Below are 72,089 nucleotides of genomic sequence, written 5' to 3'. Positions count from 1 at the left end.
AAACCCAAACCCTGACAGACTACAACTGGTTTTATGCTGACCACAATACATTCAGCATCCTGTAAAACCATACTATACATTCAAATCAAACTTTATTTGTCACATGCGCCGAACACAACAATGTGTAATGCTAACCGTGAAACGCTTCATATAGTAGCGGTTACCATGAAGTGGTCTAAATGCCAGCATAAAAATACAGTTGCAACGATAGTTTCCATGAAGAAATGGCCTGTAACAGAAGTATTTCACTGCCACCCTTCTACCCATGAGTGCTGTGTTCTGGCAATTCAGTTGGCCAGCCAGTCCATGGGTCATGTTCGTCAGGCACCAACCAGACTGAAACAGAGAGGCACAAACCTGAACGTGTCTAATAAGATACACTAATTGTTATTTTTCCGTTTCAAAGTGTTTTGCTACCGGTGTGCCTTGCTGTCCCACTTCCCTGATTAGAAGTATAGAAGGGAAAGTCCTGACCTACAAGATGTTAGATAAGGCATGTTGTCATAGTTGTACTGCACATCTGCCTGGTAGCAACCGTCACTATGGCTGCATCACAAATAACACCTGTGGACCCTGGTCAATAGTAGTGCACGATATATATTTTTTACCTTCATTTAACTAGACAAGTTAGTTAATTAAGAACAAATTCTTATTTTTAATGACAGCCTAGAAACAGTGGGTTAACTGCCTTGTTCAGGGGCAGAATGACAGATTTGTACCTTGTCAGCTTGGGGATTTGAACTTGCAACCTCTCGGTTACTAGTCCAACGCTCGAACCACTAGGCTACCCTGCTGCCCCATATTGAATATGGGGCCATTTGTGACACAGCCATAGCGACGAACAATGACAATGGCACACTATTATCACTGGTCAAGTAACCGAAGAGATGAAACGCAATCGTTGGATGTCATGTCCCACAGGAGATCGGGGAGTGACACACAGTTTGAGGGACACTTAGCCCAGCCGCTTAACAGCCGTTAGCTTTACCTCACACAATGGCTTCAAAGCATAGCCGGGCTAGCATGAGAGGACGCCGCTCACGCGATCGGTGCAGTACAACAATGGCATTTAAAGCCCATTCAGAATACCTGAATGGACCAATGGACAGGTGAATGGTTCCAAACAAACATTATTATATTCATTCAGAGATACTAGTTGGTACATGCCCTTTAAACCCAATTGTGAAGGCCTTATACAGATGGGTTTGAGAAGCTTTTTTTATTTTACATGAAATTAGGTTAATCTTTTGTGATTAACTTGAATGAAGTTGTAGAGTCATAATGATACTTAATACTAGTGGGATGAAGGACGAGTCCCATAGAATAGGCTTTGTCCCTTCTAGTAACTCTACTTCTAGGGCCTTAACATCCCCATTTTGATCTTCTCCTTGAACCTGCTCTCTCTCTCTCTGTCTCTCTCTGTCTCTCTCTGTCTCTCTCTCCCTCTCTCTCTCTCTCTCTCTCTCTCTCTCTCTCTCTCTCTCTCTCTCTCAATTTCAATTTAAGGGGCTATATAGGCATGGTAGACATATGTTTACAATGCCAAAGCAAGTGAAGTAGATAATAAACAAAGTGAAATAACAATCACAAAAGTTCCAAAAGAATAAAGACATTTCAAATGTATTTTATGTCTATATACAGTGTTGTAATGATGTGCAAATGGTTTAAAGTACGAAAGGGAAAATAAATCAACATAAATATGGGTTGTATTTACAATGGCGTTGGTCAGTGGTTGCCCTTTTCCTGTGGCAACAGGTCACAAATCTTGCTGCTGTGATGGCACGCTGTGGTGTTTCACCAAATAGATATTGGATTTTATCAAAATTGTATTTGTTTTCAATTTTTTATGGTCACAGGAAGTGCAGCTCAGTTACCACCTCATGTTGTGAGCAGTGAGCACATAGCCTGTCTTCTCTTGATAGCCAGATCTGCCTACGGTGGCCTTTCTCAATAGCAAGGCGATGCTCACTGAGTCTATACATAGTTTCACACCCTGATCTGTTTCACCAGTCCTTGTGTTTTTCTCCACTCCCCTACAGGTGTTGCCCATCTTCCCCATTATCCCCTGTGTATTTATACCTGTGTTCTCTGTTTGTCTGTTGCCAGTTCGTCTTGTTTGTCAAGTCAACCAGTGCCTGCCCCTGACTCTGATCCCGCCTGCCTGACCACTCTGCCTGCCTGACCACTGGCCCCAGGACCAGCTTGCTTAGGGGGTTCTTCTCCAGGTTCATCTCTCTGTAGGTGATGGCTTTGTTATGGAAGGTTTGGGAATCACTTCCTTTTAGGTGGTTGTAGAATTTAACGTCTCTTTTCTGGATATGGATAATCAGCGGGTATCATCCTAATTCTGCTCTGCATGCATTATTTGGTGTTTTACATTGTACACAGATTTTTTTCAGAATGCTGCATGCTGAGTCTCAATTTGGTGTTTGTCCCATTTTGTGAATTCTTGGTTAGTGAGCAGAACCCAGATCTCACAACCATACTAATGGATTCTATAACTGATTCAAGTATTTTAAGTCAGATCCTAATCGGTATGTTGAATGTTATTTTCCGTTTGATGGCATAGAAGGCACTTCTTACCTTGTCTCTGAGATCGTTCACAGCTTTGTGGAAGTTACCTGTGGCACGGATGTTTAGGCCGGGGTATGTATAGTTTTTTGTGTGCTCTAGGGCAACGATGTCTAGATGGTATTTGTATTCGTGGTCCTAGCAACTGGACCTATTTTTACTGAGATTTACTGTCAGGGCCCAGGTCTGACACAATCTGTACAGAAGATCTAGGTGCTGCTGTAGGCCCTCCTTGGTTGGGATAAAAGCACCAGATTTTCAGCAAACAGTAGACATTTTACTTCAGATTCTAGCAGGGTGAGGCCTGGTGCTGCAGGCTGTTCTAGTGCCCTCGCCAATTTGTTGATTTATATGTTGAAGAGAGTGGGGCTTAAGCTGCATCCCTGTCTCATCCTACAGCCCTGTGGAAAGAAATGTGTGTGTTCTTTGCCAATTTTAAACGTGCACTTGTTGTTTGTGTGCATGGATTTTATAATGTTGTATGTTTTCCCCCCAACACAACTTTCCATCAATTTGTATAGCAGGCCCTCATACCAAATTGAGTCAAAAGCTTTTTTGAAATCAACAAAACATGAGAAGACTTTGCCTATGTTTTGTTTTGGTTTGTTTGTCAATTAAGGTGTGCAGGGTGAATACGTCGTCTGTCGTCGTCTGATTTTTAACGGTAGTTATTGGTGTCAAATGTGTCTCCACTTTTGTGTATTGGTGTGATCAGTCCTTGGTTCCAAATATTGGGGAAGATGCCAAATTGGGTGTGTTTTTGAATTCTTTGTAGATCTGTGTAATCTGAGGGAAATATGTGTCTCTAATATGGTCCTACATTTGGCAGGAGCATAGGAAACGCAGCTCAGTTTCCACCTCATTTTGTGGGCAGTGTGCACATAGCCTGTCTTCTCTTGAGAGCCAGGTCTGCCTATGGCGATCTTTCTCAATACCAAGGCTATGCTCACTGAGTCTGTACATAGTCAAAGCTTTCCTTACGTTTGGGTCAGTCACAGTGGTCAGGTATTCTGTCACGGTGTACTCTCTGTTTAGGGCCAAATAGCATTCTCGTTTTCTCCATTTTTTTGTTATTCTTTCCAATGTGTCAAATAATTATCTTTTAGTTTTCTCGTGATTTGGTTGGGTCAAATTGTATTGCTATCCTGGGGCTCTGTGGGGTCTGTTTGTGTTTGTGAACAAAGCCCCATGACCAGCTTGCTTAAGGGCTCTTCTCCAGGTTCATGTCTCTGTAGGTGATGGCTTTGTTATGGAAGGTTTCGGAATCGCTTCCTTTTACGTGGTTGTAGAATGTAACGTCTCTGTTCTGGATATTGAAAATTAGCGGGAATCGGCCTAATTCTGCTCTGCATGCATTATTTGGTGATATACGATGTACGCAGAGGATATTTTTGCAGAATTCTGCATGCAGAGTTTCTCTCTCTCTCCCTGCCAAGGCCATCTTTTTTTCCCTTCAAAACATCCACTTGAAAGGCTATTCAAAGATTTTTCAATGAATCCCCTCTGCATGTGTGTGTATGAGAGAGAGAGAGTGGGGGGGAAATAGAAAGGGAGAACGTTGTTTTGGTGGCGGTACTACAGTACCATCTGTATGCTAATCTCCTCAGACTCTGGTCAATTTTGATCAAACGCTCAGTGCCTCCCTCCCTCTCTCTTACCATCCCTCTCTTCTTTTCTCTCTCTCGACCTCCTTCTCTTCTCTTTCCCCCCTCCCTCTCTCTCAGTCACCCACCCTTCCCCTCTCTTTCTCTCTCTCTACCTCCTTCTCTTCTCTTTCCCCCCTCCCTCTCTCTCAGTCACCCACCCTTCCCCTCTCTTTCTCTCTCTCTACCTCCTTCTCTTTCCCTCCCTCCCTCTCTCTGTCACCCACCCTTCCCCTCTCTTTCTCTCTCTCCTCTGTGTTCTCAGTAATTACTGGAGCTTCACTGCCCTTTGTGTGGGCCACACCCCCTACAGCAGCAGGCAACCCTTGAGTAAACCCCACCTCCCTTCTCCCCCCTGATTCACCACATAGTGTCCATTCCCTCACCCCAAAGCTCTCTCCTCAGCCCTCACACCAAAGCACTCCCCCAAACAACCTCTCCTCACCCCCCTTAACACTATTCTGCTTATCCTTCCACGCCCCCCCCCCCCACACACACACACACACACACCACACACACACACGCACGCACGCACGCACTCTCCCCCAGCACCTGTGACTATATTTCCCTGACCCACACCAGATGGTTGGCCCCCTGGTATCAATGGCAAGGCCCTCGGCAAACAGAGGCAGTTGTGGTACATTGGGCATGCTTTGTCTAGGCAGAGGTTGGCCACGTCTTGCGGAATACAATGCACACACACACAAGCTGAATACAGTTAACATGCTGAATACAGTTAACATACTGAATACAGTTAACATGCTGAATACAGTTAACATGCTGAATTCAGTTAACATACTGTATACAGTTAACATACTGTATACAGTTAACATGCTGAATACAGTTAACATACTGTATACAGTTAACATGCTGAATACAGTTAACATGCTGAATACAGTTAACATGCTGAATACAGTTAACATGCTGAATTCAGTTAACATGCTGTATACAGTTAACATGCTGAATACAGTTAACATGCTGAATACAGTTAACATGCTGAATTCAGTTAACATGCTGAATACAGTTAACATGCTGAATACAGTTAACATACTGTATACAGTTAACATGCTGAATACAGTTAACATGCTGAATACAGTTAACATACTGTATACAATTAACATGCTGAATACAGTTAACATACTGAATACAGTTAACATGCTGAATACAGTTAACATGCTGAATACAGTTAACATACTGTATACAGTTAACATGCTGAATACAGTTAACATACTGTATACAGTTAACATACTGTATACAGTTAACATGCTGAATACAGTTAACATGCTGAATACAGTTAACATACTGTATACAGTTAACATACTGTATACAGTTAACATGCTGAATACAGTTAACATGCTGAATACAGTTAACATGCTGTATACAGTTAACATACTGTATACAGTTAACATGCTGAATACAGTTAACATGCTGAATACAGTTAACATGCTGTATACAGTTAACATACTGTATACAGTTAACATGCTGAATACAGTTAACATGCTGAATACAGATAACATACTGTATACAGTTAACATGCTGAATACAGTTAACATGCTGAATACAGATAACATACTGTATACAGTTAACATGCTGAATACAGTTAACATGCTGAATACAGTTAACATGCTGTATACAGTTAACATACTGTATACAGTTAACATGCTGAATACAGTTAACATGCTGAATACAGATAACATACTGTATACAGTTAACATGCTGAATACAGTTAACATGCTGAATACAGATAACATACTGTATACAGTTAACATACTGTATACAGTTAACATGCTGTATACAGTTAACATACTGTATACAGTTAACATGCTGTATACAGTTAACATACTGTATACAGTTAACATGCTGAATACAGATAACATACTGTATACAGTTAACATACTGTATACAGTTAACATGCTGTATACAGTTAACATACTGTATACAGTTAACATGCTGAATACAGATAACAAACTGTATACAGTTAACATACTGAATACAGTTAACATACTGTATACAGATTGCATGTCTCTCCAGAACAATAACAGTGATGTAACAGTTCTTCATCTGTCCCTCTCCTCACCCCTACCTGGGCTTGAACCAGGACCCTCTGTACACATCAACAACTGCCTTCCACAAAGCATTGTTACCTATTGCTCCACAAAAGCCCCGGCCCTTTGAACAGCTACTTCAAGGTATCAGAGTGAGTGACGTCACCGATTGAAACGCTATTAGCGCGCACCCCGCTAACTAGCGAGCCATTTCACAGCGGTTACATAAACAGTGTTGTCAGTGTTGCTAGTTGTAATGGTATCAAATGGACCTGTAAGGCACTTACACACACGAAAAGTAACTACCCTGGCACGCTGTGTGTGTTTTCATGCATCGTTTAGTCACAGTAATTAAACTTCTCCAAGCTCTGATGCTGCTGATGGTCCTTAGTAGCCTACTAAACTTGCTAACTGCCTGGCACTCAGCACTCTATTGTCCCTCTAATCACTCTGACATCCACTCAAATGTATTCAAAAATCTAATCAAACACTTCATGAATGGAACATTCACGCTTATAGCCTACTACCATGTGGGCAGTGCTGCGCTTATAATGTGAAGAAATAGGCTAATAGTTTAGCAGTTGCGTCCCTGATGTGCCCGTCTTCACTTGTAGCCTGTGAGAAAGACCCGGTCATGTGATGGAGCACGCAGCACTCAGGGAGAAGAGCACAAAGGCCAATGACCGCATAAGGAATGGATTTCTTTTAGGGTGCATTACGGCCACACAAAGGGGATGCCGCTGTGACATTCTAGACATTATCAATTGCTTGTCAAATTGTGAATGAGTGACTGATACAGTGTGTATTGCCTACGCAAAAACACAAAGCAGAGCTCATGCTTTTCAAGCAACTTTTTTTCAAATCATCATTAGAGTTGCGTCATGCAGCCTTACAATGTATTAAACATCTAAACATATAGCTCAAACATTTGTAGAACAACTAAAGTTACATTAATAACTCTAAATTAAGCATATATGAATACCTATTTCTTGGTTAACCGCTCAACACAGAATAGCCGTGCGCACTCCCTCAAATAATTTGGAGAAAATATCCTTTCTATTTTATTCAGCTTTGTTAAATTTTATTCTTCATACTATAAAATAATGCCAGGGAATGCTAAGCAAATCTGGTCTGCTAAATGAACTAGTGTAGCCCACAGCCATTTGGCTAACATAAGGACAACTCAGAGTATGTTGTTCTGTTCTTCTGAAATAGACTACATTTTCTTCATATCATGTTTCATATCATGCTTCTTAGACCTGTCTATAATAAATAATGGATTTATTGTGAAGGTGTACTATATCACATGGAATTATTAGACTTTTTAAAATGTAGATGTTCCAGGCAGGCAGGCAGGCAGGCAGGCTTACAAAGAGAGCGAGACAGGCATGCAGACAGACACAGACAAGCAAACAGACAGTCAGAGAGAAAAGAGCAACAGGCAGGCAGACAGGCAGACAGGGGGATAATGTGTATTAATCAGGGAGAAGCCCAGGCCATATGTCTGCTTAATGCAGGAGACTGCTGGCCAGGGACTTCAACTTCACAACATAAACAATTAACCTCATGTCAGGAGGAAGAGCAGCTTTACTGTAACACAAGTGTGAGGGTACAGTGTGTGTGTGTGTGTGTGTGTGTGTGTGTGTGTGTGTGTGTGTGTGTGTGTGTGTGTGTGTGTGTGTGTGTGTGTGTGTGTGTGTGTGTGTGTGTGTGTGTGTGTGTGTGTGTATATAACATATTAGGACATGTATACCAGTTGAATTATACCATTTGAATTCTCAACTGTGATAATTGTTTTTCAGAATCCATACAGTCTCATAAAATTGTATGTGTTATTGCCCAAAAAGGTTGTTTTCACCCATAACCAGGCAGGATAAGATATAAACCCAGACAGGTCTAACCCTTAACCATAACCCTTATAACCATGCAGGATAAGATATAAACCCAGCCAGCCCTAACCCTTAACCCTAACCCTTAACCCTAACCCTTATAACCATGCAGGATAAGATATAAACCCAGCCAGCCCTAACCCTTAACCCTAACCCTTAACACTAACCCTTATAACCATGCAGGATAAGATATAAACCCAGCCAGGCCTAACCCTTAACCCTAACCCTAACCCTAACCCTTATAACCATGCAGGATAAGATATAAACCCAGCCAGCCCTAACCCTTAACCCTAACCCTTAACCCTAACCCTTATAACCATGCAGGATAAGATATAAACCCAGCCAGCCCTAACCCTTAACCCTAACCCTAACCCTTAACCCTAACCCTTATAACCATGCAGGATAAGATATAAACCCAGCCAGCCCTAACCCTTAACCCTAACCCTTAACACTAACCCTTATAACCATGCAGGATAAGATATAAACCCAGCCAGCCCTAACCCTTAACCCTAACCCTTAACACTAACCCTTATAACCATGCAGGATAAGATATAAACCCAGCCAGCCCTAACCCTTAACCCTAACCCTAACCCTTAACCCTAACCCTTATAACCATGCAGGATAAGATATAAACCCAGCCAGCCCTAACCCTTAACCCTAACCCTAACCCTTAACACTAACCCTTATAACCATGCAGGATGAGATATAAACCCAGCCAGGTCTAACCCTTAACCCTAACCTTTATAAGCAGGCAGGATAAGATATAAACCATTAGCAGATGGTAGGGGATGACTCCCTGAGATCACACACACACAAAGACACCAGACCCCTGTTATGTAATCCACCAGACAGTAAGACCCCCCCCACTCCAGGTGTCTCAATCCAAACATGGTGGAATCCTAAACTAATTGATCATTTGTCCCCATACTGCACTCTCTTTTCAGGAATTCAACAAGAACATTCAGTTCCTAGTCAAAGAGGGATAACTTGACACAGAGAGCGGGTACAAAGGCATAAATAAATATACAATGTAGGCTATGTATTTTATTATGACAGTGGTCCTCAAAATTCCAGAGAGAAAGGGTGTTGACTAGACTCCAGAGAGAAAGGGTGTTGACTAGACTCCAGAGAGAAAGGGTGTTGACCAGACTCCAGAGAGAAAGGGTGTTGACCAGACTCCAGAGAGAAAGGGTGTTGACCAGACTCCAGAGAGAAAGGGTGTTGACTAGACTCCAGAGAGAAAGGGTGTTGACTAGACTCCAGAGAGAAAGGGTGTTGACCAGACTCCAGAGAGAAAGGGTGTTGACCAGACTCCAGAAAGAAAGGGTGTTGACTAGACTCCAGAGAGAAAGGGTGTTGACCAGACTCCAGAGAGAAAGGGTGTTGACTAGACTCCAGAGAGAAAGGGTGTTGACCAGACTCCAGAGAGAAAGGGTGTTGACTAGACTCCAGAGAGAAAGGGTGTTGACCAGACTCCAGAGAGAAAGGGTGTTGACTAGACTCCAGAGAGAAAGGGTGTTGACTAGACTCCAGAGAGAAAGGGTGTTCACTAGACTCCAGAGAGAAAGGGTGTTCACTAGACTCCAGAGAGAAAGGGTGTTGACCAGACTCCAGAGAGAAAGGGTGTTGACTAGACTCCAGAGAGAAAGGGTGTTGACTAGACTCCAGAGAGAAAGGGTGTTCACTAGACTCCAGAGAGAAAGGGTGTTGACCAGACTCCAGAGAGAAAGGGTGTTGACTAGACTCCAGAGAGAAAGGGTGTTGACTAGACTCCAGAGAGAAAGGGTGTTCACTAGACTCCAGAGAGAAAGGGTGTTGACTAGACTCCAGAGAGAAAGGGTGTTGACTAGACTCCAGAGAGAAAGGGTGTTGACCAGACTCCAGAGAGAAAGGGTGTTGACTAGACTCCAGAGAGAAAGGGTGTTGACCAGACTCCAGAGAGAAAGGGTGTTGACTAGACTCCAGAGAGAAAGGGTGTTGACTAGACTCCAGAGAGAAAGGGTGTTGACTAGACTCCAGAGAGAAAGGGTGTTGACCAGACTCCAGAGAGAAAGGGTGTTGACTAGACTCCAGAGAGAAAGGGTGTTGACTAGACTCCAGAGAGAAAGGGTGTTGACCAGACTCCAGAGAGAAAGGGTGTTGACTAGACTCCAGAGAGAAAGGGTGTTGACTAGACTCCAGAGAGAAAGGGTGTTGACCAGACTCCAGAGAGAAAGGGTGTTGACCAGACTCCAGAGAGAAAGGGTGTTGACTAGACTCCAGAGAGAAAGGGTGTTGACCAGACTCCAGAGAGAAAGGGTGTTGACCAGACTCCAGAGAGAAAGGGTGTTGACTAGACTCCAGAGAGAAAGGGTGTTGACTAGACTCCAGAGAGAAAGGGTGTTGACTAGACTCCAGAGAGAAAGGGTGTTGACCAGACTCCAGAGAGAAAGGGTGTTGACCAGACTCCAGAGAGAAAGGGTGTTGACCAGACTCCAGAGAGAAAGGGTGTTGACTAGACTCCAGAGAGAAAGGGTGTTGACTAGACTCCAGAGAGAAAGGGTGTTGACTAGACTCCAGAGAGAAAGGGTGTTGACCAGACTCCAGAGAGAAAGGGTGTTGACCAGACTCCAGAGAGAAAGGGTGTTGACCAGACTCCAGAGAGAAAGGGTGTTGACCAGACTCCAGAGAGAAAGGGTGTTGACATGACTCCAGAGAGAAGTGTGTGTGTGTGTGTGTGTGTGTGTGTGTGTGTGTGTGTGTGTGTGTGTGTGTGTGTGTGTGTGTGTGTGTCTGTGTCTGTGTGTCTGTGTCTGTGTCTGTGTGTCTGTGTGTGTGACACGTGGCTGGCTGAAGTAGAGTGTGGCGAGAGGAGGGATGGGCGAGAGAAGAGGGTGGGGAAGGGGGAGGCAAGAGAAGGGGATGAGAGCCATGTGGTTGATGTTTGTAAATAGTATACAGCGTTGCTCTGGTATTGTAGTGGAGGGAAGAGAGATCAGTAGACAGGCCACACATGAGCAGGGACACAGAAATCACATACACACACTAAAACAGAGAAATACACACATGCACACCGAAAACACACACACAAATAAATCAAAACACTCACTCATGCTCGCTGCCTGCCACTCCGCAGCTGCGCCAGTTTCCATGGCAACGGTGGCAAAAGATTTTGGAAGAGCAGAGTGTGTGTGTGTGTTCATATCCACTTGAAGTGTGTGTGCGAGTGGTTGTGGTGAGATTTATAGAGATTGCTGAGGCAATGGATTCTAAGGACTCAGCTATTTTCCCTTTGAGAGACAGACACTAGTCTGTCAGGGCAGTCAAATAAACAGAGATGGTAAGATAGGAGCTTGATGGGGCTCTTAAAGGGCAATTCCACCAATTTTCATTATCTCCCGCACCATACCAGTGTCCACACGTGAAAACTAGGCATTTCTATGATCTGTGTTTTAAAAAGAGAAGAAGAAAAGTCCTAAAAAAATGCTTCTCTGTGACATCACAGGGTAGGATTAAAAGAAAGAAAAACAATGATTTTCAAAACCTACAACTAGTTTCTAGCTAGGGAGGGTATTTTCTACAACTAGTTTCTAGCTAGGGAGGGTATTTTCTACAGCTAGTTTCTAGCTAGGGAGGGTATTTTCTACAACTAGTTTCTAGCTAGGGAGGGTATTGTCTTGCTCCCCACGTCCCAGCGTATCTCATAGTTTAAAAAACTAATTGTTTGTCAAATTCTTTAATTTCTTTCTACAAAATGTAGAAATGCGTTGTTTTCAAATATGTTGACACTGGTATTGTGCTGGAGATAATGAAACTGAGGTTGAAAAGTGGTGGAATTGACCTTTAATGATACAACCCCTACAGACAGATGGAGAGAAACAGTATACAAACCTGGTATTGATTTATATTCTACTTCATGTTTGCTTTGGCAATGTTACTTCTCACATTTTTCATGACAATAAAGCTTCTTGACTTTAAAGTAAGTGAGTGAGTGAGTCAGAAAGAGAGACATACAGAGAGACAGAGATATTTAAATACTTCCACTGATGTGTAGTTCACAGTATCAGTGGCGACGAATGACTCATGTCCACACACAGAGGTGTTAATTTTCAATGTCTATTTATTTGTCAAAATGAGGTATTTCAAAGTGCTGAGTTGGAGCACTACATGTAAATTATATGAATGAAGAAAAAAAAAACATCTTATATCCGTTCACCCAGAAAGGTCTATGCACCAGACAGTTACAAATATTTAAACAAATGGAGAGTAAAAAAAAGAAAGAAAAGATGGTAGAACAGAGATAGAGAGAGGAAGAAAAGGTGGTAGAACAGAGCTAGAGAGAGGAAAAAAAGGTGGTAGAACAGAGATAGAGAGAGGAAGAAAAGGTGGTAGAACAGAGATAGAGAGGAAGAAAAGGTGGTAGAACAGAGATAGAGGAAGAAAAGGTGGTAGAACAGAGATAGATAGAGGAAGAAAAGGTGGTAGAACAGAGATAGAGAGAGGAAGAAAAGGTGGTAGAACAGAGATAGAGAGAGGAAGAAAAGGTGGTAGAACAGAGCTAGAGAGAGGAAAAAAAGGTGGTAGAACAGAGATAGAGAGAGGAAGAAAAGGTGGTACAACAGAGATAGAGAGAGGAAGAAAAGGTGGTAGAACAGAGATAGAGAGAGGAAGAAAAGGTGGTAGAACAGAGATAGAGAGAGGAAGAAAAGGTGGTAGAACAGAGCTAGAGAGAGGAAAAAAGGTGGTAGAACAGAGATAGAGAGAGGAAGAAAAGGTGGTACAACAGAGATAGAGAGAGGAAGAAAAGGTGGTAGAGCAGAGATAGAGAGAGGAAGAAAAGGTGGTAGAACAGAGAAAGAGAGAGGAAGAAAAGGTGGTAGAACAGAGAAAGAGAGAGGAAGAAAAGAAGGATGAGATAAAGAGATATCTACCGAAAACTCATTTTCCGTACGAAAATATAACTATCAAATGTAGTATGTATCACAGTCACACAAAAGGGTCATAAAGGTGTAGAATTAGAATCATGGTACAATACAAAGCAGGGGGGTGGGAGACGTTTTATATTACAAAGTTTCGTTGCCCTCGAGGCATTGCAGTACTTTTTTAATAAAGTTTCCAGTCTAGTTATTGGCAGCTTTTGGACATAAAATGTATAAAAACTCAAAGATAAAAATGTATATAAAACAAGGCAGATTCTGAGTGTATTTGTCTGTTATTTACAGTACTGTTATTTACAAAAGTGTCGGCTAGCAAGGTGCACATTATACCACGGTTTCCTGGTGTACAGGTGTCTTCTGTTTGCAGCTGTGAAGGCGTAGAAAGCATTTTCTGCTACTAAGTGTGAACTTTGAACTCTCCAACCAACTGACGCTATGCCCAGTGTGTATTCATTAGGCACACAATGGAGCAAAATGGAATGAAACAGAGAGGGAATACCTGATCGTGTCCATTGAGAAATGCTTATTTTCACTTTCCGTTGCAAAACATTTTGCCACGATGTGCCCTCATGAACAAGACCCCTTTGAAAGTCACCTGGTTTGGGTTAGGGCTATAAGTGTCACATTGAGTACAACAAGAAACAACAAGAAATAGAGAGAGGCCCAAGAGGAGCGTGCTCCCTCTCTTCTTCCCTTCTCCTCCTTCTATTCTCTTCTTTCCTTCTTCTCAATGTGACCGGATTGAAAAACGTAGAACCCTAAACATTCTTAACGTCAACAAATGTGCAAAAAAAGTGGCGTCAGTGAATGTCCCGTCCACCCCGTCATTTGTCGCTCACGTGTTTGTGTGTGTGTGTATACATGTATATAAGTTGAGACAAAGCGAGGGGGGTCATCTGGGTGTGTCTGAGTGTATATGTGTGTGTGTGTGTGTGTGTGTGTGTGTGTGTGTGTGTGTGTGTGTGTGTGTGTGTGTGTGTGTGTGTGTGTGTGTGTCTATGTCCATGTGTATATATCAAATCAAATTTTATTTGTTACATGCGCCGAATACAACCTTACAGTGGAATGCTTACTTACAAGCCCTATAACCAACAATGCAGTTTTAAGAAAAGCTTGTTTTATATATGTGTGTGTCTATGTCTCTCTCTCTCTGTGTGTGTGTGTGTGTGTGTGTGTGTGTGTGTGTGTGTGTGTGTGTGTGTGTGTGTGTGTGTGTGTGTGTGTGTGTGTGTGTGTGTGTGTGTGTGTGTGCCACTATAAAGTCTTAGCATGTCCTGGCCTGCTCGAGTCGCTTCATCAGCTGTTGCCTCCGTGCCTGCAGCCTGTCCTTCTCCTGAGTCAGCCGCAGTTCATCTGTCTCCAACGACGACACATACTCCGCCGCTTTCTTCAAGATCAGCACCTTGGCCGCCTTCTCGTTCCTCGCCAGTTCGGGCACATGATCGCGGAGCGCAAGGAAACTCGAGCGCAGGTCGTTGCGCCGCTGGCGTTCCAGGATGTTGTGGTTTCGCCGGCGTTCGGAATCTTCGGAGTCGGAGGAGCCGCCGCGCGGGCTACTGGCACCGCTGACGTGGCGTTTGGATCTAGAACCCGGCATTGTTGATGATGGCACAGCCAGGGAGCCGCAGAATGTCGAGGATGATGGCGATGATGATGAAGAGGTGGCACGGGAGTATTGACGAGGAGCGTTAGATGACTTGTGTTTCTTGGAGGGGGGCGCGTGGTCGTCGTCAGAGGCGTACGGCGAGGGAGCGGCGTAGTTGTGCTGCTGCTGGTGGACTGAGCTCCGCTTGAGGATCAACTCCTGCCCATGACAGTTTGACCCCGCTGACCCCCGGTTGCTGACGAATCGGCTCACGACACCAGATGAGACCACAGCCCCAGAAGTGGTGCCCGTCTTCGACCGCACCGAGATGGTGACCGTGCCAGTCGCCATTGGCGACAAGCCACGCCGCTTCTCCACAGTGACCACATCGATCTCTTCGCCGTCTGAGTCGTCATCGTCCTCCTCCTCATCTTCCTCCTCATCTTCATCATCATCTTCATCATCTTCTTCTAGGAAAGGAAACAAGAAGTGTGAGTTGGTTAATCGTTCTGACTAGTCAACTGTGGGAACTATGTCACCTATGTGTGCTCACAGGTGACAGGTCAAATCCAATTAATTGGTCATATACACATGGTTAGCAGATGTGAGTGTAGCGAAATGCTTGTGCTTCTAGTTCCGACAGTGCAGCTATATCTAACAAGTGATATCTAACAATTCTACCTGTGTAAAGGAATGGAATAAGAATATATAAATATATGGATGAGCAGTGTCAGAGCGGCATAGGGTAAGATGCAATAGATAGTATAGAATAGAGTATCTACATATGAGATGGGCTCACGTGTGGGTGTGTGTGTGTGTGTGTGTGTGTGTGTGTGTGTGTGTGTGTGTGTGTGTGTGTGTGTGTGTGTGGGAAAAGTGAGAGCATTGCTCAACTCTCTTATTGCTGACTGTCAGTCACTAATCTGGCCCACAGGCTTTTTACATGCTTCATCTTGTAGACCAGCTGGATTCTTTCTAGTTTTTCAGGCTATTCCTGCTCATCTTTATCGTCTACAGTTTGAATGTTTGAGTTGTGTCCCTGTTCACTCTCTCTTGAAAAGGTTCTGACATCCCCAGTTAGGCAGTTAGTGGTGATGAAACGAGATATGCAAAGCATTTAACAGTCATATTCCTGATCAGTTTTATCTTGAGGTGTTTCAAAAAAAAGTAAGTTGACCTTTTTCAATATTTCCCGGCTTCTTTATCTTTAGTACACCCGAGCCAAGACATTACAGCCGTGACTTATCAGAAGACTTATCACGTAATACAAATAAACTAATATAAATAATCATGTGCGGGCCTCTTTGAAGCTGTAAGAAGAGGAAGTGGTGGATTGTCAAGCGGCAGGTGATTGAGGCCAGCAGCCCCAGTTAAAATGCCTTTGTGAAAACAGCTATCATTATCAGCTCAGTCGTTCATAAAGCAGTGAGGCATTTTACAGCTTACTGTAACCCACTTCTCACGGCCAAACCCTCGGGAGGCAGTCTCTCTCTCTCTCACACACACACTGAGAAGGGAGACAGTCTCTCTCTCTCACACACACACTGAGAAGGGACAGTCTCTCTCTCTCTCTCACACACAAACTGAGAAGGAAGACAGTCTCTCTCTCTCTCTCACACACTGAGAAGGAAGACAGTCTCTCTCTCTCTCTCACACACACACTGAGAAGGGAGACCGTCTCTCTCTCTCACACACACTGAGAAGTTGGCACGGGAATCAAAACACAACCACACCACAGGTTCTCAGCTGGGTGGTTATGGGGATGTCTGGCCTCTCCTCCTCTTTCCCTCCCTCTCCTCCTCTTTTCTCTCTCTCCTCTTTCCCTCCCTCTCCTCCTCTTTCCCTCCCTCTCCTCCTCTTTTCTCTCTCTTCTCTCCTCTTTCCCTCTCTCCTCTCCTCTTTTCCCTCCCTCTCCTCCTCTTTTCCCTCCCTCTACTCCTCTTTTCTCTCTCTCCTCTCCTCTTTCCCTCCCTCTCCTCCTCTTTCCCTCTCTCTTCTCCTCTTTTTCCTCCCTCTCCTCCTCTTTTCTCTCTCCTCTTCTCTTTCCCTCCCTCTCCTCCTCTTTCCCTCCCTCTCCTCCTCTTTTCCCTCCCTCTCCTCCTCTTTTTCCTCCCTCTCCTCCTCTTTCCCTCTTTCCTCTCCTCCCTCCCTCTCCTCCTCTTTTCTCTCTCCTCTCCTCTTTTCCCTCCCCCTCCTCCTCTTTTCCCTCTCTCCTCTCCTCTTGTCTCCCCCCTATTTTCTCCCACTCTCTCTGCTGAGACAGTCTGGGCAATATGATATTTGGCTCAGGGGTAAAGGGTGTAGGTCTCTAGGGGTAGATGTCAATAGTATAAAGTGGCATCCTCTCCTCATCTCCTTTCCTCATCCTGCAATGATGTGAAAGAGCTGTTCTGGTGAAAGCCAACACCTGGTTTCCAAAAGATCAGTGCAGATGAAGATGAGAGGGTGAAGCGAGGGAGCCACTTTAAACTATTGACATGTATCCTTCATTGGTGTCACAGATACACATGTCACAGGTGCCTTTGCCAAATATACTGTAGGCTATCATACTGCAAGCTATCATACTGAAGGCTATCATACTGCAAGCTATCATACTGAAGGCTATCATAATGCAAGCTATCATACTGCAAATTGTCATACTGTAGGCTATCATACTGCAAATTGTCATACTGTAGGCTATCATACTGAAGGCTATAATACTGTAGGCTATCTAATAAGTGTTTTATGTGTCAGCATTTGATTCTTGAGCCATTCCTCTATCTGATATTGGGGGCTAAATGCCTATTATGTGCCTATAGGTATTTAACATGGAGAGGATATCTGATGGTATCTATAGACACCGTCTGTATCTGCCTTTCAAGCATGCGGTGTGTCTACTACTCTATTTTATGGTGAGGTAAGCTCGGATAAAAGAGAGAGAGACGCGACTTAACACTGCCAGCGTCAGAAGAGGCCCTAGCAAATGTTTTTTTCTCCAGGCTGGCGGGGCAGCGGGGGGAGGCGGTGGAGCGGCGCCAGAGAGACAGCTGTCGAGATGGGAGCGCCTGTTCAAAGCTGTCAGCCCCCTAAAGAAAATGGGCCCTCCCCCTCCTCCTCTCTCCAGCTCTCTTTCTTTCCCCGCGGTCCGGTCAAAGGGGGTGTGTTTTGGCAAGGCACTATAGCTCGAGCCTCGAGGCGGCGCTGCCAAGTTGGAAGTCTCTCTCTTTTTTCACTACCGTTTCACAGACGCGCCACAAAGAACTATAGTAAAGACTCACGTGTGTTTTTCGTTGGCCTACCAGACTTCCATGGTAGTTGCCAAACGATACATGTATGCTCAACGAAGTTGGACCATTTAAGAATGTTCGAAGAACCTATTATCCTGTTATTACAAAGGTTTTATTGTCCACTTTGTTGTTATCGACCGACCCCCTTCACAAACCACGCCCACACACATCCTCAACACCGAACACAATAGTCGCTATAAATGGCATTTTACAAAATGACGTCTAGTTTACCCGGGTTGAACGTTCACACCTATGGAGCCCTATGTATTTCCAAATCATTGCGCAAAGTGCTCAATCATAGCCTCCAACGAACCTTATCAATAAATCCGTTTACTTCTGTACGTCTACCTGCGCGGAGGCGTCAAGTAGAGCCTACATTGCCCTTTACAACCCGTATGTTTAGTTGTTTTTGTTAGATGCCGAATGGGTCTAAATCAGTAATACACACAATCCTCCAATTTTACAGCTATCTGCCGGATAAAGCGCCTGCCTATTACATAAACTCTCACGCACTGCCACCACCATTTACTGCCGGCATGTGGAACGTAACTACGTAATCCGATTCTGTGCTGTCATATGAACTTTCAATCACCCCAATTAGCACTAGCCTAATAATAATAACAATAATAATAATGTAGCAGAATGACTTCAATTCAACAAAATAAAACAGGGTATGTGGATGAGTATTGTGTTATTATGCTATCTGCTGTTGTACTGTGGGCACTGTAACCAAAACAAAAGCTATTGTGCGCATTCATCCTCGCCAAAGGTATCTGCTTACCGGAGTCGCTCGGAGTTTCCTCTGCGCTACAGTGGGCAGTAGTGGCGGGGGCCGTCCCAGGTGGACATCTGCTGCTGCTACCGTTTCTTTTGTTGATGGGGAAAGGGAAGACTATCGTGGGGTCCACACTCAGCTCCGGCGCCTTGGTTGTGATGGCCGCGGCGGTAGTGACATTTTTACTAACTCCACAGGCAGCCGCGGTGGAGATGGCTTTGCCTAGCTTTTCTGTGACCACCCTCTGGAGCTTTTCCCTGGCCGAGAAACCGCTCCACATACAGTCCTGAATGATAATGGAGTTGGGGTTACTATCCAAAGCGGAGCAGCCGCCGAACAGGTCTCCGTCCGACGCGCCCCAAATATCGTCTTCGGGAAGGAACAGGAGCTCTGAAGCCCAGTCGCAGCCCAGCGGGTCGCCTAATCCAAAACCCATGGGACCTGCTTCCGAATCGCCTCTGTCTCCCCCGGACGCGAAGGCCAGCTCCCCCGGTAGCGCCGCTCGGCTCGGGGAAAGGGGCGGCGTGGGCAGCAACTCGAATTTCTTCCAGATGTCCTCTCCGGGTGGCGCAGAGTCGGGACCGCAGAAATAGAAGTCATCCTCGCCCGGGTAGAAGCAGGGTTGTAGAGAGTCGAACTCCATGTCGGAATTTTTACCTATAATCGCCGGCATTTTATCCCACACTTGGAAATCCTGCAAAGAGGGATAGTTTAGACACAATGGAATAAGACGCGCCGACATGAAGTTCCTATCGAAAAGACCAGATACCTAACACCTTATGCACAACCTTCTACAGTCAGTCCTAAAAGTTTTACAAATCCATTGGAAAGCACAGAGGCCAGTGCGCGTAAAATGTGTGGAAAGTCAGTTTTCCACTCTTCTTGGCATTATTCACACAATAATACCACAGTGGGCGAGTATAATAACTATTAAAACACATATCTATGTTAAAGTCACATGACAATTCAATTCGTTTTAAAATTAAGGATGACCATTTTAGAGTCAATATATAGAGAAAAAACCCGGAGTCAAATAATGTAAGCGACACTTTCACCCAAATATTGAAAGATGCTCACCTCGCGTTGACTGAGGTTGTGGTGTGAGTCGTGTTTTGTCGAATCTCTCTCTCTCGCAGTTCAGTGATAAACTAGATTAGGAGCACACATCTACTCTTGTGTCGCACAGACAGATCTCTGACACGCATTGTGCTGGGCTATGGAGTGTTATAGCCGTCCCTCAAACCTCTCTCTCAGTTGGAGGGAAGACTCCACCCACTTAGGGGCGTGGTGAGTGTGGTAGACTGCAGCGCTGCGGCGTGAGGCGGACGGGCTGGCTGTGTCGGCTCCTATAGGGTCGTCACTAGTTACCACTGCCACAAAGTCATAATCCCCGCAATTTCAAAAATGTATCTTCTTAAAAAGTGATTTTAAACCTAAGCCTAACATGAACCCTTACTTTAAACACACTTCTATCCGTATACCTAACCCTAACCTTAAATTAATACAAAAAAGCACATTTCATTTTTATACATTTGTGGTTGTGGTAACTAGTGGAAACCCTCACATAGCCTGCGACGGGCTCCATTACCCCTCCAAAGAATATATATTATATTATCATCCCCGAGCCTCCATTATGACGAATGTCTTTCCCTTTTCAGAAACTGTTCGGGGAAAATTGTGGACAAATGCATAGGATATAGACTTTATTTTATGTATAAAAGCTCCACTAATATATGACAATGGTTTGTTACCCAGCAACCTTTAACATGGCGTTTTGATGGAAGTAGGCCTGCTATTTGTTTAAAGATAATCATATCATGTATTTTACTCAATCAATCAAATGTATTTATAAAGCCCTTTTTGCATCAGCCGATGTCACAATGTGTTTGTACAGAAACCCAGTCTAAAACCCCAAACAGCAAGCAATGCAGATGTAGAAGCACTGTTTCTACTGTCTTGTTATTAGGAAAGTCACGATGTCTTGGCACACTACTCAATGCTGGAGCTGAACTCAACTCTCACTATTGTCTGGGGGCATTGAGATAACCGCATAGAATGATCAAAGAGTCGGTATCACTGCGCCCTCACGCGGACACAGGATAACAGGAGTTTGAACGCATCAATGCATTAATCGCTGGTGTATGTTATCTGCGGTGAATTGTCGAACCATTTGTTGTTCTTTATAATGAAGATAAAGTATGAACCTGTTATGTTTAACTACTATGGGCTACTGATTAAACACATACATACATTGAGCTGATTGGCTACGCTTTAAACCTATCATTATATGCTACCGATTAAACACATCCATACATTGAGTTGATAGGATTTAAACCTACCATTATATTATTCTTTGTCTTCTTTGTCTACACATGTCCAGGGCGAGCAGAATCAGCTGCGCTCAGGGGTTGTAACGTAACTCCACTGGCAGCGGTTAATGTAGCCTGCAGTCATCCCATTCCCTTACTCTAATAACAGGTTTGACGAAAATGTATCTGTAATTACGAGCACGGGCGGCGCATTGGCACGGGCACAGATACAGTATATTCCCCATCGACTTCTTGAGAGAAACTGTTCTGTTTACTTTACAACCAAACGAAATGACACAGCACTTGTTCTATAACATGTTTGTTCTAACCGAAATCACAAAGAGGATATCGAAAAAGAAACGTAAATTGGTCTACATGTCTTTTGTGTCCACTGTGAAACGAGTCCTATGCAGTCAAGCTTTGATATAGTGGATAGGTTTTTAATCAGAAGCAGTAAAATAAGACCTTTATATGTGTGATTTCAGAAAAAGACATGCACACAGGCCTACATATCTATATTGTCTCTTTTAAACCACTGAGCAATTCTACTACTACTAGACTATAATCCCATGCAGTCAAGTCATTGTTGAAGGGTTGTTATCAGAACCAGTGGTGGAAGATGGGAGGGATGGTAACGACCAGCAGCTGCTATCAGAGCAAGAAGAGTGGGAACTGGGATCTGTTTCCTGGGAACACCAATACCACCTCGAACACCGGTTCCCTGGGATTGGGACAAGGAAGACTGGACGGGAGCTTCGATGAGATGTTCGCCCTTGTTTTCCTGTGACCCATAGGAACTGGTTCCTGTGTCAGAGAGAGGGAGTAATAACTAAGAGAAAGAGAGAGAGACATGGGGAAGGGAGGGAGGGAGGTAGAGGTATGAAGGGAGAGATGAGAGAGAGAGAAGGATGGAGACATGGAGAAGGGAGGTAGGGAGAAACTAAGAGGGAAAGAGAAATAGGGAGGGAGGGAGGTAGAGGGAGGAAGGGAGCGATGAGAGAGAGAGAAGGAGGGAGGGAGAGGGAGGGAGACATGGAGAAGGGAAGTAGGGAGAAACTAAGAGGGAAAGAGAAATAGGGAGGGAGGGAGGGAGGTAGAGGTAGGAAGGGAGCGATGAGAGAGAGAGAAGGAGGGAGGGAGGTAGAGGGAGGAAGGGAGCGATGAGAGAGAGAGAGAAGGAGGGAGAGAGAGGGAGGGAGACATGGAGAAGGGAGGTAGGGAGAAACTAAGAGGGAAAGAGAAATAGGGAGGGAGGGAGGGAGGTAGAGGTAGGAAGGGAGCGATGAGAGAGAGAGAAGGAGGGAGGGAGGTAGAGGGAGGAAGGGAGCGATGAGAGAGAGAGAAGGAGGGAGAGAGAGGGAGGGAGACATGGAGAAGGGAAGTAGGGAGAAACTAAGAGGGGGAGGGAGGGTGGTAGAGGTAGGAAGGGAGCGATGAGAGAGAGAGGAGGGAGGGTGACATGGAGAAGGGAGGTAGGGAGAAACTGAGAGAGAGAGATGGAGAAGGGAGGGAGGGAGGGAGTGATGAGAGAGATGAGAAAGGGAGTAAGAGGGAGCAGAGAGAAGAGAGGGGAAAGTGGTGTTGGGGGAAAAATATACAACATTATACAATCCATGAACACAAACGACAAGTGTGTGGTTAAAATTGGCAAAAAAAAACATATTTCTTTCCACAGGGCCGTGGGGTGTGACAGGGATGCAGCTTAAGCCCCACCCTCTTCAACAAATATATCAATGAATTGACGTGAGCACTAGAAGAGTCTGCAACACCAGGCCTCACCCACACCTCACTAGAATCTGAAATCAAATGTCGACTCATGATCTGGTGCTTCTGTCCACAACCAAGGAGAGCCTACAGCAGCACCTAGATCTTCTACACAGATTCTGTCAGAACTTGGGCCCTGACAGTAAATATCAGTAAGACAAAAATAATGGTGTTCCAAAAAAGGTTCAGTCGCCAGAACCACAAATGCAAATTCCATCTAGACACCATTGCCCTAGAGCACACAAAAACTATACATACCTCAGCCTAAACATCAGCGCCACAGGTACCTTCCACAAAGCTGTGAACGAGCTGAGAGACAAGGAAAGAAGGGCCTATTATGCCATCAAAAGGAACATAAAATTAGCAATACACGCTAATTATCCAAGGAGCTATTAAACTCTACAACCACCTAAAAGGAAGCAATTCCCAAACCTTCCATAACAAAGCCATCACCTACAGAGAAATTAACCTGGAGAAGAACCCCTAAGCAAGCTGGTCCTGGAGCTCTGTTCACAAACACAAACAGACCCCACACAGCCCCAGGACAGCAACACAATTAGACCCAACCAAATCATGAGAAAACAAAAAAAATAATTACTTGACACATTGGAAGGAATAACAAAAAAAACAGATCAAACTAGAATGTTATTTGGCCCTAAACAGAGAGTACACAGTGGCAGAATACCTGACCACTGTGACTGACCCTAAACAGAGAGTACACAGTGGCAGAATACCTGACCACTGTGACTGACCCTAAACAGAGAGTACACAGAGGCAGAATACCTGACCACTGTGACTGACCCTAAACAGAGAGTACACAGTGGCAGAATACCTGACCACTGTGACTGACCCTAAACAGAGAGTACACAGTGGCAGAATACCTGACCACTGTGACTGACCCTAAACAGAGAGTACACAGTGGCAGAATACCTGACCACTGTGACTGACCCAAACGTAAGGAAAGCTTTGACTATGTACAGACTCAGTGACCATAGCCTTGCTATTGAGAATGGCCTCCGTAGGCAGACCTGGCTCTCAAGAGAAGACAGGCTATGTGCACACTGCCCACAAAATGAGGTGGAAACTGAGCTGCACTTCCTATCCTCCTGCCAAATGTATGACCATATTAGAGACACATATTTCCCTCAGATTACACAGATCCACAAAGAATTGGAAAACACACACAATTTTGATACACTCCCATATCTACTGGGTGAAATACCACAGTGTGCCATCACAGCAGCATGATTTGTGACCTGTTGCCACAAGAAAAGGGCAACCAGTGAAGAACAAACACTGTTGTGAATACAGAGAGATGAGAGAGGGAGGGAGAGGGAGCAGAGAGCGAGAGAGAGAAGAAAGACAGGGAGAGATGAGAGAGGGAGGGAGAGGGAACAGAGAGCGAGAGAGAGAAGAAAGACAGGGAGAGATGGGAGGGAGAGGGAGCAGAGAGCAAGAGAGAGAAGAGAGAATGACAGAGGGAGAGATGAGAGAGGGAGCAGAGAGAGTGAAGAGAGAAAGAGAGGAAGAGGAAGGGAGAGATGAGAGGGAGCAGAGAGCGAGAGAGAGAAGAAAGACAGGGAGAGATGAGAGAGGGAGGGAGAGGGAGCAGAGAGCAAGAGAGAAAGACAGAGGGAGAGATGAGGGAGAGGGAGCAGAGAGAAAGAGAGGAAGAGGAAGGGAGAGATGAGAGGGAGAGAGTAAATAATCAGAGAGTAAACCAAAGTTACATGTTTCATATGGTACAACTGTGGTACAGTTGTGTCTATCTGCCACAAACACACACTAAACATATAAATAATTCAAATAAACAGAAACACCTCCATATTGAATGTTAATATAATTATCTAACCAAGTGGAACTGGACAGTTATGTCCAGACAGAGACTAAGACACTGGCCATGTTTGTGAGCAGCATTTTTGCTCAGTGTTTAGAGAGTGGATAGAGGGGGGGTTGGCTTGTGCTTATAGATGGTTAAGCAATTGGGCCAGTTTGGATAAAAGACTCATAAGTCACCGTGTTTGGAAGGAAAAACTTTTAAAAAGCCAATGACTTGTCATCCGGCTGGGATGATAAGGAGCGAGACCGAGGGTGCTTCCCAAATTCCCTATTCCCTAACACCCTGTTCCCTAACACCCTATTCCCTAACACCCTGTTCCCTAACACCCTATTCCCTAACACCCTATTCCCTAACACCCTGTTCCCTAACACCCTATTCCCTAACACCCTGTTCCCTAACACCCTATTCCCTAACACCCTGTTCCCTAACACCCTGTTCCCTAACACCCTGTTCCCTAACACCCTGTTCCCTAACACCCTGTTCCCTAACACCCTGTTCCCTAACACCCTATTCCCTAACACCCTAACACCCTGTTCCCTAACACCCTATTCCCTAACACCCTGTTCCCTAACACCCTGTTCCCTAACACCCTGTTCCCTAACACCCTGTTCCCTAACACGCTGTTCCCTAACACGCTGTTCCCTAACACCCTATTCCCTAACACCCTGTTCCCTAACACCCTGTTCCCTAACACCCTGTGTTCCCTAACTACCTATGACGTACATTGTCTGAATTAGGCCCACAGAGTTATACCTATGGAGGGGCGGCTTTTATTGAGGAACTTTGAATTTCTTTGAACTGCCGAAAAATTCAAGTACACTCAAATGTTTCATCACAAAACCGGAGAGCAGCATCTGTCCAGTGAAGTCCCCAAAGCAAATATTGTATACAAATAGTTATATCACCTGCAGCATGGTCAAGCAAGTTAATGTTGTCGACAGTTTACTTAACATCTACTGATTTAGAATCACAGAGTTACCGCAAGTCAGCACAAAGACAACAGGAGCAATGCCTCCGCTATTCCAGCACCATTTCAACTTAAATTTAAACAAAATCAAATTAACTAGGCTACAGTTAATTTGGAAAGTATTCAGACCCCTTGAACTTTTCCACATTTGTTACGTTACAGCCTTATTATAACATGGATTAAATGTTTTTGTCCCCTCATCAATCTACGCACAATACCCATAAATGAAAAGCAAAAACAGATTATTATCATTTTTTGCAAATGTACACTACCGTTAAAAAGTTTGGGGTCACTTAGAAATGTCCTTGTTTTTTAAAGAAAACACATTTTTTTGTCCATTAAAATAACACCAAGTTGATCAGAAATACAGTGTAGACATTGTTAATGTTGTAAATGACTATTGTAGCTGGAAATAGTTGATTTTAAATGGAATATCTGTAAAGGCTTACAGAGGCCCATTGTCAGCAACCATCACTCCAGTGTTTCAATGGCAGGTTGTGTTAGCTAATCCAAGTTTATAATTTTAAAAGGCTAATTGATCATTAGAAAACTTTTTTGCAATTATGTTAGCAGAGTTAAACTGTGTTCTGATTAAAGAAGCAATAAAACTGGCCTTCTTTAGACTAGTTGAGTATCTGGAGCATCAGCTTTTGTGGGTTTGATTACAGGCTCAAAATGGCCAGAAACAAATAACTTTCTTCTGAAACTTGTCAGTCTGGTCTTGTTCTGAGAAATGAAGGCTATTCCATGCAAGAAATTGCTAAGAAACTGAAGATCTCGTACAACGCTGTGTACTACTCCCTTCACCAAACAGCGCAAACTGTCTCTAACCAGAATAGAAAGAGGAGTGGGAGGCCCCGGTGCACAACTGAGCAAGAGGACAAGTACGTTAGGGTGTCTAGTTTGAGAAACAGACACGTCACAAGTCCTCAAAAGGCATATTCATTAAATAGTACCCACAAAACATGAGTCTCAACGTCAACAGTGAAGAGGCGACTCTGGGATGCTGGCCTTCTTGGCAGACATGCATAAAAAAATCCATATCTCAGACTGGACAATAAAAATAAAATATTAAGATGGGCAAAATCACAGACACTGGACAGAGGAACTGCCTAGAAGGCCAGCATCCCAGCCTCTTCACTGTTGACGTTGAGACTCGTGTTTTGCAGGTACTATTTAATCAAGCTGCCAGTTGAGGACTTGTGAGGCTTCTGTTTCTCAAACTAGACACTCCAATGTACTTGTCCTCTTGCGAAGTTGTGCACCAGGGCCTCCCACTCCGCTTTCTATTCTGGTTGGAGACAGTTTGGGCTGTTCTGTGAAGGGAGTAGTGCACAGCATTGTACGAGATCTTCAGTTTCTAGGAGTGACAGTTGCTGATAACGGGCCTCTGTACACCTATGTAGATATTCCATTAAAAATAAGCTGTTTCCAGCTACAATAGTCATTTACAATATTAACAATGTCTACACTGTATTTCTGATCAATTTGATGTTATATAAATGGGAGAAAATGATTTTTTCTTTCAAAAACAAGGACATTTCTAAGTGACCCAAAACTTTTGAACGGTAGTGTTTATACATATAAAAAATGCAATAGCACACTTATATAAGTATTCAGACCCTTTTCTCAGTACTTTGTTGAAGCACCTTTGTCAGTGATTACGGCCTCGAGTCTTCTTGGGTATGATGATACAAGCTTGCCACACCTGTATTTGGAGAGTTTCTACCATTATTCTCTGCAGATCCTCTCAAGCTCTGTCAGGTTGGATTGGGAGTGTCGCTGCACAGCTATTTTCAGGTCTCTCCGGAGATGTTAAATCGGGATCAAGCCATGGCTCTGGCTGGGCCACTTAAGGACATTCAGAGACTTGTCCCGAAGCCACTCCTACATTGTCTTGGCTGTGTGTGCTTAGGGTCGTACACTTGGTGAGAAACCAGGCCGGCAGGTAGTGGTCAGAGCGCCTGTTTAAGTATTGTAGTCAGAGGTGTGTGTGTATTTTTATTTGATTAGGATCCCCATTAGCTGTTGTGAATGCAGCAGCTACTCTTCCTGAGGCCTACACAAAACACAAAAAATGACATAATACAGAAGATTAATAGACAAGAACAGCTCAAGGACAGAAAAACGGCACAAAGCCCACATATCAACACATACACACAAAATACATAGGTCAAAAAGGGGCGAGGCGTTGTGCACTGAGGTTTTGCTTTATCCAGTTTTTGGAAGTACAGATTCCAAATATTGAGTTGCACCCCCCTTTTGCCCCTTAGAACAGCCTCAATTTGTCGGGGCATAGACTTTACAAGTTGTCAAAAGCGTTCCACCGGAATGCTGGCCCATGTTGACTCCAATGCTTCCTAAATGTCCTTTGGGTGGTGGATCATTCTTGAAACACACTGGAAACGGCAGAGCATGAAAAACAGCGTTGCAGTTCTTGACACAAACCAGTGCGCCTGGCACCTACAACCATAACCCGTTCTAAGGCACTTCAATATTTAGTCTTGCCCATTCACCCTCTGAATGCCACACATAAACAAGCAATGTCTCAAATGTCTCAAGGCTTAACAATCCTTCTTTGTCCTGTGTCCTCACCTTCATCTACACTGATTGAAGTGGATTTAACAGGTGACATCAATAAGGGATCATAGCTTTCCCCTGGATTCACCTGGCCATCTATGCCATGGAAGAGCAGGTGTCCTTAATATTTTGTACACTGAGTGTACAATACTACACGCTTTCTTGAATTTGGGGACTGTGAAAAGACCCATGGTGGCATGCCTGGTGGGGTAAGTGTGTGTGTGTGTGTGTCAGAGCTGTGTATAAGTTGATTATGTAAACAATTTGGAATTTTCAACACCTTAATATTTCTTATAAAAAGAAGTGATGCAGTCAGTCTCCTAAAATCCAAGAGAGACTGGCAGCATAGTATTTATATTAGCCCTCTGATTACAATAAAAAGCAAGATGTGTAGCTCTCTTCTGGGTCAGCTGCAGTTTGTGTGTGTTTCTGTGAGTGTGTGTGTGTTTCTGTGAGTGTGTGTTTCTGTGAGTATGTGTGTGTGTGTTTCTGTGAGTGTGTGTGTGTGTTTCTGTGAGTGTGTGTGTGTGTGTTTCTGTGAGTGTGTGTTTCTGTGAGTGTGTGTGTGTGTTTCTGTGAGTGTGTGTGTGTAAAATGTATGTAGGACTGAATTTTTGGAGTTTGTTTGTCAATTCGCGCATTCCATTACAACTTTGATGCTAAGATGCAAAACGGGGTTGAAGACTTCATTCTGCGTTTCCATTGCTGTGAAGTGTTGCAGAGGACAAACACACGACTAAGCCCCGAGAAACACACACAGAGGTGATCATTTCAGCATGTGTCCATTAGCGCGTGTTTACCAGGCACCGGCACCACTGCTGTTTGAGTTAGTGACCCCCCAAACACACGCACGCATGTAGCATGCACACACACACACCCACGTGCACACACACACACACACAATGTCAACCGCGCTGTCGTCGTCCTGATTCATGACCCCACAAACTCACCAAAGTCTCAATGTTTTATAAATGGCAACAATAGGCTTGTAAAACTGTCTCTTCCCACACAGTATTGACACGCAACAGTTTAAACAATCAGGTGAAATGTTTCTTCCAGTTAAAAGGACGTTGAACATATTTCTCAGTGACAGGACGTCTAACTAAGACTAGCCAACTTGAGAAAAGTTGATCGAGAGGCTTGCGCTTTCATGGTGAATAAATGTGATCCTAAATTATCCGGAAGCGTCTGGTAAGGTCTGATACAACTGTATCCGATTGTGATTGCTCCTGTCTGGGGTGTTAATCAATCACGGTTATTGATGTCCTATGGATGGTAGACTGGGAGGTCTAATGACGTTCACCTTCAGGGCCACTGCTATTGATTCATGTTCAATTCCCAGACAGACCGGATCCATAACATGTAATATGATCCAAGTAACAGGAAAGTTGCACGATTACCTCACGATGACCTCACACTCTTCAGGGAATCGGAGAAGTCTTGAACAAATTAATGGGATGAATATATATAAGCATAAATAAATACCCCCCCCCCCCCAAAAAAAAAAACATCTTCAAAATCTAAAAAATAACAATGAATCTTAAATTGTAATAAAATATCAAAATGTACACAGAGGTTATTAGTCAACAAGGTCTCACAATCTCACTGAAGAACTAGACGTTCATCCACATTCTCCAAATGTCAAATTTAGAAGTGAAGGATTAAGTTTAGGCACTCATTCTGAAGAGAGGTAATGGTTAAGGTTTGGGTATCAGGAATCAAGGTAGGATCCAGATGCAGACACGTCGAAATGACAATGGTTTAATATTCCAACAGGGGCAGGAAATAGACAGGTCAAGGCAGGCAGGGGTCAGTAAACCAGAGGTGGGGTAAAGGTAGGGGTCGGCAGGCAGACTCAGGGTCGGGGCAGGCAGAGGTCACCAGTCCAGAGGTGGGGTTACGGTACAGGTCGGCAGGCAGACTCAGGGTCGGGGCAGGCAGAGGTCACCAGTCCAGAGGTGGGGTAAAGGTACAGGTCGGCAGGCTCAGGGTCAGGGGCAGGCAGAGGTCACCAGTCCAGAGGTGGGGTAAAGGTACAGGTCGGCAGGCTCAGGGTCAGGGGCAGGCAGAGGTCACCAGTCCAGAGGTGGGGTAAAGGTACAGGTTGGCAGGCAGGCTCAGGGTCAGGGGCAGGCAGAGTGGTCAGGCAGGCAGGCTTACAGTAAGGACAGGCAAGGTTCAAAACCAGGAGGGTGAGAAAAAGAGAGACTGGGAAAAGCAGGAGCTGATAACAAAAACGCTGGTTGACTTGACAAACAAGACGAACTGGCAACGGACAAACAGAGATCACAGGTATAAATACACAGGGGATAATGGGGAAGATGGGGGACACCTGGAGGAGGGTGGAGACAATCACAAGGACAGTGTAAAATAGATCACAGTGTGATATTGGGATAGAGTTAAAACATGACGTTTAGTCACTCATTCTGAATGGTTAAGGTAAGGGTTCATGTTTGGGATAGGGTTGAATCCTTAAAATAAAAATCCACTATCCACAACTGGGTTTGAATACATAACCTTCTGATCCACCACCAATTCATAAAGCTCTAGCAAAACCCAAGCCTACTTCATGATAATAAGAGGTGGGGTAATTGCCCCTAGTAGCCGGTGTTGAAGGTATTTCCCCAACGTCCTCAGGACAAGGATAGACATGAAATTTCAACGTCAATCTTGAACGACATGTCTGTTATTAATACCATGGTTCTGTCTGAATCCCCATACGTTTTATTGAAATAGTACTCTGATTGGGTATTTACATTTTTTTTATATAAAAGTATATAAAAGTTTTATAATGTGTAAAATTTTGAAAATGTAGTAGGCTTGTATTTCAGGCTGTAATCCTAATTTCGTCTTCTCATTGAGTAGGAATTTGTTGCACCCTATTGAGGAAGAGAATTGTCATTTCAGACTATCGTTGACAACAGCTGATGATCAGGTAAGAGGACAGGCTTTACCAAAGGCGGGAAACAACCCAATTGTGCATTAGATGACGCCTTCACAGTATGGAGGAGCCTAGGGTGTTGATATTTGTTCTTGACTGCTTTTTTTGTATGTAGTATGGTTAGTACATAGTATCTACTTTTAGTAAGTTTTAGGCTAGAACATTTTGATACGTCACATGTCTTACCAATAAGTGAAAGTACATAGAAATACATTGAATGCCATTTAATTTAGGTCATTTTTTATTAGCTCATATAACTTCTATTATCTAGGCAAGTGATTTCATGGTGGAAATTGCCTCTGTGGTTCCATTCCATCTTATGCAAACAATCAGGACTCTGTAATGGGTTATTACTTTCCATTCTCTGAGGAAGGGCCCAACAGACACACATAGGAGAGATAACCCGCTGCCATGTCAGTGAAATCCCCTCAGGACATTCCTCATTCCTCATCGGATTTAACAGTAACTGCATTACCTTTTTCAGCTGATGTATGCGTGTGTGTGTGTGTGTGTGTGTGCGTGTGTGTGTGTGTGCGCACGCATGTGGATTTCGGCTAACCGACTATCACCTTACTAGATGTCAGCACCCTATCCCTGGCTGACATACTGCTACGTTAGGCTAGCCAGTTTATCATGACACTGTGGCAATGCTGACAGGAGGCTAGGATAGCCAGGTTAGCATGACACTGTGGCAATGCTGACAGGAGGCTAGGCTAGCCAGGTTAGCATGGCACTGTGGCAATGCTGACAGGAGGCTAGGCTAGCCAGGTTAGCATGGCACTGTGGCAGTGCTGACAGGAGGCTAGGCTAGCCAGGTTAGCATGACACTGTGGCAATGCTGACAGGAGGCTAGGCTAGCCAGGTTAGCATGACACTGTGGCAATACTGACAGGAGGCTAGGCTAGCCAGGTTAGCATGACACTGTGGCAATGCTGACAGGAGGCTAAGCTGACCCGCAATATAAACCATTAATTTACTATAGCCCAATGTTGAGTATAAGTATTGCATCATACTATATACCTGGATTATGGAGAATAGGAGAGCTCTGGAATGGAATGGACCATGGCGATTCAATTAGTCTTACCATAGGCATGTTTATGCAGTCTTTATTGACACCCTAACTGCCCACACACCATTTTATTTGAATTCAGAATACTGAGAGTCTTCTATAAGCTACTTTCCATAGTATCCAATCTCTCTATGAATCAGCATATCAATTTGACACACACACATGCATGTGCGTGTAGACAGACACACACATTTTATTCAACGACACACATTGTGTTGCATCATGTTATGGGTATGCTTGTAATCGTTAAGTACTGGGGAGTTTTTTCCTCTATGATTTTGCCTGTGCTTAGCTCCATTTCTTTTTATCCGGAAAAACTCCCCAGTCCTTACAAGCATACCCATAACATGATGCAGCCACCACTATGCTTGATAATATGGAGAGTTGTACTCAGTAATTTGTTGTATTGGATTGGCTCCAAACATAACACTTTGTATTCAGAACCAACCTTTAATTGCTTTGCCACATTCTTTGCATTATTACTTCAGTGCCTTGTTGCAAATAGGATGCATGTTTTATAACATTTTTGTTCCGTGTAGGCTTCCTTCTTTTCACTCTGTCAATTCGGTTAGTATCGTGGAGTAATTACAAAGTTGTGGATCCATCCTCAGTTTTCTCCTAGAACAGCCATTAAGCTATGTAACTGTTTTAATGTCCCCTTTGGCCTCATGTTGAAATCCCTTAGAAGTTTCCTTCCTCCGGAGAAAGGAAGGACGCCTGTATCTTTGTAGTAACTGGGTGTGTTGAAACTCCATCCAAAGTGTAATTATTTCACTTCACCATGCTCAAACAGTCATTCGAAAACACTATTATTGTACACAGAATATTTGTATTTGTATTTATTCTGCATTCCTGCTAAGGCAGCAGCTACTCTTCCTGGGGTCCAGCAAAATTAAGGCAGTTTATACAACTTTAAAAACATTACAATACATTCACTGATTTCAGAACACACTGTGCCACTACTCAGGCCACTACTCTACTACCACATATCTACAGTACTAAATCCATGTGTATATATAGTGTGTATGTTATCTTGTGTGTGTGTGTGTGTGTGTATCCATGTGTCTGTGCCTATGTGTGTGTTGCTTCACAGTCCCCGCTGTTCCATAAGGTGTATACTTGATGTGAAATAGAGTTCCATGTAGTCATGGCTCTATGTTGTACTGTGCACCTCCCATAGTCTGTTCTGGACTTGGACACTGAAGAGACCCGTTGTGGCATGTCTTGTGGGTTATGCATGGGTGTACGAGCTGTGTGCCAGTAGTTAAGACAGACAGCTCAGTGCATTCAACATGTCAATACCACTCATAAATACAAGTAGTGATGAAGTCAATCTCTCCTCCACTTTGAGCCAGGAGAGATTAACATGCATATTATTAATATTAGCTCTCTGTGTACATCCAAGGGCCAGCTGCACTGCTCTGTTCTGAGCCAATTGCAAGTCCCTTTTTGTGGCACCTGACCACACGACTGAACAGTAGTCCAGGTGCGACAAAACTAGGGCCTGTTAGCTACTGTTGCATCAGTATGTTTTGACCATGATAGTTTACAATCCAGGTTTACTCCAAGCAGTTTAGTCTCCTCAACTTGCTCAATTTCCACATTAGTTATTACAATATTTAGTTGTAGTTTAGGGTTTAACTTCATGGCGCACCGATCCCTTTAGCGGAATCATTTTCGTCAACATCCGCTGAATTGCAGAGCGCCAAATTCAAATTAAATGACTAAAAATATTTAATTTTCATGAAATCACAAGTGCAATATACCAAAACACAGTTTAGCTTGTTGTTAATCCACCTGGCGTGTCAGATTTCAAAAAAGCTTTACAGTGAAAGCTATCCAAGCGTTTATGTTAGGACAGCTCTCTCAGCAGACAAAACATTACAAACAGCCAGCAGCAAAGTAGATTGGTCACGAAAGTCAGAAAAGCAATAAAATTGCACTCACGAGACTCCCAGTTACACAATAAATGTTTGTTTTGTTAGTATGCGTAAAGTTCGTAGAAACATGTCAAACATTTTTCATAATCAATCTTCAGGTTGTTTTTACAATAAATAATAAATAATATTTCAACCAGACGGTAGCTTTTGCAATAGGAGAGAGAGAAAAGGTCTGCTCCAAGCTGCTCTCGCATGCAAAAATCTAAGGACACCCAGCTATCCACTGACACGATGTGATCATTCTCGCTCATTTTTCAGAATAAAAGCCTGAAACTATGTCTAAAGATTGTTTACACCATGTGGAAGCCATAGGGAAAGGAACCTGATTGATTTCCCTTTAAATGGAGGGAAGGCATGCAATGGAACAGAGAGGTTGCAGAAAAACAGCACTTCCTGGTTGGATTTTCCTCAGGGTTTCGCCTGCAATATCAGTTCTGTTATACTCACAGACAATATTTTGACAGTTTTGGAAACTTTAGAGTGTTTTATATCCTAATCTGCCAATTATATGCATATTCCAGCTTCTGGGCCTGAGAAATAGGCCGTTTCATTTGGGGGCGTTTTTCATCCAAACATCAAAATACTGTCCCATAGTCTCAAGAGGTAATGAATGATTGGTCCCAAATACCATGCTTTTAGATATAGAAATATTTATGACTAACTTATTCCTTGTCACCCACTCTGAAACTAATTGCAACTCTTTGTTAAGTGTTGCAGTCATTTTAGTCCCTGTAGTAGCTGACATGTACAGTGTTGAGACATCCGCATACATAGACGCACTGGCTTTAATCAAAGCTAGTTGCATGTCATTAGTAAAGATTGAAAAAAGTAATGGGCCTAGCCAGCTGCCCTGGAGAATTCCTGATTCTTCCTGGATTATGTTGGAGAGGCTTCCATTAAAGAACATTAAGAACTCTTCTCTTAGATAATAGGATAGGTAACTCTTTATCAAATCAAATAAAAGTTTATGTGTCACGTGTGCCGAATACAACAGGTGTAAACCTTACAGTGAAATGCTTACTTACAGGCTCTAACCAATGTTGCAAAAAAAAGGCGTGTGTGTGTGTAGGTAAGTAAAGAAATAAAACAACAGTAAAAATACATTTGAAAAAAGAGTAGAAAGGCTATATACAGACACCTGTTTGTCAGGCTTATTGCGGTAGTATGTATATAGATGTATAGTTAAAGTGACTATGCATATAAGATAAATAGAGAGTAGCAGGAGCGTAAAATAGGGGTTGGGGGGACCAATCGAGCTTGTTGTTGATGTGGACACCAAGGAATTTGAAGCTCTCAACCTGCTCCACTACAGCCCCGTCGATGAGAATGGGGATGTGCTCGGTGCTCCTTTTCCTGTAGTCTACAATCATCTCCTTAGTCGTGGTTACGTTGAGGGATAGGTTGTTATTCTGGCACCACCCGGCCAGATCTCTGACCTCCTCCCTATAGGCTGTCTCGTTGTTGACGGTTATCAGGCCTACCACTGTTGTGTCGTCAGCAAACCTAATGATGGTGTTGGAGTCGTGCCTGGCCATGCAGTCGTGGGTGAACAGGGAGTACAGGAGGGGACTAAGCACGCACCCCTGGGGAGCTCCAGTGTTGAGGAATCAGTGTGGCAAATGTGTTGCTACCTACCCTCACCACCTGGGGGTGTCCTGTCAGGAAGTCCAGGATCCAGTTGCAGAGGGAGGTGTTTCGTCCCAGGTTCCTTAGCTTGGTGATGAGCTTTGAGTGTACTATGGTGTTGAACGCTGCGCTGTAGTCAATGAACAGCATTCTCTCATAGGTGTTCCTTTTGTCCAGGTGGGAAAGGGCAGTGTGGAGTGCAATAAAGATTGCATCATCTGTGGATCTGTTTGGGCGGTATGCAAATTGGAGTGGGTCTAGGGTTTCTGGGATAATGGTGTTGATGTGAGCCATGACCAGTCTTTCACAGCACTTCATGGCTACGGACGTGAGTGCTACGGGCCTGTAGTCATTTAGGCAGGTTGCCTTTGTGTTCTTGGGCACAGGGACTGTGGTGGTCTGCTTGCATGTTGGTATTACAGACTCAATCAGGGACATGTTGAAAATGTCAGTGAAGACACCTGCCAGTTGGTCAGCACATGCCCAGAGCACACGTCCTGGTAATCCGTCTGGCCCCGCAGCCTTGTGTATGTTGACCTATTTAAAGGTCTTACTCACGTCGGCTATGGAGAGTGTGATCACATAGTCGTCCGGAACAGCTGATGCTCTCATGCATGCCTCAGTATTGCTTGCCTCGAAGCAAGCATATAAGTGATTTAGCTCGTCTGGTAGGCTCGTGCCACTCGGCAGCTCGCGGCTGTGTTTCCCTTTGTAGTCTGTAATAGTTTGCAAGCCCTGCCACATCCGATGAATGTCGGAGCCGGTGTAGCATGATTCAATCTTAGCCCTGTATTGACGCTTTGCCTGTTTGATGGTTTGTCACAGGACATAGCGGGATTTCTTGCAAGCTTCCGGGTTAGAGTCCTGCACCTTGAAAGCGGCAGCTCTACCCTTTAGCTCAGTGCGAATATTGCCTGTAATCCATGGCTTCTGGTTGGGGTATGTACGTACAGTTACTGTGGGAACGATGTCCTCAATGCACTTATTGATAAAGCCAGTGACTGATGTGGTGTATTCCTCAATGTCATCGGAAGGAGACCGTAAAACGGTGGCCATCTCCTCTGGCGCCATTTTCCACAGTATAGCAGAGGGTGTAAAGCCATTATGGGCTCCAGAGTGGCGCAGTGGTCTAAGGCACTGCATCTCAGTGCTAGAGGCATCACTACAGACACCCTGGTTTGAATCCAGGCTGTATCACAACTGTCCGTGATTGGGAGTCCCATAGGGCGGCGCACAATTGGCCCAGCATCGTCTGGGTTTGGCCGGTGTAGGCCGTCATTTCATTGTAAATAAGAATTTATTTTCTTAACTGACTTGCCTAGTTAAAATAACACATACGTTTTTCCAGCAGCAGACTATGATCGATAATGTCAAAAGCGGAACTGAAGTCTAACAAAACAGCTCCCCCAATCTTTTTAGAATGAGTCCATGCAACTTATTATGTGACTTATTAAGCACATTTTTACTGCTGAACTTAACTTGCCGTAACAAAAGGGTTGAATACTTACTGACTCAAGACGTTTCAGCTTTTAGTCTTTAATTCATTTGTGCAAAATGTGAAATGGATAATTCCACTTTGACATTATGGCGTATTGTCTGTAGGCCAGTGACAAAAAAAATCTGAATATAATTCATTTTAAATTCAGGCTGTAACACAACACAAAGATGTGAATACTTTCTGAAGGCACTGTACACACACACACACACACATCACCCTTTGACCCTTTGTGAACCCTAGGTAGCCCTCAGAGAGGTCATTGGGCCCTCCCTCCCCCACCTTTATCTCTGTCTGTTTATTTTGGTCCTCTGGGATCATTAGCCCGGCTAAATGTTTGCTCACAAAGGGGGAGATGGTTAATATGTTTCAACACATCCATTTGTCAGGCCCCTTGTCTCTGCCGGCCGACAGTGAAAGAAGAGAACTGCTACTCTCAACTGGCATTTCGATACCTCATTTATATTTAACTAGTCAGTTAAGAACAAATTCTTATTTAAAATGGCGGCCTACTTTGGAACAGTGGGTTAACTGCCTTGTTCAGGGGCAGAACGACAGAGTTTTACCTTGTCAACTCGGGGATTCAATCCAGCAAACTTTCGGTTACTGGCCCAACGTTCCAACCACTAGGCTACCTGCCGCCCCCCGGCCCTCTAGGCCGGAAAGCCTTTAGTGTGTAGTGCGTGTGTGCTTTCGTTCGTTCACTTGTTCGTTCGCATGCTTGTGTGTGTGTGTGTGAGACGTGGCGTGGTGGCACTCAACATGAATTCCTCACAAAGAGGGTTGGGTTGTTCCCAGCCTTCTGGTCGATAAATCAAGTATGACATCATCAATGTGCAGTTAGATGATAATTTTTTATGAAAAGGTTAGAAATTAAATGAGAGAGAGAGAGAGAAAGAGCGAGAGAAATATATAGAGAGGGGGATAGAGATAATAAATAAATAATGAAAGAGAGAGAGAGAGAGAGAGAGAGAGAGAGTGGGGGGAGATAGAGAGAATAAATAAATAATGAAAGAGAGAGAGTGAGTGAGAGGAAAGTCAATAAATTAACAAGGGGGATGTTTCAGTTGACAGGATGGAGTGCTGTTGGCACCGTTTGAATGGTATCTCTGCTGATTGGCTGCACCCTGGCCTAAACAGGAAGTGGTGAGGCAGTAAAAAGCCAAAATGGCCGGCCATTGTGCCCTAAGTTATCATCGCTGGTCAGGGGATCCATTTGTCTGTGTGTTGACTGATCCCTTCCTCCAGTTCTACACCTCTCAGTGTGGTTGGTATTCACAGCCTACTGGACTGGACTTCCGGTCATCATTCTAGCCCTTATGGTGTGTCACATCTTGCATGTGCGACCTTAATTGTGCTTTGTGTGCTCATGCTTCTACATGTGTGTGTTAAAGAAACTGAGTGTGTTTTAGAGAAGCCGTTACTGAATGGAATCCATAATACCTTTTGTGTCATTCTCCATTAGCACAGAACCACACGTCCGTGTGTGTGTGTGTGATTGAGTGGACGAAAGTGTGTATGTGACACCTTGCTGTTAAAAAGCTGTTGGGCCCCCCTCCTCCCGCTCCTCCTAATCCCTCCATCCCTAAAGACATGTAAATGACTGAGGCAGGGATGGGGGAGGAGAAGGAGTGGGGGGGTTGGGTTCAGACCTTTGAAGTCTGATCTCTCGGGGGAGGGGTCTTGGGATTCCCATGGCGATGCCCTATGAGAGATTGGGATTGTTTCAATTCAAGAACCAACAATATCTCCTTGAGTATATCTCCTACAACCATGCCTCTTGTTTGAGCAATCCCCTTTACATTACAAGCAGACCTGATTCAACTAATCAAGGGCTTGAGGATTAGTTGAATGGTTAAATTAGGTGTATCGGAATAGCAGGTGAAGTGTCGGAGGGAGAGAGGCGAGGAGAGGTTTGAAGAAACACCTGTATTTGTGTGTGTGCACAGTCATCGATGTGTGTGTCCTGTATGATTTACATAATCACACTGGTAATCACCCTCAGCTATCTTTGCACTACATTTAAAGTTGGGGGGCTAAGAGGGTATCAGGCCCACACAGGGAATAAACAAGTTACTTAACTGGCCCTTGTTTCTGCTAATGTAAGATAAGGCAACGTAGCCTAATGTATGTGGCTAGAAGCAACTTCATGGAGATGATAGCATGATAAACAGCATGATAAACACCTGTGTGTGTGTGTGTGTGTGTGTGTGTGTGTGTGTGTGTGTGTGTGTGTGTGTGTGTGTGTGTGTGTGTGTGCGCGTGCGCGTGCGCGTGCGTGTGCGTCCATGCATTGTGTTTAGAGTATGGCATACTGTATACTGGAGCTATAGACATTTCAATGGCAGGTCATTTTTATGTAGCGACTTGTGCAGCAACTGGATGTGGAAACTTTTCCCTGGTTACCTTGGGGACCAATTGTGTTTGAGCGGAGCATGACCCCTGAGACCCCCCCCCCCCCACCACCACCACGAGGAGGCGAACAGAGCAGTACAGGAAGACAGATCGCCCATGGCGACCAGGACTTCCTGTACAGAGCACAGGGGGCTGTAAGTAGGAGCGGAGCGCAACTCTGGGGGGAAATGGTCTGTAATCGCAAACAATCAACGTGATTAGCCTAGGCTAGCTCCTCCAGCCACAGAGCCACAGCAGACCCAGACCGCCAGCCCCTCAGACCTGCCACCCAGGCTGCTGCTGACCTGGCCTACAGATGTGGGATCTTAATTTGAGACAGTTTGCTACAGCAGGACAATAATTCTGCAGCAACAGAAAATGTGAGTTATTATGTGGATTATAATTAATGGACATGGTTTTTAGTAGTTGATACATTTTTCATTAGCAGGAAATTACAAACTTCAGAAGACTTTATAAAACTTGAATATACTACACATTTGCATTTGCTGCTGTGCAAGAAGATCCTACATCTGTACACACGCTCCAACTACAGGGATGTAGGTACGGAGGGAGAGGCAAGGGGATAGAGCGAGACAGACAGACAGACAGACAGAGACAGACAGACAGACAGACAGACAGACAGACAGACAGACAGACAGACAGACAGACAGTCATGAAAGTCCAGATATTTCATTCAAATGATGTGGTAAAAAAATGAGAAATGGGGAAGGCAGGAGATCTACCCCTTGGAGAGTTTAGCTGGTTCACAATCACAGAGACCCAGGGCTGTGTCACATACAATCACAGAGACCCAGGGCTGTGTCACATACAATCACAGAGACCCATGGCTGTGTCACATACAAATCAAATCTAACAAAATTAAGTTAATCTCATTTGAAGCAATTGTATTGTGGCCTTCCATGGCTTCCTGTTACAACTGGGGTACAAGAATGAGGTAATAAGGTGATACACATGTCATCCATCACCATGGGAAAAGGCAAGGAACTCTCAAACGAAAAGAGACAAATGGTTGTTGACCTCCATAAATCAAGCAACGGGTACAAAAAAAAAATGTTTTCAAAAAGTTAGAGACAAAGTTTACCCAGGGTTGACCCTTCACAGACAGGCCTGTCCAGTGGGATTGTTTGCTTAGATAAGGACAGACACTTCCTGGTGAAGAGAGAGAAAGAGCGAGAGAGACAGAGAGAGAGAGAAAGAGAGAGGCCCCGGGCATCTATATGCATCTATATGGGAACCATAGACATAGAATTGGTTGAAACACAGTGTGCTTGAGGCCCAAAACATCTATATAACAAAAAAATAGCATTTGGGAAATTTCTAACAGTTGACCCATTGAGTGTTGAACTGACCTTCCTCTATCCTTTACATGTTTCAGGTAATATCAGATGCCTCTCTAACCATAACCCTAACCCTAGATTCTATAGAAAGTCCCCTCTTTGCATTCCCCTGATTGGCACATACAGCTTGTGACTGGGAAGTGAACTTGGACATAATGGTAGCTCTGTTCCTACCATCTCTTAACTGTAATGGTTCCGTAAATGAAGCAGCCATGGCCCCCTTGAGCAGACTTCCTTGGCCCCTTTGGTACTGCTAGCTAGTTCTACTGTATTACTACTACAGATTAGAGAGGGAAAATGATAACTGTTGGCCTGTCTGTCAACATTATGGGTGCAAGGAAGAGAGAGGCAATTTAAGCCTAATGTATTTCAAATAGTGGGTAAGATTTAGGGAGGGGAGAGGGGTTGTACATTAAAATGTGTCCGAACTTGGGTCATGAAGGGGAAAGCAGTGGATGAGTGGGTGGTTGGAAGCGTGTGTGTGTGTGTGTGTGTGTGTGTGAGCCTCAAACAGAACACATAGAGAAATGGCTCATGGCTATTAGCAGATGAGCAGTAATGTGCTCTGCATCTCCATTCCTTAACAGCACCGGACTGGACATTTGCTCGATTCCTCTCCGCGACTGGTTCCGAGGCGCTTGTATGTACCGGCCATGCTGGTTCCTGTCCGGCCAGGTGTGAGGGAGTGTGTTTTCTAGCCAACACGGGTATGGTAATCAGAGGTAGGAGTGTGTGTGCTACTCACAGTTGTGTGTGTGTGTGTATGTGTGTGTTACCACTCCACACTCATCCTCTGGATGTTGGGTTCAAAGCGGCAGCCCCACGCCGGACGGAAAAGGCTCGCAGCCAAGAATGAGATCAGTGGTCCAACGAGGGACTTCCTGTCCGTACAGGAAGTGGAGGCGCAGCTGAGAGGGAAAGGGCTCTGCCTCCCTCCTCCACCCCCCCGCCTTTCCTTGTCCTCCTCTACATTTCTTCATGTTTTGTCTCTAAAGTATTTTCCATTCGCATACTGTACACACACACACACACACACACACACACACACACACACACACACACACACACACACACACACACACACACACACACACACACACACACACACACACACACACACACACACACACACACACCCCTCTCCCTCGTCTAGCAGCCAGCCCTAATGGAGCAATCTCGCATTGCAGGAGGATACACACACACACTTTACAGAGCAGGAAGTGCAGGTCGTTTTGTTTACGTAGTGGTGGTTCTCTCTCCTGCCTCATCCTCTCAAAGGCCTCAGGGAAACGGGAATCCCCTTGGATCATATCCTCACACTTGTCACATGTACATCCATCAACAAATGAATAGAGAGGACACAGGGAGAGGGAAAGAGAGAGAGACAGAGAGAGAGAGAGAGAGAGAGAGACAGACAGGGAGAGAGACAGAGAGAGAGACAGGGAGAGAGACAGGAAGAGGGAAAGAGAGACAGAGAGAGACAGACAGGGATAGAGACAGGGAGAGGGAAAGAGAGACAGGGAGAGGGAAAGAGAGACAGGGAGAGCGAAAGAGAGTGAGAGAGACAGACAGGGAGAGGGAGAGAGAGACAGGGAGAGGGAGACAGAGACAGAGAGAGACAGACAGGGAGAGAGAGACAGGGAGAGGGAGACAGAGACAGAGGAGAGAGACAGGGAGAGGGAAAGAGAGACAGGGAGAGGGAAAGAGAGACAGGGAGAGCGAAAGAGAGTGAGAGAGACAGACAGGGAGAGGGAGAGAGGGACAGGGAGAGACAGACAGAGACAGAGAGACAGGGAGAGGGAGAGAGAGAGAGAGAGATAGAGAGAGAGAGAGAGAGAAAGAGGGGCAGAGAGAGAGCGGCAGAGAGAGAGAGAGAGGCAGAGATGTATCATACTGTGTGAAAGGAAGGCCCGGAAAATCATTAGACTTCAACCACCCAAGTCATAGACTGTTCTCTCTGCTTCAGCACAGCAGGCGATACCGGAGCATCACGTCTGACACCAAGAGGCTCTTGAACAGCTTCTAATAGCTAACAGAATGGCTACAAGGACTGAGTTGACCTTTGTATGTTTTTATTATTTTGTTAAAATTCTCTATGCAGACTTATGCTCACTGACACTCCAACACACACTTAACATGCACACACATTTATACTGACTCTTCACACACACACACACACACACACACACACACACACACACACACACACACACACACACACACACACACACACACACACACACACACACACACACACACACACACACACACACACACACACACACACACACACACACACACACACACACACACACACACACACACACACACACTCATCATTTACGCTGCTGCTACACTGTCTATAGAATATTCTGATGGCTAGTCACCTTACCCCCATACATATCTACCAACATCATTCCAGTATCCCTGCACATTGTGAATATGGTACTGGTACTGACCCTGTATATAGCTTCTTACTTTATCGTGCTCTTCTTATTTTTTACTTCTCATGTGTTTTTGTTCTAACTTATGTTATTTTTAGTGCTACATTGATATTGATTGGCAGATGGACTGAATGCTCATTCTTTGGCTCTTGACCCATTCCCTTGATCTCATGTCCTGTCTGCTTGACGTGAAGTAAGAGAAACACATGCTGCAGTCGTCACCCAGTTAGCACATAACGTTCTGAGAACAATAAGTTTCCTAGAGCTTGGTGAGAGTGTGCTTGTGGTTATGGTTATTTTGCATTCAACCTTCCCAAAACGTTCTGGATAATGGCTTGGCTTTGGAACACTCTCAGCGCATTTAATAAGTAACTTGGGAATTTTTTTTTCTTTGTATTTTGTTACTTTAACAGAACATTTCCTAAAAGTTCAAACATGGTTACATTTCATTTCATTTTGGTAATGTTCTAGGAATGTTCTCCAACTGTTTTGACATTGGGAATGTTCTCAAATAATTCAGAGAACATTAAGAAACACTCTTCTGTGGGAATGTCAGTACCTATACAGAACATTTCTACAGGTTTCCTCATGGTTCTGTTTAAAGTCATGTTCTCAAATTGTTCCAAGAGCATTAAGTGCTTCTACACCTGCATTGCTTGCTGTTTGGGGTTTTAGACTGGGTTTCTGTACAGCACTTTGAGATACCAGCTGATGTACGAAGGGCTATATAAATACAGTGCCTTGCGAAAGTATTCGGCCCCCTTGAACTTTGCGACCTTTTGCCACATTTCAGGCTTCAAACATAAAGATATAAAACTGTATTTTTGTGGGACACAATCATGAAGTGGAACGACATTTATTGGATATTTCAAACTTTTTTAACAAAACAAAAACTGAAAAATTGGGCGTGCAAAATTATTCAGCCCCTTTACTTTCAGTGCAGCAATCTCTCTCCAGAAGTTCAGTGAGGAGCTCTGAATGATCCAATGTTGACCTAAATGACTAATGATGATAAATACAATCCACCTGCGTGTAATCAAGTCTCCGTATAAATGCACCTGCACTGTCATAGTCTCAGAGGTCCGTTAAAAGCGCAGAGAGCATCATGAAGAACAAGGAACACACCAGGCAGGTCCGAGATACTGTTGTGAAGAAGTTTAAAGCCGGATTTGGATACAAAAAGATTTCCCAAGCTTTAAACATCCCAAGGAGCACTGTGCAAGCGATAATATTGAAATGGAAGGAGTATCAGACCACTGCGAATCTACCAAGACCTGGCCGTACCTCTAAACTTTCAGCTCATACAAGGAGAAGACTGATCAGAGATGCAGCCAAGAGGCCCATGATCACTCTGGATGAACTGCAGAGATCTACAGCTGAGGTGGGAGACTCTGTCCATAGGACAACAATCTGTCGTATATTGCACAAATCTGGCCATTATGGAAGAGTGGCAAGAAGAAAGCCATTTCTTAAAGATATCCATAAAAAGTGTCATTTAAAGTTTGCTACAAGCCACCTGGGAGACACACCAAACATGTGGAAGAAGGTGCTCTGGTCAGATGAAACCAAAATTGAACTTTTTGGCAACAATGCAAAACGTTATGTTTGGCGTAAAAACAACACAGCTCATCACCCTGAACACACCATACCCACTGTCAAACATGGTGGTGGCAGCATCATGGTTTGGGCCTGCTTTTCTTCAGCAGGGACAGGGAAGATGGTTAAAATTGATGGGAAGATGGATGGAGCCAAATACAGGACCATTCTGGAAGAAAACCTGATGGAGTCTGCAAAAGACCTGAGACTGGGATGGAGATTTGTCTTCCAACAAGACAATGATCCAAAACATAAAGCAAAATCTACAATGGAATGGTTCAAAAAGAAACATATCCAGGTGTTAGAATGGCCAAGTCAAAGTCCAGACCTGAATCCAATCGAGAATCTGTGGAAAGAACTGAAAACTGCTGTTCACAAATGCTCTCCATCTAACCTCACTGAGCTCGAGCTGTTTTGCAAGGAGGAATGGGAAAAAACTTCTGTCTCTCGATGTGCTTAACTGATAGAGACATACCCCAAGCGACTTACAGCTGTAATCGCAGCAAAAGGTGGCGCTACAAAGTATTAACTTAAGGGGGCTGAATCATTTTGCACGCCCAATTTTTCAGTTTTTGATTTGTTAAAAAAGTTTGAAATATCCAATAAATGTCGTTCCACTTCATGATTGTGTCCCACTTGTTGTTGATTCTTAACAGAAAAATACAGTTTAATATCTTTATGTTTGAAGCCTGAAATGTGGCAAAAGGTCGCAAAGTTCAAGGGGGCCGAATACTTTCGCAAGGCACTGTACATTTGATTTGATTTGATTAAGAAACAGCATGTGATGAGTGCTTGTTTCCTTTGAAATGGGGTCTGTTAGAATAGACTATAATGAACAGCTTTGCATGTGTAAAAAGACATGGCATGCTAGCTCCATCATGGTGGTGCAGTGTACTAAGTCCATGGATGGAGAACAGAAGATCGTAGAAAAGAAAATCATTTCCACATGTCCTATCTGTGCTTGGAGTTCAAGACAGTAAACCCAAAATAAGTGAGCAGTGTTAATGAAACATTCAGTGAAAGTAAAGTTTTACAAAAACTTCCAAATAACCTCTCATTTTCGTTCTCAGAGCGTTAATAAATCCTCCCAGCAAAACTTTCAAGGAACCAGAGAAATTGTTTTCAGAACCTTCTTGCAACCTAAATATAAATGTTCCCAGAACAGACTATATGTTCACTTCTGTTCTCAGAACATTTAGAAAACGTTACATTTTACCATTCAGGAAACGTATGGCTTCAATCCCACAACCAATGTGAAACCAACAACACACGTTCCCACAACTTCCAAGGAACCAAACGTGCTAGCTGGGCATGTCCTGTCTACTTCAAGTGAAGTAAGAGAAAGACATGCTGTATTAGTGCAATTGAAATCCGCATCCATTTTCCGCCCCCTAATCTATTCTACGTCCCTCACTCACTGTCCCTGTCTCTCACTCACTGTCCCTGTCTCTCACTCACTGTCCCTGTTTCTCACTCACTGTCCCTATCTCTCACTCACTGTCACTGTCTCTCACTCACTGTCCCTGTCTCTCACTCACTGTCCCTGTCTCTCACTCACTGTCCCTGTCTCTCACTCACTGTCTCTGTTTCTCACTCACTGTCCCTGTCTCTCACTCACTGTCCCTGTCTCTCACTCACTATCTCTGTTTCTCACTCACTGTCTCTGTTTCTCACTCACTGTCTCTGTCTCTCACTCACTGTCCCGGTCAATCACTCACTGTCTCGGTCACTCACTCACTGTCTCTCACTCACTCACTGTCTATCACTCACTCACTGTCTCTCACTCACTCACTGTCACTCTCTCACTCACTCAATGTCTCTCACTCACTCACTGTCTCTCACTCACTCACTGTCTCTCACTCACTCACTGTCTCTCACTCACTCACTGTCTCTCACTCACTGCGTCTGTCTGTGTCTGTTTGCGTCTGCGTCTGTCTGTGTCTGTTTGCGTCTGCGTCTGTCTGCATCTGCGCCCCTCTGCGCCCCTCTGCGCCCCTCTGCGCCCGTCTGCGCCTGTGCCTGTCTGCGCCCCTCTGCGCCTGCCTGCGCCTGCCTGCGCCTGTGCCTGTCTGTGCCCCTCTGTGCCTGTCTGCGTCCCTCTGCGCCTGCGCCTGCCTGCGCCTGTGCCTGTCTGCGCCTGCATCTGTGCCTGTCTGCACCTGCGTCTGCACCTGTGTCTGCGTCTAAGTGTTTATATCACTGAAGTGTTCACATTGTCAAAATGTTCCTCAGAGTCTAGGCTGTGTAGCTTTCATCGAGCCGCCATCTGCATGTCTGAAGTGAGGTAAAGGAAATACATGCTGCTCAGAAACTAATTTACACATCTTTCCCACAACACATTTCTCCCACACTGTTATGTGTTTCTGGTTTTGCACTCATCCTTGACTGTACTGTGTGTATGTGTGTGCTCACACAGGCTCCCCTTATTCAATATGATTTAAACTGATCCTAGATTAGCACTCCGACTCTGAGACGCTTTGTGAGTATGAGCCCTGCAGCACAATGGCCATGAACATCGCACAATGTTTGTGTGTCTGTGAGATGTGTGTGTGTGTGTGTCCTCTCTTGTTAGGAGATGGGCCTCATGACACCCATGTGACTGAGATATGGTCAGTAGAGAGAGGATCTATCTGTGTATAGAGACAGAAGATGGCATGAATGAAACTTGTGGTTGGGTGAGGGAGTGAGTGAGTGAGTGAGTGAGTGAGTGAGTGAGTGAGTGAGTGAGTGAGTGAGTGAGAGAGCGAGAGAGCGAGAGAGAGAGCATGTGTACACCCAAACCTTCAATGCCTGTGTAGGTACGTACACTCCCCTCCAAATGTTAAATGTTCTAATTTGTCTCTATACTCCAGGATTTGAGATAAAATGTTTCATATCAGGTGACAGTACAAAATGGCACCTTTTATTTGAGGGTATTTTCATATATAACTGTTTTTCCGTTTAGCAAAGCACTTTATATATCTAGTGAAAAAATTGTACGTATTAAGACAAATTCACTTATAGAGTATTCAAATACTCAAAAGTTAAACATGGCCAAATAAAATGGTAGTAACATTTGCCCATGTAATATCTAGCAAGCTGATCATTTTTGCAAGTAGGTAGAGCCATATATTTAGAGATTTGGAACATTGAGGTTTCTGCATTATGATGCATTTACATGACATGCCATGTTCGCTCCCCATGGTCAATATTGACCAATAGCAGTTCACTGAATTTTCAGAATTTTAAACAATGATATGCACAAGATTCCAAATTCTCTTCATGAATGGATAAATGCAATGGTCAAAGGCGCTAACATGGAGTCCAATCTAAAAGTTGTCTCAACTCATGAAAAGGGGATAATGTTAGCTAACTTAGGTACGTTGGTTGGAGAAAAAAGGACATACCTTAACACTATGTTTAGCCAACTCTACAAAGTTTCTAGCTACGGACAGAACCATATACATTGGGGCAAAAAAGTATTTGGTCAGCCACCAATTGTGCAAGTTCTTCCACTTAAAAAGATGAGAGGCCTGTAATTTTCATCATAGGTACACTTCAACTATGACAGACAAAATGGAGAAAAAAAATCCAGAAAATCACATTGTAGGATTTGTAATGAATTTATTTGCAAATTATGGTGGAAAATAAGTATTTGGTCAATAACAAAAGTTTATCTCAATACTTTGTTATATACCCTTTGTTGGCAATGACAGAGGTCAAACGTTTTCTGTAAGTCTTCACAAGGTTTTCACACACTGTTGCTGGTATTTTGGCCCATTCCTCCATGCAGATCTCCTCTAGAGCAGTGATGTTTTGGGGCTGTTGCTGGTCAACACAGACTTTCAACTCCCTCCAAAGATTTTCTATGGGGTTGAGATCTGGAGACTGGCTAGGCCACTCCAGGACTATGAAATGCTTCTTACGAAGCCACTCCTTTGTTGCCGGGGTGATGTGTTTGGGATTATTGTCATGCTGTAAGACCCAGCCACGTTTCATCTTCAATGCCCAATGTTTTCACTCAAAATCTCACGATACATGGCCCCATTCATTCTTTCCTTTAAACGGATCAGTCGTCCTGGTCCCTTTGCAGAAAAACAGCCCCAAAGCATGATGTTTCCACCCCCATGCTTCACAGTAGGTATGGTGTTCTTTGGATGCAACTTAGCATTCTTTGTCCTCCAAACACGACGAGTTGAGTTTTTACCAAAAAGTTCTATTTTGGTTTCATCTGACCATCTGACATTCTCCCAATCTTCTTCTGGATCATCCAAATGCTCTCTAGCAAACTTCAGACGGGCCTGGACATGTATTGGCTTTTAAGCAGGGAGACACGTCTGGCACTGCAGGATTTGAGTCCCTGGCAGCGTAGTGTGTTACTGATGGTAGGCTTTGTTACTTTGGTCCCAGCTCTCTGCAGGTCATTCACTAGGTCCCCCGCGTGTGGTTCTAGGATTTTTGCTCACCGTTCTTGTGATCATTTTGACCCCACGGGGTGAGATCTTGCGTGGAGCCCCAGATCGAGGGAGATTATCAGTGGTCTTGTATGTCTTCCATTTCCTAATAATTGCTCCCACAGTTGATTTCTTCAAACCAAGCTGCTTACCTATTGCAGATTCAGTCTTCCCAGCCTGGTGCAGGTCTACAATTTTGTTTCTGGTGTCCTTTGACAGCTCTTTGGTCTTGGCCATAGTGGAGTTTGCAGTGTGAGTGTTTGAGGTTGTGGACAGGTGTCTTTTATACTGATAACAAGTTCAAACAGGTGCCATTAATACAGGTAACGAGTGGAGGACAGAGGAGCCTCTTAAAGAAGAAGTTAGATGTCTGTGAGAGCCAGAAATCTTGCTTGTTTGTAGGTGACCAAATACTTATTTTCCACCATAATTTGCAAATAAATTCATTAGAAATCCTACAATGTGATTTTCTGATTTTTTTTTCCTAATTTTGTCTGTGAAAGTTGAAGTGTACCTATGATGAAAATTACAGGCCTCTCTCATCTTTTTAAGTGGTAGAACTTGCACAATTGGTGGCTGACTATTGGTGGCTGTATTTAAACATCATTTTTGAGTGTTTGAAAGACATGTAAATGGTTACATTAATTGGAAGACCACATCAAATTGGCTAGCTAGCTAGCTAATGACCGATCACATCAATTTAACCATCTATAGGGGTGATGACAGTAGTCAAACAGACAACTTTACCAGGAAGGAGTTTTGATTCACATATTTGCTGATGTCAAGCTCTTTCCAAAAACCTAATCTCTGATGAAGCTTGGATAAATATAAAAATTATTTGCTTAGCCAGCTAGCTACATGCCAAATGGATAGGCTACACTCATATATCTGAGAATACATGATCAATTGATATTTACTGATCATGAAAAGCATGCCATTAGTTGCTGAATAACTCTGTTGATAGAGCTAAATGTGTGCAGTTGTTTTGCATTAAATAATCGTAAATTAGTAGTTCTGACTATTCTTCAAGGGCTGATCATATTAAAACCATAGTTGGTTGTACAGTTTTTTGAACAATCTTTGTTTCTGAACACTTTTAAATTAATCCTGATAATGCCATGATTGAGAAAGATCACTAAGATCTCCCCTGTTATAGGTAATGGTGAGAGGTTAGCATGTTTAGGCGAGTATGATATAAAATGCTAATCTCCCCTGTTATTGGTAATGGTGAGAGGTTAGCATGTTTATGGGAGTATGATTTAAAATGCTAATCTACCCTGTTATTGGTAATGGTGAGAGGTTAGCATGTTTATGGGAGTATGATTTAAAATGCTAATCTACCCTGTTATTGGTAATGGTGAGAGGTTAGCATGTTTAGGGGAGTAGGATATAAAATGATAATCTCCCCTGTTATAGGTAATGGTGAGAGGTTAGCATGTTTAGGGGAGTATGATATAAAATGCTAATCTCCCCTGTTATAGGTAATGGTGAGAGGTTAGCATGTTTAGGGGAGTATGATATAAAATGCTAATCTCCCCTGTTATTGGTAATGGTGAGAGGTTAGCATGTTTAGGGGAGTATAATATAAAATGATAATCTCCCCTGTTATAGGTAATGGTGAGAGGTTAGCATGTTTAGGGGAGTATGATATAAAATGCTAATCTCCCCTGTTATAGGTAATGGTGAGAGGTTAGCATGTTTAGGGGAGTATGATATAAAATGCTAATCTCCCCTGTTATTGGTAATGGTGAGAGGTTAGCATGTTTAGGGGAGTATGATATAAAATGCTAATCTCCCCTGTTATAGGTAATGGTGAGAGGTTAGCATGTTTAGGGGAGTATGATATAAAATGCTAATCTCCCCTGTTATAGGTAATGGTGAGAGGTTAGCATGTTTAGGGGAGTATGATATAAAATGCTAATCTCCCCTGTTATAGGTCTTAGTGCCTCTGTAACCTTCTCACTCATCATTATTCATGATCATCCATAATCATGGTAGTATCCACATGAATGTAGAAGTGTTCAGAAATATCTTCTATTAATGGCTGAAGACATTATTCACCAATCAGTTCCTATTAAGTAAAACATAGTTTGAAACACATCCAAAACAAACCGCAAATGCATCCAACAAGTTTGTAGAGTCACCCGCTTGATGTAGTAATTGTGGGACCAAAGAGTAAACCTTTTACTACTTTAATATACTATAAATGAATTTGTCCCAACAAGGTTCTTAGGAGTAGTATCTAGTTGCAGGGCTGTGTGTCCAGATCAGGGTTGCAAAATTCCAAGAACTTCCCCAGATTTTCCAGAAGTCCTGGTTGGAGGATTCGAGATTTCCTTATTCTTTTCTGATTCCTGAAATCTTCCAACCGGGATTTTGGGAAAAACGAGAAATGTATTGAAAGTTCCCGGAACTTTGCAACCCGTAGGCCAGATACAATACATCCCAAATGGTACCCTATTCCCTACTGCTGTTGAACAGAGTCCTATAGGGAACAGGGTTTCATTTGGGACTCAGACCATCAGGATTGATAGCCCCAGGACCTGTACTGATGGAAGGTCAGTGAGTCCATGCAGACAGCTGCAGTAATGCTGGGAGGCCCGGGCCAAAATGAATACTATCATTTATTACAGCCATCTCACATCAGATCTTATCTAAAGGACGTATTGTTCAACAGGCTAGTAGTCTATTATACACAGGATATGGACTGGACCACCGTTTAGTGTGTGTGTGGGGAGGGGGTGTTGGTTTTGGTTGAGTGCATGTGTGTGTCCGTGTATGTGTGTGAGGACAATAGTAAACATCAAAAAAATTTGACCAACGGGACATTTTGTTAGTCCCCACGAGGTCAAATGCTATTTCTAGGGGGTTTAGGGTTAAGGTTAGAATTAGTGTTAGGGTTAGAATTACGTTAAGGGTTAGGGTTAGGAGCTAGGGTAAGAGTTAGGGTCATGTTTTTGGCTTAAGGTTAGGTTTAGGGTTTAGGTTAGGGTTAGGGTAAGAGTTAGCTGTACAAGACTGTGTGTGTGTGTGAGTGTGTGTGCGCGTGGGTGTGGGTGTGTGTGTGTGGGGAGGGGTGTGGGAGTGGTTGGAGGTGCTGGTTTTGGTTTTAGTTGTGTGCATGTGTGCACGTGAGTGTGCAGGGAGGGGTGGGGGGGGGCTGTTGGTTTCAGTTGTGTGCGTGTGCATGTGTGTGCGTGCGCGTGTGTGTGTGTGTGTGTGTGTGCGCGTGTGTGTGTGTGTGTGTGTGTGTGTGCATGCGCGGCCCTAGCCTCCCAGCGTACAATGTTTACAAGAGTTTATCCCATGCTGCTTTCACAAGCCCCCGACTGCTTGTGTGAGTAACATGGCCACTACCCAAACTATGGGATTTTCAAAGGAAAACAAGTTCTGACCCCACCCTGTAGAACCCATTTCAATTCGCTATAAGTTGTGGTATTGTTTCTCTATGTAAAACATAGAGCCTGTTCGAATGCTTTAGAAATACCAGCATTCCTTCCTTGACCTCATCACAGATCTTATCAGTGAAAGTAATTGGGAGTTAACCTTGCTTTCTCCTTTCCAATCACTTGTACATTTTATTTCACCTTTATTTAACTAGGCAAGTCAGTTAAGAACTAATTCTTATTTACAATGACAGCCTACCTCAGCCAAACCCAGACGATGCTGGGCCAATTGTGCGCCACCTTACGGGACTCCCAATTATGGCCAGATGTGATACAGCCTGGATTTGAACCAGGGACTGTAGTGACACCTCTTGCAATGAGATGCAGTGCCTTAGACCGTTGTGCCACTCTTACATTAAGGAAACAATATATACAAATTTGGTAGTGCAAGGCAGAGTGAGAGAGTGAGGAGCAAAAACCTATGAAGTTAAAAATAAGACCTAATAACATCCCAGGGACCAGTGTCGGTCCTAGGACCAGAGTGTTGGAATACCCATACTAACATACTGTATACTCACTGAATTGCTCCTCCCTCAAATTCCGGACTTTGTGCTGTTTGTTGCTACTTGGGAATCTGCCAAACCATTTGGTTTTTACTCTTAATACATTTACCAATGTCTTAGTTTTTTCCTCGCTCAACTTTTTTCATTCAACTTTTTCACCCTGGACACTTTATCTGGACATGGTTCTACAGGACCTCCACTAGCCGAAAAAGCTAAGTAGTAACATTAATACTATGCCATCTAATTGCAGTCGCTGTACTCATAATATACAGGAGAACTGTCACTTTATGGTGAGGATAGCCATGTTGCAAGCACGGCTTCAGATGTAATCGTTAGGCAAAGGTAATTTAAGTGTAGGAACGGATGAAACGGTGTCTGTGCCACCAGTAAATACAGATAGTTGAATAAATCCCGCATGCACATTCCCTGCAGTCGGACAAGTTTCTCAAGGCTTCTGGCAAGAAATGCTGTCTGGAATGCTCAACCGGTGTTGCTCATTCAGCCGACACACTTTCAACCGGTTCTCCCCATGATGCAGGCTCTGTCGGAGCCACCGAAGCCTCCCATCATTATCTCCCCATGATGCAGGCTCTGTCGGAGCCACCGAAGCCTCCCATCATTATCTCTGACAAATTGAAAACCCATTGGCAACTCCATTACCCGTAGTAATGGACTTAAAACAAATCATCCAGTGATCATACACTGTTTCCCAGGGGGCAGGGCTACCTAATCTGAAGATGGTGCTGGCTAAAGCTAAAACTGGCGAGTGTAGAGAGTATACGGATATTGTTATCCACGTCGGCACCAACGATGTTAGGATGAAACAGTCAGAAGTCACCAAGCTCAACATAGCTTCAGCGTGTAAATCAGCTAGAAAGATGTGCCGGCATCGAGTAATTGTCTCTACAGCAGAATCTCACAACTCAATTGCTGGTTGAAAACTGTTTTCTGTCCCTCCCAAAAGATAGAATTTGTAGATAATTGGCCCACTTTCTGGGATCCGCTAACAGGACCAAGCCTGGCCTGCTGAGGAGTGACAGACTCCATCCTAGCTAGAGGGGTGCTCTCATCTTATCTATGAACATAGACAGGGCTCTAACTCCTCTAGCTCCACAATGAGATAGGGTGCAGGCCAGGCAGCAGGGTGTTAGCCAGCCTGCCAGCTTAGTGGAGTCTGTCACTAGCACAGTCAATAGTCACCTCAGCTATCCCGATTGAGACCGTGTCTGTGCGGCCTAGGTTGAGCAAAACCAAACATAGCCATGTTCGCCTTAGCAATCTCACTGGAATAAAGACCTCCTCCATTCCTGCCATTATTGAAAAATAGGGTTACTTAATGCTAGATCCCTCACTTCCAAGGCAGTCATAGTCAATGAACTAATCACTGATCATAATCTTGATGTGATTAGCCTGACTGAAACATGGCTCAAGCCTGATGAATTCACTGTGTTAAATGAGGCCTCTCCTCCCGGTTAAACTCGTGACCATATCCCCCTTATATCCTGCAATGGCGGAGGTGTTGCTAACATTTCTGACAGCAAATTTCAAATAACGAAGAAAAGAAACGACTGCTTTTTGATTAGACTACTGCACTGCTCTACTCTCCGGCTACCCGGATAAAGCACTAAATAAACTTCAGTTAGTGCTTAACTTGGCTGCTAGAATCCTGATTAGATCCCTCCCAAAACAACTCCATTGCTAGCCTCTCTACATTGGCTTCCTGTTAAAGCTGGGGCTGATTTCAAGTTTTTACTGCTAACTTACAAAGCATTAAATGGGCTTGCTCCTACCTATCTCTTCGATTATGTCCTGCCGTACATTCATGCACATACACTACGGTCAGAAGACGCCTCCTTATTGTCCCTAGAATTTCTAAGCAAACAGCTGAAGGCAGGGCTTTCTCCTATAGAGCAACATTTCTATGGAACGATCTGCCTACCCATGTGAGAGACGCAGACTCGGTCTCAACCTTTAAGCCTTTACTGAATACACATCTTTTCAGTAGGTCCTATAATTGAGTCTGGCCCAGGAGTGTGAAGGTGAACGGCAAGGCACTGGAGTGACGATTTGCCCATGCTGTCTCTGCCTGGCCGGTTCCCCTCTCTCCACTGGGATTCTCTGCCTCTGACCAGATTATATACTTTGATTTGATTTGATTTTGATTACGGGGGCTGAATCACTGGCTTACTAGTGCTCTTCCATGCCGTCCCTAGGAGGGGTGCGTTACTTGAGTGGGTTGAATCACAGACATGATCTTCCTGTCCGGTTTTGAGCGCCCAAGGTCTCGTGTGGGGGAGATCATCATGGGCTATACTCAGCCTTGTCTCAGGGTAGTAAGTTGGTAGTCCGTTGATATCACTCTAGTGGTGTGGGGCTGTGTTTTGGCAAAGTGGGTGGAGTTATATCCTGCCTGGTTGGCCCTGTCCAAGGGTATTGTCGGACGGGTGAAAGTGTCTCCCGACCCACCCCTGTCTCAGTCTCCAGTGTCTATGCTGCAATAGTCTATGTGCCGGGAGGCTAGGGTCAGTCTGTTATACCTGGTGTAATTCTCCTGTCTTATCTGGTGTCCTGTGTGAATTTATGTATGCTCCCTCTAATTCGTTCTTTCCCTCCCCTCCTGGAAGACCTGTGCCCTAGAATCATGCATAACAAATTACCAGCCAGACATCTTACGACTTCATTAACAATGTGCATTGAGAACACACAATGACTGTACCACTTAGCTAAGCTAAGAATGACGTGAATAATCAAGTAAAAAAATATTGGGTAGTTAGTTAGATAGCGTATAGTTAACATACTGGCACGGAACATACAAGCAACTGCTGTTATGATAAGCTGTGGTTCGAAGAGCTAGCATAGCTAACAAATTGTCAGTCACTACTTTATTACATTTCTTAAGATTTGTCCTAATTAGTTAAAGCAATGAATTTGTTCCCGCTCTCGTGGGACTTCAGCTGCATATTTTCCGCCATTTTCTTAAAATCTGAAAATGTTGTGAAGCCACGCCCGTTTTCTGAAGAATTGCATTATGAGCCCTAAAGCCACGGAAATAGTGTCCACAGTTTATATACTTTGTATTTCGGGGATTGTAGTATGACATCCGGGAACGTTTGGCATACTAACTAGATCCATACTATGACCAAAAAGCATACTAAATACTCACTATACATCACAAATAGTATGCTTACTGTGGATAGTATGAGTACTCAAACACAGCTCAGGAGTTGAGGACCATTGTTAGGGCATGAAGTAGGGTGTTGGGATTGAGGGGGGGAGGGGGGGTTCTTGGTGCCATAACTCCTAAAAGTGATGCAGATGTAGGATCTTAATATGAGCCAGTTTGCTACAGCAGGAAAATAATCCTGCAGGAACGGGAAATGTGAATTATTATGTGGATTATCAATAAGGGATTTTGTTTGTGAATGATGGTAAGGGAAAATCAAGTTTGACATTTCTAAGTGGAATTCTCAAATTTCAGAACCCTTTTAAACCTCAAATACTCTATAAGTTTCAAATGTCCTGCATTGCAGGAATGTTGTCTTGCAACAGGGTGGTCAAATTAAGATCCTACATCTGTATCCAAGCTGTTTCCATTTATTTTGGAGATATATTGGGTCCATGAACACAGGACCAGTGGCACTCAGGGTGGGGCAGGGGTCACTGACCCGGATGCCCATGCAGGGAGAAACACTTTAGTCAGGCCAGGGCTGGGAGGAATATCCACAGGTGACACGACCAGTGAAACTGCCCTTAATTATATCCTATTTGTGGGTAAAAACATATCAGATTTATCCAGAATCGGTCATGATGTTGAATTTGGCCATCAGTGTGGGTCCCTCAAAAATGTTGATCTCCACTGTAAGTACTTATTTCCTACAGTAAATGTTTGTAACCAGACTCAAAGGTTGTTGATATCTCTGATTGGTTAGACAACCGTAGTAGATGGAACCTGGTGGACAGAAGGGCTTGCAGGACTTTCTAAGCTTGTGTTGATGGGGATTGGGGCTCTGGTCGTTGACGGGGGGACGGTGGGAAATTCAATTTCCCCCTGCCTCCCTCTTTGCCTCCCCGGGCATGGTGCTGTTTGGATAGCTTGGCCTTGGCTTGGACGTGGTGTGTGACACATCAGATTACCACTCAGTAAAAGAGGCTGCCTGAGAACTTCAGAGACTGATCGGCCGCATGCCATGACTCATCACAGGAAGAATATACACTATATATACAAAAGTATGTGGACACCTCGTCAAATTAGCTTCATGAAATGTGTTTCCCTGGCTGAGCAGACACTCACAAGCCCAAGTTCCCCATTCACAATGCTAAGCATCAGATTGAGTAGTGTAAACCTCACTGCCGTTAGACTCTGGAAACACTTTCTCTGGAGTGACGAACGCCTCGTCACCATTTATTTATTAGATTTTTTTTAATTAACTTTTATTTAACTAGGCAAGTCAGTTAAGAACAAACGTTTATTTACAATGACGGCCTACTCCGGCCAAACCCTAACCCGGACGACACTGGGCCAATTGTGCCTATGGGACACCCAAACGGCAGGGGCTAGTGGTTAGAGCATTGGACTAGTAACCGGAAGGTTGCAAGTTCAAACCCCCGAGCTGACAAGGTACAAATCTGTCGTTCTGCCCCTGAACAGGCAGTTAACCCACTGTTCCCAGGCCGTCATTGAAAATAGGAATTTGTTTTTAACTGACTTGCCTGGTTAAATAAAGGTAAAAAATAAATAAATAAAAAACACAGTCGGTTGGGATACAGCCTGGAATCTAACCACGCCTCTAGCACTGAGATGCAGTGCCTTAGAACGCTGCGCCACTAGGGAGACCAACCAATCTGGGTTTGGTGGATGCCAGGAGAACGGTACCTGCCCCAATGCATAGTGCCAACTGGTGGAGGAGGAATAGTGGTCTGGGCCTGTTTTTCATGGTTCAGGCCCCTTAGTTCCAGTGAAGAAAAATGTTAATGCTACAGCATACAATGACATTCTAGACGATTCTTTGCTTCCAACTTTGTGGCAACCGTTTGGGTAAGGCCCTTTCCTGTTTCAGCATAACAATGCCCCTGTGCGCAAAGCGAGGTCCATACAGAACTGGTTTCTAATACATACATACATACATACATACATACATACATACATACATACATACATACATACATACACACATAAATACAGTTGAAGTCGGAAGTTTACATACACCTTAGCCAAATACAATTAAACTCAGTTTTTCACAACTCCTGACATTTAATCATAGTAAATATTCCCTGTGTTAAGTCAGTTAGGATCACCACTTGATTTTAACAATGTGAAATGACAGAATAATAGTAGAGGGAATTATTTATTTCAGCTTTTGTTTCTTTCATCACATTCCCAGTGGGTCAGAAGTATTTGGTAGCATTGCCTTTAAATTGTTTATCTTGGGTCAAATGTTTTGTTTAGCCTTCCACAAGCTTCCCACAATAAGGGTGAATTTTGGCCCATTCCTTATGACAGAGCTGGTGCAACTGAGTCAGGATTTTAGGCCTCCTTCCTCGCACACGCTTTTTCAGTTCTGCCCACTCATTTTCTATAGGATTGAGGTCAGGGCTTTGTGATGGCCACTCCAATTCCTTGACATTGTTGTCCTTAAGCCATTTTGCCACAACTTTGTAAGTATGATTGGGGTCAATGTCCATTTGGAAGACTAATTTTCTACCAAGCTTTAACTTCCTGACTGATGTCTCGCTTCAATATTTCCACATAATTTTCCAGCCTCATGATGCTATCTATTTTATGAAGTGCACCAGTCCCTCCTGCAGCAAAGCACCCCCACAACATGATACTGCCACCCCCCGCGCTTCACAGTTGGGATGGTGTTCATAGGCTTGTAAGCCTCCCCCTTTTTCCTCCAAACATAACGATGGTCATTATGGCCAAATAGCTCTATTTCTCCAAAAAGTACGATCTTTGTCCCCATGTGAGTTTGCAAACCGTAGTGTGGCTTTTTTATGGCGGTTTTGGAGCAGTGACTTCTTCCTTGCTGAGCCGCCTTTCGGGTTATGTCGATATAGGACTCGTTTTACTGTGGATATAGATACTTTTGTAACTGTCCAGCATCTTTACAAAGTATTTTGCTGTTGTGATTTTTTAATGCAAGCCGATGAACACCATCCCAACTGTGAAGCGCGGGGGGGTGGCAGTATCATGTTGTGGGGGTGCTTTGCTGCAGGAGGGACTGGTGCACTTCATAAAATAGATAGCATCATGAGGCTGGAAAATTATGTGGAAATATTGAAGCGAGACATCAGTCAGGAAGTTAAAGCTTGGTAGAAAATTAGTCTTCCAAATGGACATTGACCCCAATCATACTTACAAAGTGATTGATTTTCCTGCAACACTAACTCAAAAAAGTTCTGGGACACTGTAAAGTCCATGGAGAATAAGAACACCTCCTCCCAGCTGCCCTCTGCACTGAAAATAGGAAACACTGTCACCCCTGATAAATCCACCATAATTGAGAATTTCAATAAGCATTTTTCTACAGCTGGCCATGCTTTCCACCTGGCTACTCCTACCCCGGTCAACAGCACTGCACCCCCACAGCAACTCACCCAAGCCTTCCCCATTTCTCCTTCTCCCAAATCCGTTCAGCTGATGTTCTGAAAGAGCTGCAAAATCTGGACCCCTACAAATCAGCCGGGCTGGACAATCTGGACCCTTTCTTTCTAAAATTATCTGCCGAAATTGTTGCCACCCCTATTACTAGCCCGTTCAACCTCTCTTTTGTGTCGTCTGAGATCCCCAAAGATTGGAAAGCAGCTGCGGTCATCCCCCTCTTCAAAGGGGGGGACACTCTTGACCCAAACTGCTACAGACCTATATCTATCCTACCATGCCTTTCTAAGGTCTTCGAAAGCCAAGTCAACAAACAGATTACCGACCATTTCGAATCTCACCATACCTTCTCTGCTAAGCAATCTGGTTTCAGAGCTGGTCATGGGTGCACCTCAGCCACACTCAAGGTCCTAAACAATATCTTAACCGCCATCGATAAGAAACATTATTGTGCAGCAGTGTTCATTGATCTGGCCAAGGCTTTCGACTCTGTCATTCACCACATCCTCATCGGCAGACTCGACAGCCTTGGTTTCTCAAATGATTGCCTCGCCTGGTTCACCAACTACTTCTCTGATAGAGTTCAGTGTGTCAAATCGGAGGGTCTACTGTCCGGACCTCTGGCAGTCTCTATGGGGGTGCCACAGGGTTCAATTCTTGGACCGACTCTCTTCTCTGTATACATCAATGAGGTCGCTCTTGCTGCTGGTGAGTCTCTGATCCACCTCTACGCAGACGACACCATTCTGTATACTTCTGGCCCTTCTTTGGACACTGTGTTAACAACCCTCCAGGCAAGCTTCAATGCCATACAACTCTCCTTCCGTGGCCTCCAATTGCTCTTAAATACAAGTAAAACTAAATGCATGCTCTTCAACCGATCGCTACCCGCACCTACCCGCCTGTCCAACATCACTATTCTGGACGGCTCTGATTTAGAATATGTGGACAACTACAAATACTTAGGTGTCTGGTTAGACTGTAAACTCTCCTTCCAGACCCATATCAAATATCTCCAATCCAAAGTTAAATCTAGAATTGGCTTCCTATTTCGCAACAAAGCATCCTTCACTCATGCTGCCAAACATACCCTTGTAAAACTGACCATCCTACCAATCCTCGACTTTGGCGATGTCATTTACAAAATAGCCTCCAATACCCTACTCAACAAATTGGATGCAGTCTATCACAGTGCAATCCGTTTTGTCACCAAAGCCCCATATACTACCCACCATTGCGACCTGTACGCTCTCGTTGGCTGGCCCTCGCTTCATACTCGTCGCCAAACCCACTGGCTCCATGTCATCTACAAGACCCTGCTAGGTAAAGTCCCCCCTTATCTCAGCTCGCTGGTCACCATAGCATCTCCCACCTGTAGCACACGCTCCAGCAGGTATATCTCTCTAGTCACCCCCAAAACCAATTCTTTCTTTGGCCGCCTCTCCTTCCAGTTCTCTGCTGCCAATGACTGGAACGAACTACAAAAAGCACTGAAACTGGAAACACTTATCTCCCTCACTAGCTTTAAGCACCAACTGTCAGAGCAGCTCACAGATTACTGCACCTGTACATAGCCCACCTATATTTTAGCCCAAACAACTACCTCTTTCCCTACTGTATTTAATTAATTAATTTATTTTGCTCCTTTGCACCCCATTGTTTTTATTTCTACTTTGCACATTCTTCCATTGCAAATCTACCATTCCAGTGTTTTACTTGCTATATTTTATTTACTTTGCCACCATGGCCTTTTTTTGCCTTTACCTCCCTTATCTCACCTCATTTGCTCACATCGTATATAGACTTGTTTATACTGTATTATTGACTGTATGTTTATTTTGCTCCATGTGTAACTCTGTGTCGTTGTATGTGTCGAACTGCTTTGCTTTATCTTGGCCAGGTCGCAATTGTAAATGAGAACTTGTTCTCAACTTGCCTACCTGGTTAAATAAAGGTGAAATAAAAATAAATAAAACATTTTTTTGCACTTTTCTCAACAAAGTCTAGGAGACGGAACGTGTCTCCTTCCTGAGCGTTATGACGGCTGTGTGGTCCCATGGTGTTTATACTTGCATACTACTGTTTGTACAGATGAACGTGGTACCTTCAGGCATTTGGAAATTGCTCCCAAGGATGAACCAGACTTGTGGAGGTCTACCATTTTTTTTCTGTGATCTTGGCTGATTTCTTTTGATTTTCCCATGATGTCAAGCAAAGAGGCACTGAGTTTTAAGGTAGGCCTTGAAATACATCTACAGGTACACCTCCAATTGACTCAAATGACATCAATTTGCCTATCAGAAGCTTCCATTACATACTTTTCTGGAATTTTCCAAGCTGTTTAAAGGCACAGTCAACTTAGTGTATGTAAACTTCTGACCCACTGGATTTGTGATACAGTGAATTATAAGTGAAATAATCTGTCTGTAAACAATTGTTGGAAAAATGACTTGTGTCATGCACAAAGTAGATGTCCTAACCAACTTTCCAAAACTATAGTTTGCTAACAAGACATTTGTGGAGTGGTTGAAAAACGAGTTTTAATGACTCCAACCTAGTGTTGTAAACAAGTGTATGTAATCTTCTGACTTCAACTGTACATTGTACATACACATTATATATACAGACTTTGCATACACATGTCACATAACAATAATACATTACCAAACATAAACTCTTTAATCCCACCCCTCAGCCACTCTCACCCCATCCCACCTATCACCATAGACCTCAGCTCTTTCATCCCACCCCTCAGCCACTCTCACCCCATCCCACCTATCACCATAGACCTCAGCTCTTTAATCCCACCTATCACCATAGACCTCAGCTCTTTAATCCCACCTATCACCATAGACCTCAGCTACCTAGTGGAAAGCCTTCCCAGAAGAGTGGAGGCTGTTATAGCAGCAAAGTGGGGACCAACTCCATATTAATGCCCATGATTTTGGAATGAGATGTTCGACGTGCAGGTGTCCACATACTTTTGGCCATGTAGTGTAGCTGTGCAACAATCTGTCTGTCAGTCAGTCAGATCCATCATTTCCATTTCAATTGAAATATCAATCTGTCTGTCATTTCTTTCACTTCCATATTAGTTCAAATTTCACTCAGTCATTCAGTCAGTCAGTCAGTTCATTCCTTTCCAGTTCAAATGAGATTCTCTTGAAGGATTGTTTTGTAGTTCCAAAGAATTTGGATCAAGGCGGCTGTCTTTCATTCAGAAGTAAGTTGATCTTGTATGGGAAATGTGTATGCAAATAGAAATGGGATATTGATGGAACATAATCAATATTTACATCAACTATAAATTAATTTAACCTTAGCATAATGCATGTGCACGTGTAACTTCAACGTTCAGGTAAATCATATGAGATGTGTATGGGTTGGATGGCAAAATCCTATTTGAAAGCGGAAGTCTTAAGTTAGTTATCTGTGGACTGCATCCATTTGCAGCTGTTGTTACTTCTTATGTAAGAGCCGCTGGACTTGTGGCAGTGACACGAAAAGAGAATGGGAGAGAGAGAGAGAGAGAGAGAGAGAGAGGCAGGATAGAGAAATTGAGAGAGAGAGATTTTGACCACCTCCTACTGATTTCACATTAACTCAGTGTTTCCCAAACTTGGTCCTCGAGACCCCAGCTGTGTAGTGTTGCCGTATCACTATACAGCTGATTCAAATTATCAAAGCTTGATGGCCCTTTAATGTGGCCCTCATTAAAACAGAGCCATCTCCTAGTCACCTATCCATAAAATAGAGGAATTCCTTTTAAAGCCTCATCCAATTTAACTGGACCGCTGACCACTTCATCAACCACAGATGTTTGCTTGATTAATTGGAGATGGAAGGGTAGTTCCATGTGATCATGGCTCTGTATAGTACTGTGCATTGCTGTGAATTCGTTTTGAACTTGGGGGCTGTGAAGAGACCCCTGGTGGCATGTCTTGTGGGGTATGTATGAGTGTCTGAGCTGAATGTTATTTGATTATGTAGAGAATCTGACATTTTTTCGCCACAATAACCTCACATCCTCCCTCAACTAGGAAAGACTGGCATGCATTTTGTTGATGTGAGTTCTGTATGTGCAGTTAAGGACAAGGTGTGCTGCTCTGTTTTGAGCCAGCTACAGCTTTGCTAGGTCTTTCTTTGCTGCACTTGACCATATTACCGGACAGTAATCAAGATGGGACAAGATCAAAGCCTGAACAACTGGTACAGTTGAACTTTTTATTAAAAAATCATCAAATCAAACCCCCGAGCTAACAAGGTAAAAATCTGGCGTTCTGCCCCTGAACAAGGCAGTTAACCCACTGCTCCTATGCCATCATTGAAAATAAGAGTTTGTTCTTAACTGACTTGCCGAGTTAAATAAAGGTAAAATATATATATATATATTTTTACCTTTGTGTAAGACCAGTGGTAAATCATTTGTAAAAATTGAGAAGAGTAACAGCCAAAGGCAACTGCCCTGAGGGACACTGCACTGTACATATCTGATGTTAGAGAAGCTTCCATTGAAGAATACTCTCTGGGTTCTATTGGATAAATAATTCTCAACCGTGTGATGGCAGGTGATGTAAAGCCATGGCAAATTAGTTTCTTCAATAACAATTTATGATGAATAAATTTGAAAGGGCTGCATTGAAATCTAACAGGCCGGCTCCAACTATCATCTTTATTATCCATTTATTTGAACCAATCATCTGTCATCTGAGTCAACACAGTAACAGTTGAATTACCTCTATATGCATGCTGAAAGTCAGTAGTTCATTTGTTCTCTGAAAAATAGCATTTTATTTGGTCAAACACAATCCTCTCCATCAGTTTACTAAGAACAGGCAGCAAAGTGATTGGCGGCTGTTAGAGCCAGCAAAGGGTGCTTTACAATTTTTAGGCAGTGGAATTACTTTAGCTGCCTTCCACGCCTGTGGACACACTCCTTTCGGCTTTGGTTAAATATATAGCAAACAGGGGTGGTAACACAATCTGCTACCATTCTCAATAGTTTACCATCAAGGTTGTCTATACCTGGTGGAAATACAATCTGCTACCATTCTCAATAGTTTACCATCAAGGTTGTCTATACCTGGTGGAAATACAGTCTGCTACCATTCTCAATAGTTTACCATCAAGGTTGTCTATACCTGGTGGAAATACAATCTGCTACCATTCTCAATAGTTTACCATCAAGGTTGTCTATATCTGGTGGAAATACAATCTGCTACCATTCTCAATATTTTACCATCAAGGTTGTCTATACCTGGTGGAAATACAGTCTGCTACCATTCTCAATAGTTTACCATCAAGGTTGTCTATATCTGGTGGAAATACAATCTGCTACCATTCTCAATAGTTTATCATCAAGGTTGTCTATACCTGGTGGAAATACAATCTGCTACCATTCTCAAAAGTTTCCCATCAAGGTTGTCTATACCTGGTGGAAATACAATCTGCTACCATTCTCAATAGTATCCCATCAAGGTTGTCTATATCTGGTGGAAATACAATCTGCTACCATTCTCAATAGTTTACCATCAAGGTTGTCTATACCTGGTGGAAATACAGTCTGCTACCATTCTCAATAGTTTACCATCAAGGTTGTCTATATCTGGTGGAAATACAGTCTGCTACCATTCTCAATAGTGTACCATCAAGGTTGTCTATATCTGGTGGAAATACAATCTGCTACCATTCTCAATAGTTTCCCATCAAGGTTGTCTATATCTGGTGGAAATACAATCTGCTACTATTCTCAATAGTTTCCCATCAAGGTTGTCTATATCTGGTGGAAATACAATCTGCTACTATTCTCAATAGTTTACCATCAAGGTTGTCTATACCTGGTGGAAATACAGTCTGCTACCATTCTCAATAGTTTACCATCAAGGTTGTCTATAATACAGTCTGCTACCATTCTCAATAGTTTACCATCAAGGTTGTCTATATCTGGTGGAAATACAGTCTGCTACCATTCTCAATAGTTTATCATCAAGGTTGTCTATATCTGGTGGAAATACAATCTGCTACCATTCTCAATAGTTTCCCATCAAGGTTGTCTATACCTGGTGGAAATACAGTCTGCTACCATTCTCAATAGTTTATCATCAAGGTTGTCTATATCTGGTGGAAATACAATCTGCTACCATTCTCAATAGTTTCCCATCAAGGTTGTCTATATCTGGTGGAAATACAGTCTGCTACCATTCTCAATAGTTTACCATCAAGGTTGTCTATATCTGGTGGAAATACAATCTGCTACTATTCTTATTAGTTTCCCATCAAGGTTGTCTATACCTGGTGGAAATACAATCTGCTACCATTCTCAATAGTTTCCCATCAAGGTTGTCTGTACCTGGTGGAAATACAATCTGCTACCATTCTCAATAGTTTACCATCAAGGTTGTCTATACCTGGTGGAAATACAATCTGCTACCATTCTCAATAGTTTACCATCAAGGTTGTCTATACCTGGTGGAAATACAATCTGCTACCATTCTCAATAGTTTACCATCAAGGTTGTCTATACCTGGTGGAAATACAGTCTGCTACCTCTGGATAAGAGCGTCTGCTAAATGACTTAAATGTAATGAAATGTAATGCTACCATTCTCAATAGTTTACCATCAAGGTTGTCTATAATACAGTCTGCTACCATTCTCAATAGTTTACCATCAAGGTTGTCTATATCTGGTGGAAATACAATCTGCTACCATTCTCAATAGTTTACCATCAAGGTTGTCTATACCTGGTGGAAATACAGTCTGCTACCATTCTCAATAGTTTACCATCAAGGTTGTCTATAATACAATCTGCTACCATTCTCAATAGTTTACCATCAAGGTTGTCTATACCTGGTGGAAATACAGTCTGCTACCATTCTCAATAGTTTACCATCAAGGTTGTCTATATCTGGTGGAAATACAATCTGCTACTATTCTCAATAGTTTCCCATCAAGGTTGTCTATACCTGGTGGAAATACAGTCTGCTACCATTCTCAATAGTTTCCCATCAAGGTTGTCTATATCTGGTGGAAATACAGTCTGCTACCATTCTCAATAGTTTCCCATCAAGGTTGTCTATATCTGGTGGAAATACAGTCTGCTACCATTCTCAATAGTTTACCATCAAGGTTGTCTATACCTGGTGGAAATACAATCTGCTACCATTCTCAATAGTTTCCCATCAAGGTTGTCTGTACCTGGTGGAAATACAATCTGCTACCATTCTCAATAGTTTACCATCAAGGTTGTCTATACCTGGTGGAAATACAATCTGCTACCATTCTCAATAGTTTACCATCAAGGTTGTCTATACCTGGTGGAAATACAGTCTGCTACCTCTGGATAAGAGCGTCTGCTAAATGACTTAAATGTAATGTAATGCTACCATTCTCAATAGTTTACCATCAAGGTTGTCTATAATACAGTCTGCTACCATTCTCAATAGTTTACCATCAAGGTTGTCTATATCTGGTGGAAATACAATCTGCTACCATTCTCAATAGTTTACCATCAAGGTTGTCTATACCTGGTGGAAATACAGTCTGCTACCATTCTCAATAGTTTACCATCAAGGTTGTCTATAATACAGTCTGCTACCATTCTCAATAGTTTACCATCAAGGTTGTCTATACCTGGTGGAAATACAATCTGCTACCATTCTCAATAGTTTACCATCAAGGTTGTCTATACCTGGTGGAAATACAGTCTGCTACCATTCTCAATAGTTTACCATCAAGGTTGTCTATAATACAGTCTGCTACCATTCTCAATAGTTTACCATCAAGGTTGTCTATATCTGGTGGAAATACAATCTGCTACCATTCTCAATAGTTTACCATCAAGGTTGTCTATATCTGGTGGAAATACATTCTGCTACCATTCTCAATAGTTTACCATCAAGGTTATCTATAATACAATCTGCTACCATTCTCAATAGTTTCCCATCAAGGTTGTCTATATCTGGTGGAAATACAGTCTGCTACCATTCTCAATAGTTTCCCATCAAGGTTGTCTGTACCTGGTGGAAATACAATCTGCTACCATTCTCAATAGTTTCCCATCAAGGTTGTCTATATCTGGTCAAAATACAATCTGCTACCATTCTCAATAGTTTATCATCAAGGTTGTCTATATCTGGTGGAAATACAATCTGCTACCATTCTCAATAGTTTCCCATCAAGGTTGTCTATACCTGGTGGAAATACAATCTGCTACCATTCTCAATAGTTTACCATCAAGGTTGTCTATATCTGGTGGAAATACAATCTGCTACCATTCTCAATAGTTTCCCTTCAAGGTTGTCTGTACCTGGTGGAAATACAATCTGCTACCATTCTCAATAGTTTCCCATCAAGGTTGTCTATAATACAATCTGCTACCATTCTCAATAGTTTACCATCAAGGTTGTCTATACCTGGTGGAAATACAGTCTGCTACCATTCTCAATAGTTTACCATCAAGGTTGTCTATACCTGGTGGAAATACAGTCTGCTACCATTCTCAATAGTTTCCCATCAAGGTTGTCTATACCTGGTGGAAATACAGTCTGCTACCATTCTCAATAGTTTACCATCAAGGTTGTCTATATCTGGTGGAAATACAATCTGCTACCATTCTCAATAGTTTCCCTTCAAGGTTGTCTGTACCTGGTGGAAATACAATCTGCTACCATTCTCAATAGTTTCCCATCAAGGTTGTCTATAATACAATCTGCTACCATTCTCAATAGTTTACCATCAAGGTTGTCTATAATACAGTCTGCTACCATTCTCAATAGTTTCCCATCAAGGTTGTCTATAATACAATCTGCTACCATTCTCAATAGTTTACCATCAAGGTTGTCTATAATACAATCTGCTACCATTCTCAATAGTTTCCCATCAAGGTTGTCTATAATACAGTCTGCTACCATTCTCAATAGTTTCCCATCAAGGTTGTCTATAATACAGTCTGCTACCATTCTCAATAGTTTCCCTTCAAGGTTGTCTATACCTGGTGGAAATACAGTCTGCTACCATTCTCAATAGTTTCCCATCAAGGTTGTCTATAATACAGTCTGCTACCATTCTCAATAGTTTCCCATCAAGGTTGTCTATAATACAGTCTGCTACCATCCTCTATAGTTTACCATCAAGGTTGTCTATAATACAGTCTGCTACCATTCTCAATAGTTTCCCATCAAGGTTGTCTGTACCTGGTGGAAATACAATCTGCTACCATTCTCAATAGTTTCCCATCAAGGTTGTCTATATCTGGTGGAAATACAATCTGATACCATTCTCAATAGTTTATCATCAAGGTTGTCTATATCTGGTGGAAATACAATCTGCTACCATTCTCAATAGTTTCCCATCAAGGTTGTCTATACCTGGTGGAAATACAGTCTGCTACCATTCTCAATAGTTTACCATCAAGGTTGTCTATATCTGGTGGAAATACAGTCTGCTACCATTCTCAATAGTTTCCCATCAAGGTTGTCTATACCTGGTGGAAATACAGTCTGCTACCATTCTCAATAGTTTACCATCAAGGTTGTCTATATCTGGTGGAAATACAATCTGCTACCATTCTCAATAGTTTCCCTTCAAGGTTGTCTGTACCTGGTGGAAATACAATCTGCTACCATTCTCAATAGTTTCCCATCAAGGTTGTCTATAATACAATCTGCTACCATTCTCAATAGTTTACCATCAAGGTTGTCTATAATACAGTCTGCTACCATTCTCAATAGTTTCCCATCAAGGTTGTCTATAATACAATCTGCTACCATTCTCAATAGTTTACCATCAAGGTTGTCTATAATACAATCTGCTACCATTCTCAATAGTTTCCCATCAAGGTTGTCTATAGTACAGTCTGCTACCATTCTCAATAGTTTCCCATCAAGGTTGTCTATAATACAGTCTGCTACCATTCTCAATAGTTTCCCTTCAAGGTTGTCTATACCTGGTGGAAATACAGTCTGCTACCATTCTCAATAGTTTCCCATCAAGGTTGTCTATAATACAGTCTGCTACCATCCTCTATAGTTTACCATCAAGGTTGTCTATAATACAGTCTGCTACCATTCTCAATAGTTTCCCATCAAGGTTGTCTATAATACAGTCTGCTACCATCCTCAATAGTTTCCCATCAAGGTTGTCTATATCTGGTGGAAATACAGTCTGCTATCATTCTCAATAGTGTACCATCAAGGTTGTCTATATCTGGTGGAAATACAATCTGCTACCATTCTCAATAGTTTCCCATCAAGGTTGTCTATATCTGGTGGAAATACAATCTGCTACTATTCTCAATAGTTTCCCATCAAGGTTGTCTATATCTGGTGGAAATACAATCTGCTACTATTCTCAATAGTTTACCATCAAGGTTGTCTATACCTGGTGGAAATACAGTGTGCTACCATTCTCAATAGTTTACCATCAAGGTTGTCTATAATACAGTCTGCTACCATTCTCAATAGTTTACCATCAAGGTTGTCTATATCTGGTGGAAATACAGTCTGCTACCATTCTCAATAGTTTATCATCAAGGTTGTCTATATCTGGTGGAAATACAATCTGCTACCATTCTCAATAGTTTCCCATCAAGGTTGTCTATACCTGGTGGAAATACAGTCTGCTACCATTCTCAATAGTTTATCATCAAGGTTGTCTATATCTGGTGGAAATACAATCTGCTACCATTCTCAATAGTTTCCCATCAAGGTTGTCTATATCTGGTGGAAATACAGTCTGCTACCATTCTCAATAGTTTACCATCAAGGTTGTCTATATCTGGTGGAAATACAATCTGCTACTATTCTTATTAGTTTCCCATCAAGGTTGTCTATACCTGGTGGAAATTCAGTCTGCTACCATTCTCAATAGTTTCCCATCAAGGTTGTCTATAATAGAATCTGCTACCATTCTCAATAGTTTACCATCAAGGTTGTCCATACCTGGTGGAAATACAGTCTGCTACCATTCTCAATAGTTTACCATCAAGGTTGTCTATATCTGGTGGAAATACAATCTGCTACTATTCTCAATAGTTTCCCATCAAGGTTGTCTATACCTGGTGGAAATACAGTCTGCTACCATTCTCAATAGTTTCCCATCAAGGTTGTCTATATCTGGTGGAAATACAGTCTGCTACCATTCTCAATAGTTTACCATCAAGGTTGTCTATACCTGGTGGAAATACAATCTGCTACCATTCTCAATAGTTTCCCATCAAGGTTGTCTGTACCTGGTGGAAATACAATCTGCTACCATTCTCAATAGTTTACCATCAAGGTTGTCTATACCTGGTGGAAATACAATCTGCTACCATTCTCAATAGTTTACCATCAAGGTTGTCTATACCTGGTGGAAATACAGTCTGCTACCTCTGGATAAGAGCATCTGCTAAATGACTTAAATGTAATGTAATGTAATGCTACCATTCTCAATAGTTTACCATCAAGGTTGTCTATAATACAGTCTGCTACCATTCTCAATAGTTTACCATCAAGGTTGTCTATATCTGGTGGAAATACAATCTGCTACCATTCTCAATAGTTTACCATCAAGGTTGTCTATACCTGGTGGAAATACAGTCTGCTACCATTCTCAATAGTTTACCATCAAGGTTGTCTATAATACAATCTGCTACCATTCTCAATAGTTTACCATCAAGGTTGTCTATACCTGGTGGAAATACAGTCTGCTACCATTCTCAATAGTTTACCATCAAGGTTGTCTATATCTGGTGGAAATACAATCTGCTACTATTCTCAATAGTTTCCCATCAAGGTTGTCTATACCTGGTGGAAATACAGTCTGCTACCATTCTCAATAGTTTCCCATCAAGGTTGTCTATATCTGGTGGAAATACAGTCTGCTACCATTCTCAATAGTTTCCCATCAAGGTTGTCTATATCTGGTGGAAATACAGTCTGCTACCATTCTCAATAGTTTACCATCAAGGTTGTCTATACCTGGTGGAAATACAATCTGCTACCATTCTCAATAGTTTCCCATCAAGGTTGTCTGTACCTGGTGGAAATACAATCTGCTACCATTCTCAATAGTTTACCATCAAGGTTGTCTATACCTGGTGGAAATACAATCTG

The 72,089-nt window shown here is 43.3% G+C and overlaps 1 protein-coding gene across 2 annotated transcripts; it reads right to left on the bottom strand.

The window, feature by feature from the left end:
- Nucleotides 1-12,229: 12,229 nt before the first annotated feature.
- On the bottom strand, nt 12,230-19,904 carry LOC135506185 (N-myc proto-oncogene protein-like). Of its 2 annotated transcripts, none has more exons than XM_064925668.1 (3): nt 19,768-19,904; nt 18,697-19,384; nt 12,230-15,119 (listed from the first exon to the last, which is right to left on the bottom strand). In XM_064925668.1, the coding sequence occupies exons 2-3, from the start codon at nt 19,361-19,363 to the stop codon at nt 14,329-14,331; spliced, it is 1,458 nt and encodes a 485-aa protein (XP_064781740.1). In that variant the 5' UTR covers nt 19,364-19,384; nt 19,768-19,904; the 3' UTR covers nt 12,230-14,328. The 2 variants fall into 2 exon arrangements, with proteins under 2 accessions (XP_064781740.1, XP_064781741.1); XM_064925669.1 differs by having other exon boundaries at nt 12,230-15,116.
- Nucleotides 19,905-72,089: the final 52,185 nt, after the last annotated feature.

Source organism: Oncorhynchus masou, chromosome 19 (assembly GCF_036934945.1).
Source record: "Oncorhynchus masou masou isolate Uvic2021 chromosome 19, UVic_Omas_1.1, whole genome shotgun sequence".
Lineage (NCBI taxonomy): Eukaryota > Metazoa > Chordata > Actinopteri > Salmoniformes > Salmonidae > Oncorhynchus > Oncorhynchus masou.
This window is presented reverse-complemented; position numbering and strand designations above follow the sequence as displayed.

Excerpts from the sequence above, each read along its gene's own strand:
- LOC135506185 (XM_064925668.1), bottom strand. The coding sequence starts at position 19,363 with ATGCCGGCGATTATAGGTAAAAATTCCGACATGGAGTTCGACTCTCTA. Across the intron at positions 15,120-18,696 it reads GGAAACTCCGAGCGACTCCG|AAGAAGATGATGAAGATGAT; the intron begins GTAAGCAGATAC and ends TTCCTTTCCTAG.